At 43.2% G+C, this 64,758-nt stretch overlaps 1 protein-coding gene across 1 annotated transcript; it reads left to right on the top strand.

Moving 5' to 3' along the window:
• The first annotated feature begins 7,008 nt into the window (after window positions 1-7,008).
• On the top strand, window positions 7,009-63,356 carry LOC124255209 (vacuolar protein sorting-associated protein 13D-like). The gene is made up of 20 exons (XM_046689046.1): window positions 7,009-7,066; window positions 13,771-13,937; window positions 14,312-14,460; window positions 20,731-20,846; window positions 22,301-22,383; window positions 26,671-26,860; window positions 28,584-28,743; window positions 29,005-29,136; window positions 30,598-30,688; window positions 31,678-31,802; window positions 31,886-31,986; window positions 32,437-32,602; window positions 33,317-33,504; window positions 33,924-34,127; window positions 34,901-35,025; window positions 36,324-36,474; window positions 36,774-38,436; window positions 39,846-39,990; window positions 40,538-40,715; window positions 63,283-63,356. The coding sequence occupies exons 1-20, from the start codon at window positions 7,009-7,011 to the stop codon at window positions 63,354-63,356; spliced, it is 4,266 nt and encodes a 1,421-aa protein (XP_046545002.1).
• Window positions 63,357-64,758: the final 1,402 nt, after the last annotated feature.

The raw sequence follows: 64,758 nt of genomic DNA, 5'->3' as shown, positions 1-64,758 counted from the left end.
CTCGAGACATAGCCACTGAAGGCGTCTCAGGCATTCACCAATTTGGGCTCTCGTTGTAGCACAGCAACTAACGGTTCCTCAAAGGCTGAGTTGGAAAATCTCACCCTTTATCACATTGACTTGTTGATAACTTTTACTAAGGAAAAGTATTAGTTTGAAAGTCCATGCGCACAGTCTAGCACAGGCTAGCATGAGTGATTAAAGATCCTGTACGGGTAAAGATCTTACCTGTACGTGAAGGGGTTGCAACTCATTTATGAAAGATCTTAACATAATCTTTGGGTTCTTATAAGATATCTAGTAATAGATTCAACTTGTCTGAGACTGAAGTAGGACAAGAAAGTGGTCCCCTAAGTTATAGCGGAAGTTGGAAGAATAGGATCACAGAAATGCCGTTTCGCGGAGTTCCCATGGGGGATACAGGATGTATCTAAGGACAGCTGATGAATCCATGTGAAGTGGCTTGACCCTCCACCAATCCGTCGGATTCTATAAGCAAAAGATCATGAGTCAGGATAAGAGAAAAAATATGTAATTTTGCAAGTAAAATTGATATGTTTATACTTATCCTGACTCATGAATCAAAACCCTCCCAACCTCTCGGCGGGAAAGACTTAGGATTTCACAGCAGATCAGAGTGCATGGGCAGAAAAACAGGACAGAGTGACAAGTAAGGCTGATCACATGACTGTTTCTTGCGGGAAGGGGCAAAGGGAGGTAACTTCGTGGGTGTATGTATTTTTACATCCGCTTCGGGGAACTTCAAAGGGATTCAAGTGTTCCACTACCATTCGAAAAGAAAAGGGAGATAAGCAAATGATCATAAGTCAGGATAAGTATAAAAATATCAATTTTACTTGAAAAATTACAATATTTTTCCTTATCCTGACTAATGCTCTTTTGCTTGTCTTCTTCTTCTTGCGAACATAGTGGAACACTTGTATCTCCTTAGTTGAAGCTCCCTTCAAAATAAAATCACTAATTGGTACTCACCACGAGTTGCTCCCCTTTGTTTCCCCTGGCGGGAAAGGTGTCGCCACCCTCTGGCCATGTGCTCCACTCTCTCCTTCTTCGCCCAGTGAGCAGGATGTGAGAGAGCCTCGTGTCTCCTTACACACCATATCCTTTGATAATTTCTTAGTTTTTACCTCTCTTAGGTTACTATAGAGGTATAGCTAGTATCCTTTACTAATTTGTATTGATTATTTATCATTATTTCTACTGTTTATTCCGTGTATTAGAAGTGATTGTTCAGCTAACTTTGCGTTGATGAAAATCTGTACTATTTGTAGATTACGTTTTCCGCCTCTGATCGCATGTAATATGCCCTAGTTGTGCTTTCGCCGTGTGCGTTTGATTCGCGTTGCAGTTACTGCATTAATCTATCTCATTCTGCATTTAATAAATATCATCTTTGCATCTTAAGGCGTGCTGCAGATAGAGTCACATAAACAAGGGCAAAACATGGCAGATAGTCAGATATTCCATCCAGTCAGCTGCTAGCGATCGACCCTCTCCGTCTGGTGTGCTGCTAGAGACCCCTGCGGTAGAGGAGCGTGGGGCATGATCCGTTACCTCGAAGCGACCGGCCTCCCCAGACATCCGTCATCGCAGACCAAGTCTAAGAGGGCCTCAGCGTCTTCTCAGCGCCAGACTTAGGACCCCAGGGCAGCGCCAGACTTCCAAAGGAAATCTCACGAAGACAAAGCGAGAACTTTCTCAGCGAGATCGTTCCAGCAGCAGAATTGGTCTCGATGATCAGCCGATAATCATCCCGACTTACGGCACAAAAGCGACCCGGTGTCAGCGACTGTGACTTCTGCAGAGATCACCATGCAGCCTGATGCCTCTACACTGGCGTCGAGCGTTATTGATGTGGACCCCATCGCAGAGAAGGCGCTGCGGCGACTTCGTCTGAGATCATCCCAGAAGACATGATCGCGGCAAATTATGAACATCATGGAGGACCACTATAAACTGCAGAAGCAGGGTCGAGCCTTCAGCGAAGGCTCCAAGCGTGAACAACACCCCAGAGGCACCCCCGTCAGCGTAGCAGCCAAGGCGATGTCACCTTCGCGAAGGAAGTCCGGACCACCTTGACGAAGGACCTAGATGTACAGCCTTCGAAGGCCTTAGCGATAAGAGGCGGGACAGATCATCACCATCTTCGATTTCATCCCTAGATATGGACTCGGACCATCAGGCGTCACAGAGGCCTTCCAGCGAAGGTCATATCATCGATCCCGGACGGACGCCTTAAATGAAAGCGAAGGCATTCGGCGAAGGACATATGATTCCAGATCTTCATCATCTAGAAAGGACATCGAGGGACTATGGAAGAGCTTAAGCGAAGCTATCAGCGTTAAGCCTCACAAGTCTCGAGAAAATCATCCCATAGGCGATCTCCACGCCGTTCATCACCAGATTCGATCACCGTCAGATCTCCACATAGAAGCGGCGCACAAGTCAACTAGATTGCCACAAGCCTCATCGGACATACAGACAGCTACGCGGTCGAAGAGCATCTACAATTCGTTAATGATGATGGTATTGAGGATGATGGAGGAATCATTTTCTCCAATGCAGAGAATCACGGTATTGGATGGTCAATAACCTAGATCTCATCATCCATCTAAAAGTGGCAATACAGAGCGCAGGCGTATTTGATGAAGGGAAGGCGATCCAGATCGCGATCACTCTACCCCGATTGACCCGATCGGCGGCAGTGCCACAGAATCTAGATGCAGCTTTCCAGAAAGCTACGAAAGTTCAGACACCACATCTACCCAACTTTCATGCCAAGAAGTTCTCCGCGATAACATGGACTGTTTCTACAAAGCCCAGGACATCGATGAGAACTATAAGATCATCAGCGATGTCAAGAACAAGATTTACAAGATGGATGATCGTAAGTTGGCTCATATAGAAACCATGGCGAGGCGTATGTTCTTTGGGTTAAATAGATCTAGGACGATCAATGAGACTCTTATCACTAGATTCGGGATTCCACGGACGGAAGATGATAGAATGATTTATTCTGCCTTACTTTATGCAAAGAAAGATCAGCAGTTTTAGCGGATCATCTTACATCTGTTTCAGCAGCACTGACCTTAGCTTCGTCGTCAAGGCCTCCTGCGCTTCCTGCAATTGGGGAGAACTTTACAGCCCCACTTTATACAGCCCGTGGTCGACAACATCCATCTTTGGCGGAGAAATCGACAAAGTAAGCCAAGGAAGTCTCTAAGGATTCCAGGGAAGTCCTTATGATTAAATCGATGGACACACTAGCCAGCGTCATTCGTCAGACTTCACAAAGATACTCAGGCAGATCTAAGTTCACGGGCCTACAAAGAGCAAGAGACAGGAAGATAGCCAGCTCTAGAGGTAAAGATTCTTTTAAATTGGCCATATGGCAACTATAGAGGAGGATCAGGAAGAGGCAGGACACCCAGAGGTTCCGCAACTATAGGCAGCTGAAACACAGGTTCGAGCGACTGTAGTCTTCCACCCCAGCCGTTCCAGTACAGCCAGCACAAGTGGGTGGGCGCCTCCAACTACACTGGAAAACTTGGGAATATTGCAAGACCCTTACGTCTCCAACATTCTTCAACACGGATTTCAGTATCCACTACAGGCCAAGCCTCGCTGACAATCAAACCCCTCAAGTTCGATTTACAGAAAGCAACAACTACCAAAGATAAGAGAGGCTGTTTCATCACTCCTATCCAAACAGGCCATAGAAGTAATAGATCAAGCAAACGTCGAACCAGGTTTCTACTCCCCAGTTTTCCTAGTTCCCAAGAAAAACTCCCGGAGAAATACAGACTCATCTACAACATGAGCTTTTCAGCAAGAATTATCTACGCAAACCACCCGAAGTTTAGCATGATACATTTACCTCAGTTGCGCCAGATGATTAGGTCCTATGGACTACATGGGCAGCATAGATCTACAGGATGCCTACCTGCACATCCCCATTCATCCCGATTCAGGAAATACCCTACGGTTTACTCTAGAAGGGCTACATTACCAGTGGAAAGTACTTCCCATTGAATATCATCAGCCCCTGGCTATTCACGAGGATACGAAACCGATTATCATCTTTCTACATCGTCAAGGAGCTACGCCAGTGCGTTTTACCTCGACAACGGGATACAGGTAGATCAAGATCCACAGCATCTCAAACTACAGTTAAATTACATCATAAAGCTACTAACACAACTAGGATGGTTAGTAAACTTACGCATAAGTCGGACCTAGTACCATCGCAAGACCTGCAGTTCCTAGGTATTCGATTCATCACAAATCATAACCGTATCGTTGTACCAGAAGACCGTTGGCTCAAGATACAACAGACCATTCCACCAGCTCTACTCTCTCCGTTACCACTGGACAATGGCAGAGCCTACTAGGTCTACTCACATCAGCCCAAGACATGACTGTCACAGGCAGATTACAGTCACGACCCCTACAGGTCCTCATCAAGCGCACATCTCAACTATGTACAACCATTCAGTCTACCGAAACATCTCAGACCTCATCTACTATGGTGGACCAAAGAAATCGAATGTCTGCGAAGGGATTTGTTTAGCAGAGCAGGAATTCAAAACCCATCTATATGTAGACACGTCACTCCAAGGTTGGGGAGCTCATCTCACCAACCACACGATATCAGGATTATGGAATCAGCAAGAATGCAAACTACATATAAACAGTCTAGAAATGAAAGCTGTAATCAACGCCATTCTACATTGGAGCACATTTCTACAAAATGCGCACCTAATGATCCATACAGACAATTAGACAGTGGCGTTCTACATAAACAAGCAAGAGCTCAACGAGATCGCTGAACCTTTTTGAACCTAAGCTTTCAACTGTTACGATTTAATACAAGATCTAAATCTACATGTCAGAGCAGTTCACATTCCGGAGCCAGAAATATACTAGCAGGCGGCTCTTTCTCGGCCTCATCTACCATCACCGACAGAGTGGATGATCAACAGGGAAATATTTGCACAGATAATCAAGCAATTAGAGCTTGCTAGCTAATAGACCTTTTAAGCCACGCGATTCAACAATCAGCTACCGACATTGCGTGTCACCAGTCCCAGACCCTCAAGCTTGGGCGGGCGGACTCTAAGTCTATCATGGAAGGCCTCAATGCATACAGCGTTTCCGCCGCCAGCAATAATACCTCTAGTATTACAGAAAATCAGACAAACACAGAGCCTACAACTCACTTTGGTCGCCCTACTGGCCGGCCAGAGCGTGGTTTCCCATACTAATTCAGAAATCGGTCAACCAGCACTGGAGCTACCCAAGCGCGCCAAACCTGTTAATTCATCCTCACACCAAACAAGTGCGGAAACCCAGAAATGTTCCAACTACACGTATGGACTGTATACAAATGTGTTTAAACAAGAGAGGATATTCTGCCAGAGCGCAAAAGCAATCACGCTTTGCTTTACGTTACTCAACTCGTGGCAATGCGGCGACAAGTGGCACAGTTTGAAAATTATGCAGCAAAGAAAAGGTTTTACAGCGAGAGAGGCTTCACAGCCTCAAGTGGCAGACTATTTGTGTTACCCATGCCAAAACAAACATTTAAAAGGTTCAACGATATCAACATATCTTTGCGGCGCTTAGTTCTGTAATCACCATGAGAGCGGGTGTCAAGTTGACAAGATCTCCAGAGTTACTGGCCTTACTGAGCATTCCGATTGGAGGACCAAAAGCGGAAGTTCCACGCCCCAGCTTGGGATCTGAATATAGTGTTACAACACCTCACGAGTGAGGTTTATGAACCTTGGAATCGACAACTTTGAATTTCTCTCACAGAAAACACTTTTTCTGCTATCTCTAGCCACGGCAGCAAGAATGTCTGAAATTCGCTCTAGATTCTGAGAGGATACAGTTTGATGACAATCATAACACAGCACCTCGGACTAAGATGGGATTTCATCGCTAAAAATCAACTGCCAGGTCAACCAGACAGGTTATTCCACATCCCGGCTATCCTCTATTCTCGGATCACAAGATACACAAGACTTATCACTGTGTCCAGTAAGAGCTCAAAGTTTATTTACTGACGATCCATAACAAGGAGAAGATTTCTCAAGCGTTTATTCATCCCCTTATCGCCTACAAATCAAACAGAAGTGTCACGGACCACAATATCTATTTGGATAAGGACTGTCATCTCTCCGTGCCTACAAGGCAGCAGGCTTAGACCCACCAACAGCATCAAATCCACATGAGATCAGGGCATTGGCCTCCACCCTCGCCCTTCCACGGCAACTGTTCCTTGAACACGATTATGGAAGGATGCTATTGGAAATCTAACATGGTATTTGCTAATCACTACCTGAGAGACATCACTACAGAAGATGTCTCTGGCATTCACCATTTCGGACCACTGGTCCTCGCTCAGCAACTGACAGTTCCTCGTAGGCGTTAAATATTACCCTCACAAGATTAATATGTATTATATACATACTTATCTAGCTTATAACTCTACGGAGTTTTAGGGCTATGTATATATGTTCAGCTTAAGTTATTCAGCCTTAAGCTTATACTATGATATCTTCAGTTTCAGTGCCTCTATCAGAGTCACTTATATATATATATATATTATATGTATTGTTCAATATATTTATAATGTAATTCCCCTTTAATGGCATTATGTAACCAATGGTTTTTTAATACAACAAACATCCTAAGTCTAAGCCTTCATGAAGTTCCCGTAGGGGATATTACAGTATATCTATACAAAATCACTAATTATAAATCCAAATTATTCTGTTACTCCCACCTCCGTGTCCGTAGGATGCTACAAACAAAAGAGCATGAGTCAGGATGAGGAAAAATATGTAATTTTTTAGAGTAAAATTGATATTTTATACTTATCCTGACTCATGAGGTTGCTCCCTCCCATCCTCCCACATAACACTTTGGATTTCCCTGTAAGTTCAAGTGTTGGGCTCATAAAATCAGGAGAGAGTGGAGCACATGGCCAGAGAGGGTGGCGACACCTTCCCGCCAGGGAAACAAAGGGAGCAACTTCGTGGTGAGTACCAATTAGTGATTTTATTTTGAAGGGAGCTTCAAATAAGGAGATACAAGTGTTCCACTATGTTCGCAAGAAGAAGAAGACAAGCAAAAGAGCATGAGTCAGGATAAGTATAAAATATCAATTTTACTCTAAAAATTACATTTTCCTTATCCTGACTCATGCTAATGCTGTCTTCTTCTTCTTCTTATAACATATAGGAACACACGTATCTCTCAATTGGAAGTTCCCTTCAATAAAAAATCACTAATTAGTACTCACCACGAGTTACCTCCCTTCCACAAGCGCGGGAACGAGGGCGCCACCTCAACCCATGTGCCTCACTCTCTCCTTCTTCGCCCAGTGAGCTGGACGTGAGAGCACCTGTGTCTCCCAACACACTATATCCTTTAATTAAATTTAGTTTAGTACCTCTTATATTCATTTATAGAGGTGTAACTAGTATCCTTATTCAACTTGCATTGATTATTAGTCGTGTTTCTGCTGTTTTATTCACGGTTCGCCGTGTTTGTTCAGCAGTTTACGTTAATGAGAATCTGCACAGGTTGTAAATTACGTTATTCCGGTACCGATCCACATTTAAAATGCCCTAGTTGCATTACTCCATGTTCTATTGTTTCTCGTTGTAAATTATGTATTAATTTGCCAAATTCTGCCTTTGATAAATATTTATGTTCCGTTTTGAGACGGAAGGCAGATAAATCTCGCAAACAATCTTCAGTCATGGCTAATAGATCGGAAGCTAATATACCCTGTCAACTGTTGACGGACGACCCGCTACCGGCTGGTGGCCCGCCTGAGTTTCCCTCGGAGGATAAGCGTGGGACGCCGTCCGCTATGTCCCAGAAGCGACCTGCATCTCAAGACGTTCCTTCTTCACAGTCTAAGACTAGAAGAGCTTCCACATCATCTCAACGTGCGCTTGAACTCCCCAGGTCCACAGCTTCGTCAAAAGGGAAATCCCCGAAAGCTTCAAATAATTTTGCCTCTGATATTCTACCTGTCTCAGAATTATGTTTATATGATGATGACATTCCGATTATCATTCCAGATGTACGTCATAAGAAGCGTCCAGTATCTGCTACCGTCACTACAGCGCCAGATCAACACGCAACCAGAGATGCCTACGCGCGCCGGAGATTATGACTGAGGGTCCCGTCACTTTCACAGAGAGGACACCCTCAGCGCCAGCGCCAGAACCCGCCCCAGACGACCTGGTCAACCAAATCATGAGACTGATGGAGGACCGTTGCGGTTTACAGAGGCCCCAGAGCCCAACCCATAATAAGTCATACAGGGCCCCAGAGCCCGCCTTGGCTTCGCGTAGGGCCCCAGAGCCCACAAACGCGCCTCCGCGAAGGGCAACCCAGCCCGTAGCGATCACTTTGCAAAGGAAGTCCCAGGCCGCCTCCGCGAAGGAGCTAGAGCCTCACCAGTTGCGAGGGACATCGCGGAGAAGGAGCGCTTCGCCGAGCCCACACCCTGTAGAACACAGAGGTCATTCGCGAAGCAAGCGCTCATATGTTGATTCGGACTCTGACTCGATACATTCGCGAAGGTCGCGAAGGCTAAGTGGCTCCAAGCCTACCTCGCCCAGAAGATCTAGAAGAGCTTAGCGAAGTCCCCAGCATTCGCCGAGGAAGTCTCCAAGGTCTCCTTACACTAGCCACTCGTCAGTCCATTCACCACAGTCCTCTCATCGATCTTCCTACAGATCTAGGACTCCAACATGTGACCCTACGTCAGAAGAGGAAGAAGGTATCATTTTCTCAGATGCAGAAATTAGATACTGGATGGTGAATGAGTTACAACTTGCTTCCCCATCGAAGAACGAGAATTCAACTCAGACTTACTTGATGAAGGATGATGATGCAGACAATATCACCTTACCTCCTATTGACCCGATTGCAGCGGTACCAGCTAATCTGGATACAGCCTGTTCCAAATCTTCGAAAGTCCAATCTACACATTTCCCGGTCTTCAACGCCAAGAAATTTGCAGGACACAATATGGACCCCTTTTTCAAGGCCCAAGATATTGATGACAACTTTAAATTAATCAGTGATGCCAAGTCCAGAAGTTACAGAATAGGCGATGCATAAATTGGCCCAATTGGATACCATCTCTAGGAGAATGTTCTTTGGATTGAATAGATCTAGAACTATTAATGAAACTCTCATCACAAAGTTCAAGAATTCTACAGAGGAGGAAGATAGAATGATCTACTCGGCTCTACTCATGCAGAAAAGAGACCACCAATTTCTTACAGAGCACCTGTCAGCGCTTTCTGAAACTGCTACCATGGCTCGTCGGCAAGGCTTACTAGCCTCCTGCTCTTGGGATAAGCAATTCACAGAATCTCTCTACGCAGCTCCATGGTCATCGCCCTTACTTTTTGGTGGCAACATAGACAAGGTCTCCAAAGAAGTATCTAAGGACTCGAGAGAGGTGCTTATGATCAGATCCATGGATACCCTAGCGAACGTCATTAAACAGTCAACACAGAGATACTCTGGCAAGTCTAAGTTTTCGGGGCTACAGAAAGCACGGGACAAGAAATTAGCTGCAGCTAAAGATCCCAGGGATTCTTTTAAATTAAGCCCATACAGCAAATTCAGAGGAGGATCAGCTAGAGGCAGATCATCCCAGAGGTTCCGAGATTTAGGCGATGAAATTCAGGTTTGGGAACGACTGGAGTCTTCCACCCCAAGCCGTTCCAGTACAACCTTCCCAAGTGGGTGGGCGCCTTCAGCTGCACTGGGAAAACTGGGGGGAATACTACAAGATCCATATGTATCCAACATCCTACAGCACGGATATCTAATACAACTCAAGGCCAAGCCTCTGTTAACAGTCACCCCTCAGGGTTCAACGTTCAACCGGCACAACTACCTATGTTAAGAGAAACAGTAGCTACTCTGCTAAACAAACAGGCCTTAGAAGTTCTAGATCAACGAAACATCGTACCATGTTTCTACTCCCCAGTTTTCCTAGTGCCCAAGAAAAATTCCAAGGAGAAGTTTCGTCTCATATACAACATGAGCATCTTCAACAGAGAATATCTATGCAAACCACCAACGTTTCGCATGATACACTTACCGCAACTTCGGCACTTAATTCGTCCCAAAGATTACATGGCCAGCAGAGATTTGCAAGACGCATATCTACACATTCCGATTCATCCCAACTCAAGGAAATATCTAAGATTTATCCTAGACGGGAAACATTACCAATGGAAGGTTCTTCCCTTCGGAATCACATCAGCCCCTTGGGTATTCACAAGAGTGACCAAGCCTATTGTCTCATACCTACATCGTCAAGGTCTTCGCAGTGCATTTTACCTAGACGACGGTATACAAGAGGATCCAGATCCACAGCATCTCAGACTACAGCTGAACTTTATAATCAAGCTACTAACTCAACTAGGATGGTTAGTAAATCTACTCAAGTCGGACCTAGAACCAACACAAGATCTGCAATTTCTAGGTATACAATTTCTAACAGCTCAGAATCGTATAGTAGTCCCGGAGGACAGATGGATCAAGATCCAACAACTTATTCCTCAAGCCCTACTCTCTCCGCTACCACTACGACAGTGGCAGAGCCTATTGGGACTACTCACATCAGCTCAAGACTTGACAGTCAGAGGCAGGCTTCAATTACGTCCGTTACAAGTCCTCATCAATGCTCATCTCGGGGACCCTCTACCATTCAGTCTACCAGATTACGTCAAACCACATCTACTCTGGTGGACCAAGAGATTGAATGTTTGCGCGTTGCGTCTCCTTTAGTAGAGCGGATCGAAAACACATCTCGTAAGTGGCGTCACTACAAGGTTGGGGAGCCCACCTTGCGCGGCAAGACAGCGTCAGGCCTATGGAGCAATCAAGAGAGCAAATGTCACATAAATCTGCTAGAGATGCAAGCAGTCATAAACGCCATAGTCACTGGAGCAACCTACTACAGAACACTCAGTTGATGGTTCACACAGACAATTCAACAGTGGCGTTTTATGTAAACAAACAAGGCTCAACAAGGTCACAGAACCTACTGGCTCGATGTTTCAGATTATTCGATCTAATCGACAATCTAAACTTACCGTCAGAGCTTGCCACATTCCAGGAGCAAAGAATGTATTAGCAGGCGCTCTCTTTCGGCCACACCAACCCGTCGCCCGACAGAATGGATGCTCCACACAGAGATATTCAATCAAATAATCATGGAAATAGGATCTCCACTGATAGACCTATTAAGCCACTTTCGATTCAACAAGCAACTGACAACATTAGGTATCGCCAGTTCCAGACCCACTAGCATGGGCAGCGGGACGCACTAAGCATATCGTAGGAGGGACTCAGCAGCGTGCGGCTTTCCCGCCTCCAGCGTTAATCCCACAAGTCTTACAGAAATCAGTCAAGCGCCAGAGCCTCCATCTCATTTTAATTAAGCCCTACTGGCCAGCGAGAACCTGGTTTCAGATCTCATTCAAATCGGAAAACCAATTCTTCAGCTCCCACAGCGCGCCAATCTATTGATACATCCGCACACCAAACAAGTGCCGCGAAACACCAGAAGCATTCCAACTTCGCATTATGGATTGTATCAAGGCATGTCTGAATAAAGAGAGGTTATTCTGCCAGGCGGCTAAAGCAGTCAGCTTGCACTCGTAACTCAACTTCAACTTAACTTATACGATGACAAATGGCACAGTTTTGTCAATTACGCTGCTAAGAGAGGATTTACAGCCAGATATGCTACACATATCAAGTGGCAGATTTCTTATGTTATCTACGTCAAACTAAGAATCTAAAAGGCTCAACCTTGTCCACTTATCTTGCAGCTATAAGTTCTGTCATAACTATGAGAACGGGTGTCAAGTTAACAAAAACACCGGAGTTACTCGCTTTGTTACGAGCGTTCCGATTGGAGGATCAGAAACGGAAGTTTCACGCTCCAGCCTGGGATCTAAATATAGGCTTATGAACCATTGCAATCTACATCGTTTGAATCACTGACCCAGAAAACCTTGTTCCTGTTAGCACTAGCTACGGCTGCCAGGATGTCAGAGATTCATGCACTGGATTACGAGAGAACACGCTTTGATGATATTCATAACATCGTTCATCTGGGACTTCACTGGGATTTTATAGCTAAAAACCAACTGCCAGGTCAACCAGACAGATTATTCCACGTCCCAGCTCTCTCATCCATACTTGGACCTCATGATACGATGGATCTATCACTATGCCCAGTAAGAGCACTGAAAATATATCTCCAACGATCCAAACAGAGCAGAGGGAAATTCAAGAGATTATTTATCCCTATATCTACAGCTACGCAGACTGAAGTCTCACGTACTACTATCTCTATCTGGATCAAAACTGTCATACTACGTGCCTACAAGGCTGCAGGACTCGACCCTCCAAGAGCTTCTAATCCTCACGAAATTAGAGCGCTAACCTCAACTCTTGCTCTACATGGAAATTGCTCGTTGAATACCATAATGGAGGGATGTTTCTGGAGATCCGATATGGTGTTTGCCAACCACTATCTGAGAGATATCACCACCGAGGGCGTCTCAGGTATCCACCATTTCGGTCCCATGGTCCCACCAGCTCAACAGTTGACAGTTCCACGGAGAAGATAAGTGTATCTTACAGATTTTATACTTATCTGATAACAGTACTAATAGCTACATGCTATCTATATATTTTGCTTAAGTTTAATCTATTATCTTAAGCTCAGTACTATGGTTATTATATCATACTATATATAAGCTTACAACTCCTAGGAGTTTTGCTATTATATATATATTTAGCTTAAGTTTCATCAATTCTTAAAGCTCAGTTATATGGTCATATTCATAAATGTATTAGCTAACAAACTCTAAGGAGTTGGTTACTATTATATAGCTTAAGTTAAAATTATATCTTAAGCACAGTACTATACTCTTATAGCTTAAGTGTATGCATATCTTAAGCTTAGTACTTTGGTTAATTCATAAAAGTATTCACTATAAACTCACAGAAGTTTATACTATCACATTAATAGCTTCAGCTTACATTAATGTTGTATTTACTTTTATCATAATAATTATATTGTAATAACCTTTATATGGCAGCTGATAAGTTAGCAGCAGGAATTCATCAGTTCAGTGCCTTTATGAAGTTCCCATAGGGTTATTACAATCATCACAGTTCAAATCACTAATTATTAAAATCCAAAGTATATATATTCCCACCTCCTTTTCCGTCGGATTCTACAAGCAATAAGCATGAGTCAGGATAAGGAAAAATATGTAATTTTCTGAGTAAAATTGATATTTTATACTTATCTGACTCATGAAAGCTCCCTCCGTCCTCCCCACTTAACACTTTGGATTTCTTGGAAAAATAAAAGTGTCGGACTCGAAAACAAAGGAGAGTGAGGCACATGGGTTGAGGTGGCGCCCTCGTTCCCGCGCTTGTGGAAGGGAGGTAACTCGTGGTGAGTACTAATTAGTGATTTTTTATTGAAGGGAACTTCAATTGGGAGATACACGTGTTCCACTATGTTCGCAAAGAAGAAGAAGACAAGCAATAAGCATGAGTCAGGATAAGTATAAAATATCAATTTTACTCTAAAAATTACATTTTTTTTCTCTAATTATAAAACTTCAAGTCCTCTAATTTGTGTTCAGTGGTCTTGTGTTTCTGTTTCAGCTTCAAAGCCTCTGGCTGAACTCCAGTGTTCCACTATCAACATGGAATTTGAGTCTCGTCCTCGTACTAGAGCCATGAAGTTCAAGTTAGCTGTGGGCAGTCTACATCTTCAAGACAAGACCACTCACAACTCAGTGTTCCGTTACATCATCTCGCTGCAGTCACAGGTACTCACTGTCTTGACATCTGCCAAAGCATATGGAACAGCTGAATAGTTGCATACTGTTACAGTTTGCAACCAGACATCTTTGTCCTGTTAATCCTACTTTCTCACTGTGATAGCTTGTCTACAGCAGTGTATTTGCACTACCACCTTCCGTAGGTTAAACAAGTGAGTTTAGTTTTACGCCGCACTCAGCAATATTCCAGCTATATGGCGGCGGTAAATAATCAAGTCTGGACCAGGCAACCCAGTGATCAACAGCATGAAAGTTAAAGGAAGGCAGCCTAGTGGTGAAAAGCAAGGTCACACCAAAGACCTCTATTGATTTCTTGTTCTATTGATAACATTCAGAAGCTTGATTTGTCTGTGGTGTTTTAGGAGTCCATTGGCCACTCCCCGAGCCCCCTTCCTCGTCTGAGTACAGCTGAGAGACTCTCACCGAGGCCATTGCTGCAGGACACGCAGGAGTGGAAGTTTTTTGAGCTGTCGTACGAGAAGAACCCTTCTTCAAGCTTCTTCAGATACAAGTAAGATTATGGTCTGGTTATTCAAATACCCATGCATACATGTCTGTCCTTGTTAATACATTCAATCAGGGATTTTCTCATGAGATGCTTGAAGTATGTTTGTGGACTTGTGAAAGTGAAGTGTGTATCAAGTAGCATAGCAGTGGGAGAGTGGTCCCTGTTCTGGCCCCGATTTCTCGAAACAAACTTAAGTCTGTTTTCAGACTTAAGTCTGAGTTTTTACTCAAATTTGAGAAAACTCAGCAAAATGCATTTCTCAAACAAAACTGAGTTCGATTTTGGACTCAAACTGAGTTGACAATTTGAGTTTGGTAGGGAGGTGACTTAAGTTTTTTGGTGATCACAAAATGGCGCTGATAAATAGACGTAGACGCCGTAGAGTGAAACGTAAATCCACTTTGAGTAGATCATTAGTTGACAGACATAACCCTCTTGAGGTTATGTCACAAGAGGAGCTCTTTCTGCGGTTCCGTTTCCGTGCTGAGAGTATTTTATTTATTGTTTCACTTGTTTGCGGGAAACTTCGAGCGGTGTTCAAACCGAAGCAACCCACTACCTGTCTTAAGCGCAAGTTCTAGTCACTCTGCGTTTCTTGGCCACTGGGTCTTTTATTCATTAATCGCCCGATACGTGTCGACCATCTCCACCTCATCTGTGTTTCGGTCAGTCAGGGATGTATGCTCTTGTCTCACTGAACATCTCCGGCATTTCATACGTATGCCAAGCCGGACAAGATGCCGACATGACCAAGAAACAGTTCTTTCAAATTGCAGGTGAGTGTATTTGATTGCTCTTACCTTCCTTTCGTAGCAAAGCTCATTCTAGGTCAAATAAAGGGGGCTACTCTCAATCTTGTCATTTCTAGTTCCGATGAACCCGATATGTAATCATGCATAAATGAAGAGACTCGTATTAAAAATTCCGTAAGACCCACTGACATAACGATATTGCCAATGTCGGAAAAATTAAACTTTAGAGACATATCCCATACGATATGATAAAAATATATTTTTATAAACTTGAAAAGAACCAGAAATATTCCTTGATGTACTTTTTAAAAAACACCCAAAACTTAATGATACAATAATGTCTATATAATAATTGTGTAATATATGAATTTATCAAAAAAATGTGAATTATGGAAAATGTACTTTTCAGGATTCCCCAATGTTCTGGGATGTGTGGATGGAACATTCATCCGTTTAATGGCACCATCTGAGAATGAAGCAGACTATTTGAACAGGAAAGGCTTTCATTCACTCAATGTTCAGGTAATATGTTTATGTTTACTAATCACCACTTTTCTCATGTACAATGCATGAAATTACTTTCAGCATTAAAAAAAAACATATTTCATTACCTATGCTGTTACCACCAAAATGTAGATTATCACTATATCACCATATCAATTATTCTTAAGTCAAATTTGAATTTTGCCCTATTCCTCACCACATTGGTAGGATGTGTGAAGCTCAATTCTGTTGTCCCCTGCCATGATATTGCTCGAATATTGCTAAAAAGCGCTGGCATAAAACTAAACTCCGTCACTTTTATGCTCAATTGTAAATCCAAAACTGTCAAGACCAATGACCTACTGATTTCAAATAATAATTTGTTATATTAAGCTGACATAGTATTTCAATCACTTTTCAGATGATATGTGATGCGAGATACAAATTCATCAACTGTGTTGCAAAGTGGCCAGGGAGTGTCCATGATAGTCGCATCTTCAGAGACAGCAGAATCAGCATTGCGTTTGAAAATGGTATAACTTCATAGAGCAACTGTAATAACATAACTTCCACTGTATAAACAAACAAAATACCAAATGACACTGTTTGAAGAACACAGTTTATTTAATAATTCTTGAAGAGTTTTTTTCAAACAAAATATTAATTGTGGTTCTGTTCTTCTTAATTAATAGTAGGTACATTTTATATATGAACATAGCTTTTTACTGAAGATGAGGTACAATATTAGGTACATCATATGAAGTAGTAAGGTGTATGACTTGGGATGCCATGACACATTGATACATCAATGCATCGATACTTTTTCTAAGGCAATACAATTATCGATACATTGACAATTGTATTGATATTTATGTTTAAAAATATTGGTTTAAATATTATAAATATTTACATTTATCAATTGTATCATGTTTCTTGATGTTATGAGGGTTATAAAAGATTATATTTCATGCACATAGATGGGAAATTAGAACTTTTTGTCTCTAAGAATCAAACATGTTGATCTTTTCAAGGACAATTTTTCAACATTAATGTTCAAAATGTTACTAAATTTAAGCAATAATGCCACGAAAATGGGTATTGTATTGTGTATTGAATCATGACATGGGTATCAGGTTACATATCGATTCATGAAACTTATGTATCATGACATCCCTATGTAAGACATCGTTTCCATTTACTTACTATATTTAACAAAAAGAAGACCTGTCAGACACTTGGTATGTTTTATATGATAAAATGGTAGAAGCTTAGTTATGTTTCCTAATAGTGTTGGGCATTGGTTAGAATCTCTTAACTGATGATTGGTTCATTACAACCAATCAATCATCGAAAATATTTGGTTAGCATCATTATTCAAATTTTCCTGGATATGTTTGTTAATGCACACAAAATAGAGTAGAAAACGTGTAGTTCTTATACATTTTTTAACTAATTGCACAAAATGCATTTGCAAATGTCACATCTTGAAAGTATGACTTGTATGTTAGGAACATAATAAATTCGGTCATGACTTGAAACGAGCTGGAAGTGCTTATGAAATGTAACAGACACAACCAACCTTGTAAAAAATAATGTTAATGCAAACAAATGTTCCAAAATTGTTAATGTTTGATTATGAGAAAACATCGATTGCTTGGTCATTTAGTCATTGCGACCAATATTTGATTATTTCAATTAATCGGACCACCACTATTTTTACTTAATTTTATTCTTCCAGCTCTAAATACTAAGCTTTACTCTCAGTCTTACCTACAGTAATAATAACACTGCATGCTCACAACACTCTTTGCTCCAGCCCTCGGCCATTTCAATTTTTACACTGATAGGCTAAAGCTGGCCACAGTTTAACTACAATGTTAAAGATTGTAAACTCACTTGCTCTCTCTTACTTCAGAAGGAAATATTAATAGTGTAGGATATCTTTTTGTTTTCATATATTTCATGTTTGCAAATTTCCATAGGAATGTCAACAGAACCATCCACACAGATTGTGATTTGTTATATGTTATAGGTACCTACAAGGGATTACTGTTGGGAGACTCAGGATATCCATGCAAGTCCTACTTGATGACACCATTCCTAACCACATCATCCCATGCTGAAGAGAAATATAACAGAAGTCACAGTAGAACCAGAGTTTTGATTGAGCAGAGTTTTGGAATTTTGAAAAGGAGATTTTCTTGTTTACATAGTGGATTAAGGACAACACCTCAAAATGCCTGCAAAATAGTAACTGCTTGTGTCATTCTACACATAATATTGGCATTGACAGAAAAGATATAATAGATGTTGAACAGGTTGATATTGAGACCAATCAAAATGTCAGTGTCCATATAGCTGATGACTGGACAGGTAACAATGTTCGAAAACACTTGTGTCAGCAGTGTTTTAGTTAGATATTCCATTACAGCTTAAACAATATATCTCATGAGAACATTCTGTGTTTTTAACATATTTGGTCAAGTAATGAATAGAAATGTACATTATCAGAAAATAACTTAAGACAGATTATCTCCCTTGCTTAACAATTACGTGTCTGAATATGAGTCATTTTTTAGCAAGATAACTACATCAAAACATCATTCTATGCAGTAAAGAGAAAATTTCATCCATAAAGTTATATGTTTCATATTTGGCACCCCTAACAATTATTCTTCACTAATACGGTTCTGTTTTCTTAGTATTTCCATTTCTAATTTCAGCTTTTCCTGTTCTAATTTAATCAATGCTACCTTTGCCCTGAAAAATTCTGCTTCTTCTTTTAATTTAACAATTTCACATTTAAGTACCAGCGGTGATAGTTGGGATCTGCAGTATTCCGTCCTCCATAACAAGGAAATTTATTGCACTTTGAAGAACTGTAATATAAATAATTATCAACAGTTATTATTGTAAAGAATTGCTATAGAATAGCATATCAGTTATGCCAGATTATAATCATATAAATCACAATATAAATTTAGAAATGAGACAATAAGTCAAATATATATTTTTTTATGTAAATAGTCATCTGTTTGTCCAGATAATACAGTAGTTATTGGGAGATGAATAGTCCCATTTTATTATTATTGCAATGTCTGATTGGTCAGTATGTCATGGTTAAAGAGACAATTATCTTTTTAGTACATTAACATGTAATGATGGTGCGATAAAATGTGTCCCACATTTGACAGTTTATTTTAATGGATAAAGTATAAGAATGGTATATAAGTGTGGACAAACCATGCTCATTAGTATCAGTGAAGTCCATGGACACACTTGGTTCTTCCTCCGAAACACAAGGAATTACATCAAAATCTGAAATTACATTCATGAGGAAAGTGAAACAGTATTTTTGAATGCACTTATCTGAGGTGTGCTGTGCTATTCATTGTCAGCGTTATGGGCATACCTTATGTGGAGTTTGGAGCTACATATAAATGAACATTATTATTACTACTATTAATATTATGATGAAATGGCATTTACAGTAGGAAAATGTGATGAAGCTAAATTGCTTAATAAAGCATTGTTAATGTTTTATGTTTCCATATACAAACTGGCTTATGTTAATATACAAACTGGCTTATATTTTTACAGTTTTTTGTGCTGCTAAAGTATGAAAAAAACTTTGGTCAAGAAAGTGTTCTGTTCCAATAGTAACATTGCCTGGTCACATATAGTCATATTTGAGGGAAAATTGCAGTTTTTAACTGTTGAATAATGTGAAATTAGGAACAATGTTTCTTCATGTAATATGTAGATTTAGTGATGTTTTTGTGTTATTTTCATACACTCTTTATGGAATATTTTATGTGAATCAATGCAATTAAGAAATACAAATTATTGCTCTATTTTGAGTTTGTGTGTTTATGTGTTGTTAAAACTACACAAAATGCAGCAAATACCATTTTCATAGCCCAAAGTCAGTTGAAATAAGTTATACCTTCAGTGTCTATGCCTCCTGCTAGACCACTCAGAGTTGCCCTTCCCCCCATAGTCTCCAGGATGGCAGCTTCTGGCATTGTTGGGGAAGCTGGTTTGGGCCCTCCTCCTGTTTTGGGTCGACGGATGGCATCATTCTTTTCTTTTGCTGAAAATATTTTGCAAGGTATTGATAAAGATATTAAATTTTAATCATTTCGGTTTACATTACATATATAAAAAATATTTCTTACAGAATTAATTTGTGACATTAATGTCATTATAATCATCAAATAGTCTTGAAAATGTTTATTTAAATATCTAAGCAACTTCATAAAGAAAATGTATAATGATATACCTCTTTGCTTCAAGTTAAGCATACTGTTTCTTCCCTTCCTCTACCGTCCCGTTTAATTTGACTCGATTTCCTATTGTAAAAACAAACGTGAGACTGATTATACATGTATATACATGTTGGCACGGTACTGCATGGTCACACCCACTCGTCGATACAACAGTCTGGATTCGTAAAAAATATTTCATGCTTATGAATTTGGTACAACTACTTTTCACAGTAGATTTTTTACAAATCTATACGGGTGCATTCAACGAAAAGTAACTTACGCATTTAGCGCCGCCATTGCCTCTTCCCATGCCTCTTCCTTCATCGCCGCCCCCCTCTTCCCTCCACACCCCCTAAATTTGCCGAACAACCGTTCTTCCCTCCTCCGCACCTCATCAACTAACGTAAGCCGCTCCTCCTCGGTCCAGTTCGGCCTACGTTTCGGTTCCATCCCGCTGGTAGTCATTCTCAACATTATTTGCCGTTTTCCTATCGGTAGACAACTTTGTAGCAGACGACTTCTACCGTGTTTACATTAGAAACGGAAGTTGATTTCCGCGCCATGGCCGCTTCGACCACGTATAAAAAATCTCAGATCGATCTCAGATCGTTATCTCAAAGTTTTGACTGAGTTTGTTATAAACTCAGCTGAGTCAAAATCTCAAACTCAGTTTGTAATTTGAGTAAAAACTTAAGTTTGTTTCGAGAAATCGGGGCCAGGAGGACTATTGGTGGTATGATGTGACTGTCTGACTGTTCCTTCATTGGTAGAACCAGCATCAAGACCCGGCCTCTGGACATTGTCTACTCTCCAGCATTCATCAAACAAGTGAAGGGATTCTTCTCTTCCCCAGTCAGTCGAGCACAGAAAGCAAGGAGATCCAGAGGTCAGACTTTCGTACACCTGTTGTTTTGTCTCTGTGTAAGGTTTACAGCAGTTTTGATGTCTATGTTCTTTAACATCTTCAGCAAGAAACATTGCATGTGGTTATTGATGACCATGTGTGTCAAACAGTGCATAGTTGTTCATTTCTTGAGAATCACATGTTTTAGATTCATTAGATCGTTTTTTAATAGTCCACTTGTATGGCGCTCATATGCAGGCACATTGCCTGCTTAAGGCTCTATGTACATTACTAGCCCCGGTCATAGGACACTGTCGTATTTTCCGATACTTTTTCAACTCCTAATAACTGCCTGTTAGGCGCAATGAACTAAACACTCACATTGCCAGCACACCCTCACGGGTACCCATTTTGAAGCTGGGTGAACTGAGATAATGTAGATCTAAGTATCTTGGCCAAGGATACTACACAAATGTGCCCACCTCGGGACCCGAACCTAGGTGCCTCCAGCAGGGATCGAACCCGGGCCTTCAGCTTGATAGGCAGACGCCTTACCACTGCACTGTTGATGCTCATATCGCCTAACTGTTCCTGCAACTGAAATGACTGCTGAATCAGATGAAAACACCTGGTGTCAAATCATGTATCTGGTTTCTTTTTTGTTCAGCATGCCAGCTGTGAGTCAGTGGAGTAGTGATTATAGCTGTGATTGGAAGTAGGCCCCTGTGTAAAACTGGTCCACGCTTGTCTCAAGAGGAGACTAACAGGACTGTGTGGTCAGCCTCATTGACATAAGGGCTGGGACGGGTAGGAAAAAATGGAATCGAATACCCGCATGTACTTACCTGAATCGGAATCGAGTACCCGGAAATGTAAGGAATAAAGTGCTTCTGTCAACTTTCTGAATATTCAATCACGAGTTGACAGACATTTTTAAAGAAAACTTGAAATGATAGCAATAAGACACTGAAACCGAACTTAGGCTATATAATTTGCGTTTGTTTGAACAATATAGAGAGAGACACCATTACTTACATTCCTCCTTATAACACAGATTGAACTTTTCGCTCCTGCTGTTACTGTAACTTGACTACTCATTGCTTATGCGCAGATATATTATAGTCATTAATAATAACCTCTATTAATCGGACAATACCAATGATGTAAATGAGTGCTACGTCAATCACGAAAAAATACAAGTTATTATCTGCCCTTGCCATTACAGAATTCTCTCCTTTTCCGGGTACTCGATTCCTAGAAATAGGACTTGATTACAGCTGTACCCGACCCGGATTCGAATAGCCGAGTACCCGTCCCAGCCCTACTGTGTTGTCCGGTTCTGACTTGATTATTGAGAGATTGCCATCATACCTCTGGAATATAGCTGAATGTAGCATGAAACAGCATACAAATCAGAAGTATAAAGCTCCAATTATGGTCCTCTACTTTCACTATAGTTTCATGGTCTTGAATCACTGTTTATTGTCTGCCTCTAGCCTCAGCATGGAAGTTTGAGGCCCTGAAGAAGAAATCTCCAGAGCAGCTCATGGAAACACTGGATCAACTTCTGGAAGCAGAGGTCAGTTGCACTCCCTGTTGCTGTAACAAACGTGATGCTACTCATCTGCATCAAACAAACATCACAGCCAAATGTGTTGATTTAACTCAAATTAAAACTGACTAATCTATTTGCTACTTTGCATTATTCTTTAGAAGCGTCTTCTCTCATTATAGTTCAGGTTGTCACGATATGGCTGAGATATTGCCGATGTGACGTTAAATAGTTACTCACTCACTCATTATAGTTCAGGAATGATGCTAAGCTGTTTTCTTGTACTTGTATGGAATGATTTTAACTATTAGAAACAAGAAAACTCCACTGGTCTGAAACGTGAAACACTGAAACATGTGAAACACTAATTAACACTATTAACACTGATTGCTTGAGGAGAGAGCATAATATTTTCCTCCCGTGATGAAATAAGTGTAATAAATTTTTCCTTATCCTGACTCATGCTAAATGCTTGTCTTCTTTTTTCTTGCGAATGATAGTGGAACACTTGAAATCCCTTGAAGTTCCCTTCTAAAAAAGCGGACGTAAAATCATCACTCACCCACGAGTGGCCTCCCTTGCCCCTTTGGTGCCCTTTTCGTCACTAGACCAGCCATGTTTTGTCACTCTCTCTTTCTTCACCCATGAGGTTGGTTGTGAGCGCACCTGGGTCCCTATACGGCACATATCCTTTTCTATTTAGGACCTTTACATCAAAATTATTGCTGTATACAGCTTTTAGGAGTGTATTCTACTATATGGTTTGAAATTTGATCTAAACTATACATTGTTTGACATGTTTTTTCATCGTGTTTACATTTGATGAAAACTTGTGTTCATTGTGCTGACTGTCTGCGGCTGACCCGCATTTATTATGTCCTGATTGCACTACTTCTTGTTCTTCCAGCTCTCGCTGTAAACATTGTCTGAATTTAACCACTTTTGAATTCAATAACTACCTTTTTTTCCATTCATAGACGTGCAAAGGACTGGGTAAGAGGGTATTCACAAGTCATGTCTAAAACGAGTGATTGCGCTAAGAACTGTGTGTTAACTACTGCTGCCGATGTTCATAATTCCAGTGAATTGCCGAGCGTTTTACGGGGGCAGGTCGCTGTGCCAGTGATGAACTCTGGAGCTAATAAGAGATCATCATCAACGGAGCTGACCTCTTCGCAGACGAAGAAGACTAGATCGTCTTCAAGGCAGAAGAAGAAGGCTACCACCCCCTAAGACTTCATCGGAGTCTCTACACAGCTCTATGCAGAAGACGAGATCCTTCTCCGCCAAGATTGTTCCTCCGTAAGAAGCAGACATTGACATATATTCTGCGCTACTGACTCAGAAAAAGGACTACCAGTTTATGTTGGAGCATCTAGCATCCACATCAGCGGGCCTGACTCTCCTGAGGAGACAAGGATTCTTGTCATCGTGCACCTGGAGTGAGCAGTTCACCAAGTCCTTATAGAGAGCCCTATGGTCAGCATCATCCATCTTCGGAGGAGGAATTGAAGAAGTCGCCAAAGAGGTTACACACGAATCAAGGGAGGTCATGATGATAAAGTCCATAGATACCTTGGCAAATGTGATTCGCCAGACGTTCCAGCGCTACTCCAACAAATCCAAGTTTGCAGGAGTCCAGAGAGCCAGAGAAAAGAAGTATGCTTGGCAAAGCATGCTCGGTCTACTCACCTAAGCTCAAGACATGACTCGCAGAGGGAGATTACAACTGCGCCCACTTCAAATATTTATGAACGCCCATCTCGACAGTCTGTATCAGTTGATACTACCGGACAGCCTGAAACCATACCTCCTATGGTGGACTCGGAAGTCGAATGTTTGCGGAGGAACCTTTTTGTCAGAGCCGGTTTGCAACACTCATCTCTACGTGGATGCATCGCTACAAGGATGGGGTGCCCACCTCGACAACGAAGTGGCAGCAGGGAAGTGGTCGAGTCAGGATCAGAGTCTGCACATCAACCTATTGGAGATGAAAGCAGTGATCAACGCTTTACAACACTGGTCCAGCGTACTAAAGAAAGCAAGACTCAGGGTCCACACGGACAACTCCACAGTGGCATTCTACATCAACAAACAAGGATCAACAAGATCAACAAGTCTGCTACAACTCAGCTTTCTCCTGTTCAGCATCGTCGACGACCTGAACATCTACATGAAGGCATGTCACATTCCAGGAGCAAAGAATGTCATAGCAGATGCCCTATCTCGTGCACTACAACCATCCCCGACGGAATGGATGTTACACCCAGAAGCGTTCCGGTTCGTCATACAGAGAATAGGATCTCCACTGATAGACCTGTTTGCAACAAAGTTCAACAAGCAACTACCAACATTCGTCTCACCGATTCCAGATCCTCAGGCATGGGCAACAGACGCTTTAAGCATCTCATGGGAAGGACTAAACACTTATGCGTTTCCACCTCCAGCACTACTACCACAAATAATGCAGAAAATCAAGCAGACGACAATGCTGCAACTGATTTTGGTCACGCCCTATTGGCCAGCGAGGGTATGGTTTCCCGTCCTCATACAAGAACTTGGAAGTCCAACCCTGAAACTACCAGAGTGGTCGAACCTGCTCGTCCATCCACACACCAAGCAAGCTCACGGGAATCCGGCATTGTTCCAGCTACATGCGTGGAGCGTATCAAAGCTTGCCTGAAGACTAGAGGGTACTCTGCCAGAGCAGTGAAAGCAGTGACACTAGCTCTATGCAGATCAACTCGCAACTTGTACGATGACAAGTGGCAGAGATTTGACCACTATGCAACGAGGAAAGGTTTTACAGCGGTAAAAGCAACCCATCCTCAAGTGGCGGAATACCTGTGTCATCTGTGACAGACGAGACACTTAAAAGGTTCAACACTCTCAACGTACCTGGCTGCTCTCAGCACAGTTATCACCATGAAGACGGGTGTCAAGCTGACCAAAGTACTGGCACTACTACGCTCGTTCAAGTAGGAAGACCAACAAAAGAAATTCAAGGCTACAACATCCCACCAGTGATGCCTACGAGCCTCTAGAACGGACATCCTTTGAACTACTGACACAGAAAATGCTGTTCCTGATTGCCCTAGCAAACAGCAGCACGGATGTGAGAAATACATGCTCTGGACTTTGAACAAACACGATTTGAATCAAGACATCGTGACATCGTACATCTAGGACTGAGATGGGACTTTATTGCCAAGAACCAACTGCCCGGCCAGCATGACAGACAGTTCCACATCCCAGCACTCGCTACAGTCCTTGAGCCACAGGATACACAGGATCTATCCTTATGCCATGTCAGAGCACTAAAAGTCTACCTACAAAGGACAAAAACAAGGAGACGAAAATTCAAGCGCCTATTCATCCCCTTATCCACTGAGACGCCCACGGAAGTCTCACGGACAACGATATCGATATGGATGAGAGCCGTCATACTAAGGGCCTACAAAGCAGCAGGACTTGAGCCTCCAATCCCCACGAAGTCAGAGCCCTAGCGTCTACACTTGCTCTGCATGGAAACTGCTCAATTACGACAATAATGGAGGGCTGCTTTTGGAAATCGGACATGGTGTTTGCCAACCACTACCTCAGAGACATTGCCACTGAAGACGTATCAGGCATTCACCAGTTTGGGCCACTTGTTGTAGCACAACAACTAACGGTTCCACAAAGGCGCTGAGAAAAATCTCACCCCTTTTATCACGTGACTTGTGAAAACCAACGCTCTGGAGAGCAAATGGTTAAAGTCCATGCTCACGTCTAGGACAGGTTAGCATGAGTGATAGACCTTGTACTTGTATAAGACATACTCGTACATGAAGAAGGGTCGCATCTCCACTTGATGCGCACATCAAGAGATGGAGTTGCAATAGATAACTAATGGAACATTAGTATATCTAAAATCCACACGAAAATGTCAGGAAAAGTTTCAGAAGAAATCTGACAAGTTGTGGTTCCCCTCAGACTCATCAGAGGAATTTGAAAGAGAATCATCAGCAGTGCCGTCATAAGTTCCCATGGGAGGTAATACAGGACGTAAATCAACAGCCAGTGAATCCAGAAGTGGCTTGATCCACCACCGATTCCGACGGATTCTGCAAGCATTTAGCATGAGTCAGGATAAGGAAAAATATGTAATAGGGAGGGAACTTCAAGGGATTTTAAGTGTTCCGCTATCATTCGCAAGAAGAAGGAGACAAGCATTTAGCATGAGTCAGGATAAGTATCAAATATCAATTTTAGTCAGAAAATTACATTTTTGTGTGCATATACTTTGCGTCAACTTCAGATTTGTTTTGACAGGGTGTAAAGACACGCTGGGACATGAAGCTGGATATCTCAGCCCCAAAGTTGATCATCCCTGAACGTTGCACGGACCCCACCAGCCCTATGGTGGTCATTGACCTGGGTCGGCTGTGTCTCGAGACCTGTAGCAGCTCACGCACTGACTCCAGGACCACGCTCCATACCGATGGACATGACGATAATGAGGGTACTTGCACATACTGTTTGTGGGTCAACAGGACCAAACATTAAGGAGCCCCAGAGGCTGTCAAGACTGTTCTCGTAGTATTTGTGTCTTGGATCCTGTTAAAACTCTTTTTCTTTATGATACCCCATCATGATGTGAGTGAGTGAGTGAAGTTTTACGCCGCTTTTAGCAATATTCCAGCAATGTCACGTTGGGAGACACCAGAAATGGGCTTCACACATTATACCCACGTGGGGAATCGAACCCGGGCCTTCGGCATGACAAGCGAACACTTTAACCACTAGGCTGGGAGGGAGATACTTGTTTGAGCTCTGTCCGTCCATCCATCCAAGATTTTCTCAAAATCCATTACAGATAGGGAAACCAAACTTGGTATGTGTTTTCAGGACATAAATGCCTTTATTACCCATGTGGTCAACGTATGGGTAGTTGCATACTAATCTCGTGCGTCACACGAGTGTCGTATCGCGTTGACCTGTGTCGTAACCACTTGACCTGAGATTCTAACGATTTGATTGGATAACCGATGACCTCTCAGTTAGGTCACATTCTGACGTATCTATTTTTTCATTCATAACAAACACGTGATTTCATTCATTCTACAACTTAAATGCATTGTGGGAATGTAAACATTGCGAATGTTGCCGTGTCGCTGTTTAATTGTGAGTCGAACTGAGACATTATATCCGTCGAAAAACAAACGCAATGTTCCAACAGTGATGTTAGCCAAATGAAGCAACTGCAAACCAAGAAACGGGGTGCTACGGAGTGGTTTACTGTAGGAGGCTGTACAAGGCGATGACAACTGACATGCATCGTGACGTCGGTTACCAAGGCAGTGACGTCATTACAGTGTGACGTCATGCAAATATTGTACTACAGCACAAAACTCTTCCGCAACCTCTTTATGAAACCGGTTTCTGTTTGAAACCAAAGAAATACAAAAAATACGCTATTTTGTCAATTTAATGCATGTTAGACATGGGTAAAAAATAAAATACCACACTCCGTCTCATTACATACGAATTATACGAAACTCAGGACACTCGTTTTGTATAATTCGTATGTAATGAGACCTCGTGTAGTATTCTCTATTGATGGAGTTCGAAAATGGAAACAATGTTACAATTTTGTTCAGAGTTATGGCCCTTGTCATGCGTTTCTTGACTTAGTGCATGTTATTCGCAATGGGGACAGAATTTCTCAGCAACCGTTATAGATAGGGAAACCAAATGTGGTATGTTTGTTAAGGACATGAATGTCTTAGTGGAGTTTCAAAAACAGGGACCAAATAAGTGCAGAACACTGTGGCGGGGATATTGATGACCATAGTTCTTTAAACAGTATCAGTGTATACCAACCTCTAACAACCTGTGCAAATTACTTTCTTTGTGAAGCTAAAGTGGGAATTATGTACAAGCAACTGATTTGTTACCCTATCCAATGCTCCAATATGAAGACGCAAGTGCATTCTATAATGAAATGTCATTTCCTTGTGATGTCATGGTAACCAGTTCCATTGCAGCTATAGTGGTATCTGTTGTGGAAGCCAGTTTAGGATAATAACCTTATTATTGCTATGATTCCACAACTGGAACACACTCACCAATTAAGCACAGAGAACTGAAGGATACCTATTGTCATAGTAATTCTACTTAGAAAGTACTTAGAAATATAATGGTCTTGACACAGAAACCATGGTAACACTGGCACTGACTTTCAGATGACTTCCACACCCCACTGACCACACCGCCCAACGAGTCCGCCCTTGACAATCCCCCAGTGAAGTCAGTGTCCTCCTCTAACCTCCTGACTCAAGAGAACTCGGCAACCTCCCTCACAGGGCTGTCATCCACTGCAGTCATGGATCACTTGTATGAAAGGTCAGTAGTACCTCCAGTCTTGCCCAGTCCTTCAGGACTATCCTAGTTCTTCTATGTAACTTCACAGATATCTACACTGAGGTTTAGTGATTGATAAGCCTTAAGGTGAGTGTGTATTCATCGTAGAGATGGTCAGGGCTCTATTTCAAGATTATAACACCCGAGGTTCAGTAGTGAAAATGTTTCAAATGAAGCATTCTTCTCATCCAATGCATGGTTGTCTGAAGTAGAATCAGTTGTAGGTAGTCCTTACTTCCCCAGGTACAAGCTGGACTTGACAGACATGCAGGTGCTGCTGGGCCGACCTCAAGACAACTGGCGCCACGCCTACTCCCGGGGAAACAGTCGTATGCACATCCTGGACAAGTTCAGCATTTCCCTGCAGCTGGAGAGGTCAGCCTTCTCTGTCTCCTTCATGCAATACGACATCCCAATATGTACATGGATCTGTGTGTCCAATCTGAGGATCTTTTTATTGTTGTGATAAATGATGTTTGAAAGAAATGTCTAGGTTCCATTAATCCCATATTTATACAGTTTCACTTATCAAGGTAAACTATTACACAGTAAGGGATGATAACCCATTCACTTTTACAAAATTTGTCTGTTTTTCACTACCCACCATATATTGTTTTCTTATTCTAACTCATACTATTTGATTCTCTCTCCCTTTGCTCAAGATACAGTGAAAATATTTTGTGTAATGTTCCCCAAGAACAGTGAAAATATCACACTCGAACACACACCACCACCATGCACACACATTGGCCTCTTACATGACCAGCCACTGACTGAGATGGTTAGGGAAAGATTTCTGTTTTTCTTTGTCTAATCCAAACCATCCTATCAAAATTACAAATACAATTTAATAAAAATTTGATTGGATTTGACCATTTATGCATCGTTTGTATCAATTATATTTTAATTTGGCATTATTAATTATGTGTATTTGCATCTTAATTTCAACCTGCAGTCTCTTCATGGATATGCATTCCCTCCACCAGTTCTCATTCCAAGTGTTGTACCAAGATTGTGTTAACATGGAACCTGAAACTGACTTTGGTCTCGCCTTACTGGCCATCGAGAACATGGTTTCCATGGTTTTTAATTACAGCAGAAGGAAAACCAAGTCAAAGCTTCCAAACTGGCCGCATCCTCATTGACAAGATTGATGTACAGTATTTAGTAATGTCGTAACACTGTATATCAGTCTTGTCAGTTGTATAAATCCAAATATCCTTCATGTTAGCATCTACACCAAAACATCATTCCCACTGCAATATAGAAGTTGTCATTCCATATGACTTGTTCCTCTCCATACCAACTTCTGAAAGCCATTCCATATAACTTGTTCCTCTCCATACCAACTTCTGAAAGCCATTCCATATGACTTGTTCCTCTCCATACCAACTTCTGAAAGCCATTCCATATGACTTGTTCCTCTCCATACCAACTTCTGAAAGCCATTCCATATAACTTGTTCCTCTCCATACCAACTTCTGAAAGCCATTCCATATGACTTGTTCCTCTCCATACCAACTTCTGAAAGCCATTCCATATAACTTGTTCCTCTCCATACCAACTTCTGAAAGCCATTCCATATGACTTGTTCCTCTCCATACCAACTTCTGAAAGCCATTCCATATAACTTGTTCCTCTCCATACCAACTTCTGAAAGCCATTCCATATAACTTGTTCCTCTCCATACCAACTTCTGAAAGCCATTCCATATGACTTGTTCCTCTTCACCATACCAACTTCTGAAAGCCTCTTACAGAAGAAACTACCTGATGTTCTTTGATGTTTATCAAGTTGCTGTAGAACATTTTCTGAAATTCTGTGTGTTGGTCCCAGGCGGCTGATCGTGACGGCAGACCCGAAGTGGCCCAAGATGAAACTGTCGGGCACTCTTCCATCACTCACCTTCCATCTCAATGAAAGAAAGGTCAGTTAACTGAATCAGTCCCTTTACACTGTGTTTACACCTGTGTGAGTGTAAGTATCACAGGTGTCTCAGTATTTGTGTGTGTTGTTAAGTAATACATGTTTGACCTGCTGGCTACCGTAGGTGAGGTCCTAGTTTGTACCTTCTTCATATGAAGGACTTAGAACATTTGGTTTGTTCTTTTGTTAGTTGTTTAAAGCCATAGTGAGTGTTGGTTGTCACACCGAAGACCCGGGTTCGATTCCCCACATGGGCACGATGTGTTAAGCTCATTTCTGGTGTTCCCCGCCGTGATATTGCTGGAATATTGCTAAAAGTGGCGTAAAACTAAACTCAGTCAGTCAGTCAGTCAAACATAGTGTGATAGTGGTCTGTCTTTGACCTGAGTGAATCATTATAGCTGTGATTGGTTGGATGAACTAATTCATCATTGGTAAGAAGAAAGATTTGTTGAAGAGCGAAATTTACGGTAAATTCCTCATTCAGAGCTCATGCTTGATTATCTCCATTCTATCACCTGGTAACTGCAATAGGTACCTTCCGAGTGTGGTTTAAATAAAACTATGCTAAAAATAACCACCCAATCAAATTACACACTTCTGTTTCAAATGAAACAAATGGCGATATGTCCTGTATTTCTACTACTTTCCTTGTTGCTGCTACCGAGGGACACCTGACAGTTGGAGGGCTTCAGTGTTGATCTTACTTAACTTCCTGCTTAAAGTTCATTTATGACCGTCTCTCAGATTGATCAAATGTATCAAGTGCTGACAGTTTTATATTATTCAAAGAAAGTCCTATTGAGCTGAAGAAACTTGTTAGTGATAAGCGACAAGCGTCATGGTGATGTCACTTCCTAAGTGAAGCAGTGGTAGTAAATGGGTCCATCATAGTAAACCAGATAGAATGAGAATGTAATAGCATGGGTAATGTATACATTCCATATGATTGTGCTGTGCCTGTGATGACGTACCACCATGTATTTCCAGATCCATGCAGTCAACACCTCCGTGGACATAGTGTCCAGTGGTAGCTCCAGTTCTTCACTGCAGACAGTCATGGACAACATGTCCAGTGGTAATTCCGACCTCGGACAGCGGTCACATACATCTGTGTAAGTACATCACCTCCATGGACATAGTTTCAAACCCAAACAAAGCCATTTGATGGTTGTAACAGGAAGTCTGTATGTTTCAGCAGTGAGCCTGTGATGAAGAAAGGCAAGGAGGAGATAGACAACAAGCTGGTGGTGCTGCAGTTCCTCATCCACAGCCTGTCCGTGGAGATACAGAGTCAGGGTACATATACAAAGACTATAGCTTCAACCAGGCCCTCAGCATCATGTTAGTGGGCTGTCATCAGCTAACTAGCCCAGAAAGGGGAGGGTAACATGCAGGTTCTTTGGCTCATAGCAACAAGACCCCGGGTTTCAATTCCCCACATGGGTACAAAGTCCAGTGTCACCAGCATTGATATTGCAGGAATATGCTTCGAGTGTAACCCATCTAAAATAGCCAAAATGAAATTTGACAGGCCTCATTTGTAAACTTGTGTCATTGGCCTTGATGAATTCTAAGCTGAATAATATAAACATACTTTTTGTAAACATGCAAGCAGATTAGTTATAAGATTAAGTTGTTGAGTAGATATGTCCATCACAGGCTTCCGAAGTTTTGTCTGGGACTTGAAGCAGTGTATGAATAAAGCCTTACCCTGGACCCAGTCTAGTCTGGCATTGCCCTTTGTAGGTCAAGCTCTAGCTGAGTTCCAAGTGACCGATGTGCAGGCAGATGTGTCCAAGAAGTCCCACAACACCTCCCTCAAGCTCACAGTCCACAGCCTCCTTGTGGTGGATGCCCTGCAGAGCTACGGACCTGACTTCGAGCTTCTCATTGCTTCACACAAACATCTGGTGTAAGTAATACCGATACTTCTGTCAGGATTCCAGGGTTGAATATGTACCCAATGTTTGTTGTAAGACCGGGCAAATGAGAATGTTGCCTGGATCACAAGGATTGTTGTTATACTGCTCAAGCATGATTTAAAGTGTTTCTCTCCTGCGGTCCTTGACAATCAGTGACTGAGGTGATGAGGAGTAAACAAGACCATGTCATGCCACAGGAGCAAAGTGTTACATTCGTCACATTGTTTGTGAAATGTTACACCTTGAACTCATGTAACTCAGGACTGCCAACACCCTGGGACTTTGTGTGAGCATCAATCAACATTCAAGGACTGAGATGTCTAAGCCAGCCTCCTTGCGAACTAGGCACTCAGGGTTGCTGTTTTCCAACAGATTAGGTTAATCTGCGGCCTGCCATCCATCCGTGGGAGAATGTATAACATAAAATAGGATAAGTTTTGAAAATTTGAAAACTTTAACAATAAATTCCTGATGTTCCCACCCAACAAACCCCCCTATGCAGATTACTTGGATGGTTCCAGCTCCAGGACAGAGAATAAAGATGGCTGAAAACTTTATTAAAGGTCGTTTTTTCTCCATGGTCATAAGAACAAGAGAAAGTGCATAATGTGAGATACGGCAAGTATTTATAAATATACAAATTATAGTTAAAATTTACAATTTCTGGCCAGAAGATAAACACGACTCACGCACTCTTTCTCCAGACTGGACTCTCGGAGTGGTAGTATCCGTGGATCTGATGCTGGGTCTCCCCTCTCCCCTGCGTCCCCCATCACTCCAGGTTCACCAGGGATGGAAGATGCTAGTTCCCCCCTGTCGTCCGGGACCTTCCAGAGTGGTAGTTTCCAGGCCATACAAGACACCATATCTTCAGCATTTCAAGTGTTCACAGGTATGTAAATTCCTACAGTCTTGTGTAGGCTGAAACTATACATCTAGTTATTCCGATTGTATGCACTGTAATGTGGTGTAAAGAGTAGGTTTCTAAGGAGTAATCTGTCAAACTGTCAAGGTATCACAACATGGCAGTATGGCAATGCATGTATGTTAGGATACCAATAGGTAACATTGATGCTGAGCCTTCCATTGGATAGCATCACTTATTATAGTAATATAAACACAAACTATATTATAGAAAAATGGATCCTTCATCGGCTGTTTTTACTCTTGCTTTTGTTTTGTCAAACAAACCACAACTACTCAGGCACTGACACAACCACACACCTTCCTGCACACACCCAGACACTTGAACACCCACCCACATACAGACACACCCATACAGTTCTACACTCACTAATGGCATGGTTCAAGGACCGACCTCCCCCCAGTCACAGAAGGCCGGAGAGGATGTTAATGGCAGCCTTGGTCCCTCGTTCCCTCGTCTGGGACAGAACTCTGAGGCCCTCATCATCATGGAGTATGAGCAGATCGTGGACCCCGGACTGGAGGGGGACAAGACAGTTGATGGGGGCATGCAGATACTCAACCTGCATTTCAATAGTCTGGATTTCATAGGTTAGTCCCACCTGCTAAACCAGGATCCGCTGTGGTGTGAGTCACATTAGAACCACATATAACTCACCATCACGCCCTGCTTTTGTTTGTTTGTTTTTTAACGCCACACTCAGCAATATTCCAGCTATATGGTAGTAGTCAGTAAATAATTGAGTCTGGACCAGACAATCCAGTGATCAAGATATGACTTGTCAACCAAGTCATCGAGCCTGACCACCCGATCCCATTAGTCACCTCTTACGACAAGCATGGGTCACTGAAGACCAGTTCTAAGTTGGTTCTTGATGAGTTCACACCCTAATCCTCAGTTTGACCAATGTGATAAAGGTCTACTGTGCTGATTCAGGATGCCTCTCACCTGAAGGTTATATATACCATCTCTGGGAAGGGGATACGCTCTGAAAATGTTTATTAATACGGCTCCAGTTCTAACTTGGTTCTTGATGAGTTCACACCCTAATCCTCAGTTTGACCAATGTGATAAAGGTCTACTGTGCTGATTCAGGATGCCTCTCACCTGAAGGTTATATATACCATCTCTGGGAAGGGGATACGCTCTGAAAATGTTTTGGTTAAGGTGAGTCAAGGTCAGGGTCATCTTTGATGGTAATCATATTTGACTTTTTAATGTTGTATAAATCTTCAAAATCTTGAGGTTATGGTTTTTTTTAGGGTGGGGGAATTGCTAGCAAAACATCTAGTTTAGTCTTATACCTTTGTTACAGTATTTTGCTTTTACTGATTACACAATACACGTTTTTGATGTATTCCAGCAAACCAGGAAACCATTGTAGAGATTCTCAGTTTCTTGAAGAGAGCATTCCCATCCTCCAGCGATAAACAGTCCTCCAGACCGCCACAGGACAGACGGCAGTCGAAACGCGAAGACTCCATCAATGTACGTGTAGTCTTCATCATTGCTATGTCAAATCACTAAGTATCGTTTTGATATCCAAGCACCGAATAGCCCATGCATGTGTTCTTAATGGATTTGGAAAAGGTCCTGAATCCCTGCACAGTTACTGGGGAAGCAGAGCAAAAACATCTCTACCCCACACCGCAAACATTCTTGTATTTGTAGTCAGAGGAAACATTTTGGTGCTTGTAGTCAGGTCATGTGTTCTGCTACTTGTAGTCAGGTCATGTGTTCTGCTACTTGGAGTCAGGTCATGTGTTCTGTTACTTGTAGTCAGGTCATGTGTTGCGCTACTTGTAGTCAGGTCATGTGTTCTGTTACTTGTAGTCAGGTCATGTGTTCCGCTACTTGTAGTCAGGTCATGTGTTCTGCTACTTGTAGTCAGGTCATGTGTTCTGCTACTTGTAGTCAGGTCATGTGTTCTGTTACTTGTAGTCAGGTCATGTGTTCTGCTACTTGTAGTCAGGTCATGTGTTCTGCTACTTGTAGTCAGGTCATGTTTTCTGTTACTTGTAGTCCGGTCATGTGTTCTGCTACTTGTAGTCAGGTCATGTGTTCTGCTACTTGTAGTCAGGTCATGTGTTCAGCTACTTGTAGTCAGGTCATGTGTTCCACTACTTGTAGTCAGGTCATGTGTTCAGCTACTTGTAGTCAGGTCATGTGTTCCACTACTTGTAGTCAGGTCATGTGTTCTGTTACTTGTAGTCAGGTCATGTGTTCAGCTACTTGTAGTCAGGTCATGTGTTCTGCTACTTGTAGTCAGGTCATGTGTTCTGCTACTTGTAGTCAGGTCATGTGTTCTGCTACTTGTAGCCAGGTCATGTTTTCCGCTACTTGTAGTCAGGTCATGTGTTCCGCTACTTGTAGTCAGGTCATGTTTTCTGCTACTTGTAGTCAGGTCATGTGTTCTGCTACTTGTAGTCAGGTCATGTGTTTCGCTACTTGTAGTCAGGTCATGTGTTCCACTACTTGTAGCCAGGTCATGTGTTCCGCTACTTGTAGTCAGGTCATGTGTTCCGCTACTTGTAGTCAGGACATGTGTTCCGCTACTTGTAGCCAGATCATGCGTTCTGCTACTTGTAGCCAGGTCATGTGTTCTGCTACTTGTAGTCAGAGGAAACATTTTGGTACTTGTAGTCAGATCATACAACTGAAGTCGTAGGTGGTCTAACATTTGATGAATGCCCAATGTCTGTGGCACTATGGAATGTGTCTCTGGATGCTGAGATTAAAACAATCATTCACAATGAATCCTGATTGTAAATGGTTTTGAAACTTAGTTCCAGCCCAAGAAGGACAAGTTGATGGTGACAGCTGACTTCAAGAGGCTAAACATCCTACTGCCATGCTTCAGTGAGAAGGACGCGCGAAAGGTTTGGAAGAAGGTTGCCACAGCAACCATGTCCACGGCCAAGATAGAGGCCAGTCTAGGTAATGGCCAGTTTCGCGTCTGTAGTTCTAAGTACAGAAGTAAATTTGAATGCATTTCGAGTTTACTTCATTCAAATTCTTCATTTGCCTTTGACCAATCCACCTACAAATTAACTTTGAAAAGACCCACTGATTTAGGATGTTGTCTGTCTGACCACTTTTTCAAGTATAGCCTTTATTTAAGGTTGCCACAAGTTAGGAAAAGAAGTTTAGAGTCTGGGTATTAAGATATGGAAGGGTAACTTTAATGCACATATGTTTTGTTTGCCTTGAGTGGTTTCTCATCCGCCATGTTCCAGATGACAGTTGGCAGATAGAAGGCAGTCTGGGTGGTCTCCACTTGACCGATGTCACACCAGAAGGCAGTCTCTACCAGCAGGTATTCAGTGTTGGGGAAAGCCAGCTAGACCAATCAGAAGGACTCATTTCTCCCCGAACCATTCCGTCTGCTATGTACCAAACTGCTCGAGATGAAACTGTGTTCACTGATGCTGTTCATGCTAAGGGAAGCTCAAAGAAGGCCTTTTCTTTCAATGTGAAAAAAACATTGCTTGAAGGAGCCCGGGATGGAACATTTGGGCATTCTTTCCCAGAATCGGATGAAATTTACGCTGACTTTACCATGGCATCTGTATATTATACACATTCGCCTCAGTTCCTCAATGAGCTGATGGACTGTATGTCAAAATTCAAGGACTACATGTCTGACTTTGCCTCTTCTATAGGCAAGGCTGCAACAGAAGTAGCTATGGGTCTGGTCGGAGGTCGAGTTGACCGCGAAGGACATGACCACACGTTTGGATCTGTTACTGATCTGTCCAGTCAGAGAGATTCTTGTATGAAGTTTACAGCTCGAATGGAAACTCCAATCATAGCCCTTCCACGAACCCCTACAAGTTACCAGGTTCTTCTAGCTGACCTTGGTGAGATAACCGTGTCCAACTCTAGTCTCACCGAGTCCAGCACAGCATCAACGCTACATGACTCTATGGACCACAGTGAAGAGGTACATATATCTTTGAGGAACATGAATCTGTATTCTCTTGATCTGGAGAAGTACAATACTCAAGTAGGGCAGAGCATATCGGCAACGCTAATGGGAAAGTCCTACTACAGTCTATCGTACGAACTTGGTGTGCCCATTTTGTATGACACAGCAGTTGATTTAGTGATTGCCAAAGAAACAACTGAAGTGCCAATAATCAACCCTGAGGTTACAAACAATGACTTCCCACCTAGGACTCCTAAAAAATCTGTGCAGCCAGCTCAGATAAGCAATGTGTTAAAGGTAAGTGCCAAAATCTCTCCGGCGGTGAAGTTGGTGTTGTCAAAGGAGGTGTACGAGCATATACTGCAGACTCTGGACAACCTGACGTACAGCGAGGACGACTATGCTCCTGATGCATCTGATGATTCCACATCCTCTGGAAGACCTGCTGATGGTGCTGCTGCTTGTGAAGGACAATCTGAATCTCATGCAAACTTGGCTATGCAAGAGTCATCTTTACAGGAGGGATTTCTTGCAAAACATTTCCATTTTGAAGTTCCTCTGTTTGAAGTTGAACTTAGGGGGGATTTCGGGGAGGGGGAGCAAGGATTAGTTGATCTCAAGCTGACTGACTTTTCTATGAATTATGCCAAAGATAATAAAGTTGTGACAGAAATGCAGCTCCGACTGAGATCCCTGTCAATGGATGATTTGTTAGAATCCGAGAAATCAGCTCATAGACAAATCATGGTTTCTCGCAGCTCCCATAAAGAACCTGATGTGGAGGATGCCAAACCAAAAACATTCCCGTCGACATCTTGTCCTGATAGTACTATCATTGCCCCAGTGCACCTCATGCCAGCACCTCTGCCATCCAGTTTCCACAAGAAGATCCCAAAACCCACATCACAGAAACAAGGCACAGCATTCTATGTTGGCTTCATCCAGAAACAGAGAACGAGGGGGAAGGACAGGTCGGTTAACTGCAATTTTACCATTATTTCATTATAGGTGTGTATTCAGTCTAAGTAAACTTAGGCTCAGTATTATTCGTTACACTGCTATACTGAGTCTAACAAAACCTTGTGGAAGGTCGCGTCAGATAACCTTTTCAATTGACCAATCAGAACACAGCTTTCCAAATCGCGAAAGTTGACATTCGGACATACCTTTTGAACTTTTACCTCCAAAAAGTTTGTACCGAACAATTCCGAATGCTATTTTCCGTACGATCGGTTCCTAGTGAGGCACGCCACAACAGTGAGTAAACAGTTGCTGAAAATAGCGTTTTGTCAGTATTCAAGCATGTCAGCTTGCTGAAATATAAGCTAATGATAGCCATGTCAACAGAAACCCCAAAGCGTATATACTGCAGGGCAAATATCTGTGTTTTATGCAATTTTCATTGGTTGGGAGATCAGTGTTGGCGAACAGGGAAGAGAAAATCCATTTTGTAAGTCCCGCCAAACCCTAAATAGTAGCTGTTGTCTGATTGGTTAAATCCATTCGTCCGTCTCGCGTTTGATTGGACGGTCATAGGTTGCTCAAAGGTTACCTGACGCAACCTTCCACAAGGTTTTGATAGACTCAGTATAGCAGTGTCACGAATAATACTGAGTCTAAGTTTACTTAGACTGGGTGTGTATTTTGTTGTCACAAAACAATAGTGTCACACTGGTCAAGCAGAATTTTCAAAACTGAGAATCTGGTGAAAAAAAAAGTCCTCAACAGTTTTGTTATTTTTTCTTGTTCAAGTATATTTATAGCGGCAAATCGCTCTACTGTTTGTGTAAGTGTAGACTCTTCAAAAATGTGCATTTTCAATGCCAACTCAATTACCCTGCTATTTCACATACATGAGCAAAGTGGATGAAGCGCACATACAAGGAGTTTGAAATCTATGTATCGGGTTGACTGTAGCTAAGTGGGACTGGGTTGCCAGGCGGCCAGTGTGTTGTGTATGAGAGCCATGAGTAAGTCAAGCTTCTGTTTACCTCAATATGAGTTTGGCAGCATAACTGTCACAATGTTGTATGCCAGCATACCTTGTCACATGGGAAGCAGGTGCTTGTTGGAGGTTTTACAGCCCACTTCCTCTTCTCTGATAACTGCGGATCTTAATATCTACATACCAATATCTTCTACTATCTGATTACTTCTCATCTACAGTACTTTGTGGATTTTTGACTGAAATTGAGTTTATATGGATTCCAGTTTGAAAATCAGTATGAACAATCTTTTTAGAGCCGACACATGGTGGTAAAGACAGTTAGCAGACAAATATAAGAGTTTAAAAAGTCTTAAGAAATAAATATGATTATGAAGCGGGACACAGAGGGACTATATTTGTTGAACATACAGATATGATAACCTACTGTTTCAGGGAGATGTTCCCCCAGACCCCGCCTCCATCCCCAACCCTCAATGACATCCTCAACCCCGAGGAACTGCCAATAGAGGATCTTGTCCACATTGATGTGGTGCTTGTTGACAAGAAGTCCCCAGACTATACAACAAAATATGACAAGGTATACGTGCATGATATGCAGGATTTCAGTTCTCACATTTTCAAGTATTTTCATTCAACTGCCAAAGATGAATTCACTTTGCAGAGTTGTGTCCCTTGGGCATATCTGATAGTTATGAGTTGTAGTTTCAAATCCTGTTCCATTACCTGCATAACATTGGGCTTTTGTCCCACATCAAGCTGACTCACCGTGATATAACTGAAATAGTTACTCACATGTTCAAAATTACAGCAGTTGTTTGGCTCATTTCACAAAAAATAATTATGCAAATAATGTGGGTTCCTGTCATACCTCTTCCCCTTGGCTGATGTTTGTATATTGATGCTCTTTGCTGTTGTCTGATGCTAAATACAGGGGAAGGGGAAACCAGTTGTAGTGTTCATTTGTCAAAGACCCACGCTTGATTTCCACAGGTACAGTGTCAAGACATTTATCATGAATATAGCAGCGTAATACCCTACTCATCTGTGAAGCATGGAATATTTCAGATCAGACCTTCCCTATTTCATAACTCTTTTAATGACTTGACAATTATTTCCTGGACCAGACAAACCGCTTCATTGATGTCAACTTCAGCTGCCTGGAGATGACTTTCAACCTGCAGACATGGGTGGTCCTCCTCGGACTTCCTGGGGATGGGGCCAAGGTCCATGACACCGAGTCCGACACTTCCTTCCTTGACCCCACATCAGAAGGGGACAGCACCCTCAACACACCTGAGACAGGTAATCTCTAGCAGAATCCGAGACTCTAATGGTCTAAGAGATTTGAGACATTAAAAATGTAATAGAAAAAAATTGATGTCCTCTAAACTTGATAATTTTTCCTTATCCTGACTCATGCTTTTTTGCTTGTCTCCTTCTTCTTGCGAACACAGTGGAACACTTGTATCTCCCAATTGAAGTTCCCTTCAATGTAAAATCACTAATTAGTACTCACCATGAGTTATCTTTCCCCTCGTAAGCGCGGGAACGAGGGCGCCACCTCTCACCATGTGCCTCACTCTCTCCTTGTTCGCCCAGTGAGCAGGACGTGAGAGCGCCTGTGTCTCCCTACACACTATATCCTTTATTTATATTCATCTTCGTCTTTTAGTTGTCGAGGGATTCATTCGGACCTTAGCGAAACTACAGGTCACCCTGCACAGTTCGTCGGGTTATTCACCACGTCGATCCCCTCGCCGATTTACACACAAGTATCCAGCGAAGCAGAGACATTGCAGTACTTGTCTATCAACTGTATGCCACATGCCGTCTTCAAGCCTACACGAAGGCATTTGCACAGGCTATTTACAAAACAGAATGTTATATAGTTACGCGAAGTACTATTTACATATGAAGAGCCTAATTAAGGATCTTCAGGCCGACTACCTACATCAAGGGCATCACCGACGTTTCGCAGATCTTCACAGGAATCACCGTTTCCGTATATATTGCTAAGTATGCAATCCCGGACTACGATACGATTATCTACATGCATGACCATTACGCAGATCTGCAGACAATTCAATAATGGAATTGAGCAGCAGCATTGTTACAGCGAGTAAAACAGATGATCGTCAACGATTGCCTGAGAAGAAATATGTACAACAAGTTCAGCTTTAATTCTACAATTATGACGCTACATTGATGTATGCAGTCTACTAGCTGACAACTTGTGAGTTTTATTCAGCCTATATGTAAGGAAGTCGGCATTATCTTCAAGACTACCAGAGATGCCTACGCTGACGCCTGAGATTATAACTGAGGGTCCTGTCACTATCACAGAGAGGACACCCTCAACGCCAGTGCAGACCGTCCCAGACGACCTGGTAAACCAGGGCGAGGTAATTCGCGCCGAAAGATTCGCGCATTTACCATTAACCCTCGAAACACGTCGTCACTCGTGTAACTTCGGGAAGCTACGGACAAGACCGACGATTGATCTAATATCAACGACGGCACTAAATTATACAAGGTTCCTTTTCCGGCTACACCGGTGACATCACAGAGCGGGTACACTACAGAATCAAAATGCCTTGTTCTGATTGGACCGCGATGGACAACGCCCTATGCAGAGGTCGATCATAGTTCACAGTTCAAGACATAGGTTGCAAGTGACAACAACATATCAGTGAACGAGCAAAGCCTCCATACAGTCCAGTTAATCTGAACCTTCATGATTGGGCTGACTTCATGAGGTTAGAGACCTCCCCTGTCAAGTAAGGACGAGGGCACGGCAGTCAGGCGATTTTTACATAAAGTTCAACGATGGCAGTCACCCCTGGTTGTGCACCTACATCGTCAAGGACTTCGCAGCGAGTTTACCTCGACGACGGGATACAAGTGGATCCAAATCCACAGCGTCTCAGACTACAGTTGAATTTCATCATCTAGCTACTAACACAACTAGGATGGTTAGTAAATCTACTTAAGTTGGACCTAGAACCTACGCAAGATCTGCAATTTCTAGGTATTTGATTTGTAACGGCGCAGAATCGTATAATTGTACCGGAGGACTGATGGATCAAGATCCAACAGTCAATCCCACAGGAATTACTCACTTCAGCTCAAGACATGACAGTCAGAGGCAGACTACAATTACGTCCGTTACAAGTCATCATCAATTCGCATCTCGACGACTCTCTACCGTTCAGTTTACCGGATCACGTTAAACCTCACCTACTATGGTGGACCAAGAGATTGAATGTTTGTGTAGGCGTCTCTTTAATAGAGCCGGAAACGAAAACACATCACTACGTAGACGTGTCACTACAAGGTTGGGGAGCCCATCTCGCCAACAGGACGGCATCAGGGCTATGGAGCAATCAAGAGAGCAAATTACACATAAATCTGCTAGAGATGCAAGCAGTGATAACGCCATAATGCACTGGAGCAACTTACTACAGAATGCTCAGTTGATGATTCACACAGACAATTCGACAGTGGCGTTTTATGTGAACAAACTAAGCTCAACCAGGTCCCGAACCTATTGACTCTATGTTTTCAATTGTTCGATTTAATCGACAATCTCAACATACATGTCAGAGCATGTCACATTCTAGGAGCAAAGAATGTAATAGCAGACGCTCTCTCTGGGCCACACCTACCATCGCCGACAGAATGGATGCTCCATACAGAGATATTCACTCAAATTATCAAGGAAATAGGAACTCTACTAATAGACCTATTTACCACTCGATTCAACAAACAACATTCTGTCGCCAGTCCCAGACCCACTAGCATGGGCAACGGACGCACTAAGCATATCATGGGAAGGACTCAACGCATACGCTTTCCGCCACCAGCGTTAATCCCACAAGCCTTCTCAAAATCAGTCAAACGCAGAACCTCCATCTGAATTTGGTCGCGCTCTACTGACCAGCGAGAACGTGGTTTCCAACTCTTATTCAAGGAATCGGACAACCAATACTACATCTTCCAGAGTGCTCGAATCTGTTAATACATCCGCACACCAAACAAGCGCACGGAAAGCCAGAAATATTCCAACTTCACGTATGGATTGTATCAAGGCGTGTCTGAATAAGAGGTTATTCAGCCAGAGCGGCAAAAGCAGTCAAGCTTGCACTGCGTAACTCAACTCGCAACTTATACGATGACAAATGTCACAGTTTTGTCAATTATGCTGCAAAGAAGGATTTACAGCTAGATATGCTACTCATCGTCAAGTGGCTGACTACTTATGTTATCTACGTCAGACTAAGAATTTAAAAGGCTCAGCTTTGTCCACCTATCTTGCAGCAATAAGCTCTGTCATAACTATGAGAACGGGCGTCAAGTTAATCAAACCCCAGAGTTACTCGCCTTGCTACGAGCATTCCGATTGGAGGATTAAAAACGGAAGGTTCACGCTCCAGCTTGGGATCTGAATGTAGTGCTCCAACACCTCACAAGTGAGGCTTATGAACCGTTAGAATCTACATCGTTGAATCTCTGACTCAGATAACCTCGTTCCTGTTATCTCTAGCTACGGCTGCCAGGATGTCAGAGATTCACGCATTGGATTACGAGAGAACACGCTTTGATGATATACTTGGACCTCATGATACGATGGATCTATCACTATGGCCAGTAAGAGCACTGAAAATATATCTCCACCGATCCAAACAGAGGAGGGAAAAATTCAAGAGATTAATTTCCTCTATCAACAGCTACGCAGACTGAAGTCTCACGTACTACTATCTCCATTTGGATCAGAACTGTCATACTACGTGCCTACAAGACTGCAGGACTCGACCCTCCAAGAGCTTCTAATCCTCATGATATTAGAACGCTAACATCTACACTTGCTCTACACGGCAACTGCTCTTGGAATACCATAATGGAGGGTTGTTTCTGGAGATCCGATATGGTGTTTGCCAACCACTATCTGAGAGATATCACCACAGAGGACGTCTCAGGTATCCACCATTTTGGTCCCATGGTCCTCGCACAACAGTTGACAGTTCCTCGGAGAAGATAAGTCAATCTTACAGATTTCTACTTATCTTATAACAGTACTAAATAGCTACATGCTATATATATTTTGCTTAAGTTCTTTTATTATCTTAAGCTCAGTACTATGGTTATTATATCATACAATATATTAGCTAACAACTCTACGGAGTTTGCTATTATATATTTAGCTTAAGTTAATCATATCTTAAGCTCAGTACTATGGTTACATTATAAATGTATTAGCTAACAAACTCTACGGAGTTTCTGCTATTATATATGTAGCTTAAGTTAATTATATCTTAAAGAACCACTAAACTTTGTTTTTTATTACTCTTTTAACCATTACATATGAAAGATTTGTGGTTAGTCTTATGCGGAACACCAAATTTATTCTTTAAAAACTTGTGGTTAATTAATACCGAGCGATTAAAAGTGGCCAAAAAGTCGCCTGCCTCCCTCTCGCCCGCCAACGAAACCACAGACAGGTTACGTAACTCTGTCGCCAGAGCACTGCAGTGACGTCATATGAGGAACGATTTTCAGTTAGTTGTATAGAAAATGTGAAGCACGCTCATCATTTTGATGATTTCTCGACATCAACGACGACATGCCGAATCGTTGCTTTGTCGTCAATTGCTCCTAGGGGTCGGGCGATGGTGTCCCCATGCACAGATTTCCACAGGACCCCGCAGTTTGTGCTAAATGGGTTATGTTTGTGAGTGCGAAGCGAGCGTTGTGGAAGCCTGAAACGATATCTTACTTGTGTTCAGATCGCTTCACGGAAGTTAAAGAATCAAAACTACTTACTAATTCTAGTAAAATATGCATATGATTGATGACCATAAAAATTTTCTATGACACAACTTGTAACATAACGATTTCTTCCTCGGAAGTGAGGTTGTGGTCGAAGTAACAATAATATTGTAAGTAGTATTATATTGACACCCACCTCGCTGCCACGAGAGAAATTGTTATGATATACGCTATGTCATGCAAAATCCTATTGGCCATCAATAAAATACATATTTTACTACCAGTAGAAAGTAGTTTTGATTTTGTAACTCGGTGAAAACAAACCTAAAATACCATTTATCCTCAGACTGGCGGATGTTCCCGACAGGGCGCCGCCATTTTTAAAAATAAAAAAATCTGTTAGAATTAATGAGATTATAGTTTGTTTTCATCAAGTTAGAAAATCAAGACTACTTTCTACTCGTTGTTAAATATGTATTGGAATCATAACCAAACAGATTTTGCATGACACAACTTATAACATAACGATTTCTTCCACGGAAGCGAGGTGGGGGTCGAAGTCACAATACTGCGCGACAAATTCCTTCTACATTCCCATGGTTAATGTCCATCACCAGTATGTAGATACTAGTCAATGTGCGTCTGTATATTTGGTCTTATAATCCTAATTAGTTTATTATCATACTTGTATGCATTTTGAAACTAAATAAAAAGCAGACGATCTGCTGATACTTATAGTGATTTTATAACAGAACTGTAATATCTAGACATTTTATAGTTTGCCAATGTGAATCATAATTCGCACACACACCCTAGTGCATGTTGTCTGTCTCATTACACTTCACGGCGAAAACAATGATTCTGTTGAATGCTACGACAAATGAATACAAACAAAATGCAAATATTAAAATTAAAACAGATTAAAGTTATAGGAACAATATCAGGCCATTACCTTGTTCGAGGAATGTATCCATCAATATCCACAAAACTGTTCCAAATGATGTGTCTTTTAACAGTTTAATATACGAAAAAGTGATAAATCTTTTCAGGTATTGGTGTATAGTCTCATTGGTCACCCAAGATAGCACACCTGGCAACTAATTGCATAATGTCCGCCTTTCTTTAAAAACAGTAATTTAGTTAGCCAATAATGGGCAATCAATCAATGTATTGCCGGTTAATCCTTTGAAAGAAGGACGTTGTTTTACGCAGACACCCGACGACGACAGAGTGTATTCAGTATAGATTAGTAAATCTACATACATAAACACTACCTTTTGACAATTCCGCTGTGTAAGATAAAAGTAATTAATCAATCAGCGTGTTATCGGTTAATCCTTTGATCGATGTTTATAATGTTGAATATTTACTCCAGACACAAGAAATGCCAAATGGGAACCTTTGTCGGGTAATCTAAGTGTGTTACCACTAATTATACCTGTTATAAATTCATTAACTGACCATCAAGTGAATGATGACAAATAACGTGTAGGTTTATACCACCTAACACGGGTTACAACAAGGGAGTATTAATTGCTGTATTGCATGTGAAAACTTATGGGCCGACACTGTTTTGAGAATACAAACAGATTTTTACATGACATGATTAATTATCGAGGTAAAAAAACACAGAAATGGGATCAATTTGGATCAGTTATTATACAAATAGGGCCTAACGACACCAATCGATTTTGACAGAATCTTCTATGAAAACAAGTTGTAACTCGGAAACTAGGCAAAGCAGGAGACAAAATTAAATGACAGTAGATTGTGAGAACATACAGCTTTAATTTTCCACAACAATTGTCACGATTTCAGGTTTATACAAGCCTGTAAACAAGTTAATTTAACCCCTAAAATGTAGATGAATTCTGCATCGTCCCTCAAAGCTATTCCTCATATGACGTCACAGAGGCGCGCCGCTCTGATTGGTTGAAATTTCGTTCGCGGGTTAGAATTGTGCACTGTTGTCAAAAAGGTCGATTTAAGTCAATTAAAGGTCGAAATGAGTAGTTTTAATGACGGGGTTTCATTTATAACGATGCCAGTCAGTGATTTATGTATTTGTACCCCCTAGGGTTTATGTGACCTTTAAGCACAGTACTATACTCATATCATAAAAATATATTAGCTAACAAACTCTACGGAGTTTTTGCTATTATATATGTAGCTTAAGTTTATTCATATCTTAAGCTCAGTACTATGTTTATATCATAAAAGTATATTAGGTAACAAACTCTAAGGAGTTTTTTGCTATTATATATTTAGCTTAAGTGTCATCATATCTTAAGCTCAGTATTATGGTTACATTATAAAATGTATTAGCTAACAAACTCTACGGAGGTTTTGCTATTATTTATGTAGCTTAAGTTAAATTATATCTTAAGCACAGTACTATACTCATATCATAAAAATATACTAGCTAACAAACTCTACGGAGTTTTGCTATTATATATGTAGCTTAAGTTTTATTCATATCTTAAGCTTAGTACTATGTTTACTTCATAAAAGTATATTAGCTAATAAACTCTAAGGAGTTTTTGCTATTATATATTTAGCTTAAGTTTAATCATATCTTAAGCTCAGTAATATGGTCACAATTTATATATATATTAGCTAACAAACTCTACGGAGTTTTTGCTATTATATAGCTTAAGTTAAATTATATCTTAAGCTCAGTACTATACTCATATAGCTTAAGTTTATGCATATCTTAAGCTTAGTACTTTGGTTACTTCATAAAAGTATATTAACTATAAACTCAAGGAGTTTATGCTATCACATTAACAACTTAAGTCTACTAGTCTTAAGCTTTGTACTAATGTTGTATATACTTTATCATAATAAGTATATTGTAATAGTTATATTGTAATAACCCATATATGGCAGCTGATAAGTTAGCAGCAGGAATTCATCAGTTCAGTGCCTTTATGAAGTTCCCATGGGGTTATTACAGTCATTACAATTCAAATCACTAATTATCCAAATCTAAAGTATTATATATTCCCACCTCCATAGCCGTCGGATTCTACAAGCAAAAAAGCATGAGTCAGGATAAGGAAAAATATGTAATTTTCTGAGTAAAATTGATATTTTATACTTATCCTGACTCATGAGGTAAGCCCTCCCGTCCTCCCCACATAACACTTTGGATTTCCCTGTAAATTCAAGTGTTGGGCTCGCTATAAAAGGAGAGAGTGAGGCACATGGTGAGAGGTGGCGCCCTCGTTCCCGCGCTTACGAGGGGAAAGATAACTTATGGTGAGTACTAGTAGTATATACAATGGGGGTTCTGGACCAGTTCCAACCAAAGCCTCTGCAAAGCCTTATTTCACAAGTAAGGCTTTGGTCGGACCCTTAGCTCTTGCTACCATTACCCCTACTATGAAAAAGTTTGGGACGATAGCGGGATGCGAACGCACCTCCTAGCCGCGCCGGGGGCATGGCTGGAGTGTGTTGGTATCCTGGGGCACCGCTATGCCGTGTTGACCGGAGGTAACACTGTGCCGTACAATAATTCCGCTCTTACAAACCCTCTACCTGGCCCATCCCTCAAGTAGTACAAGTTAGGCTCGTCGGCTTTCATGTCAACTTTATTTATGTTGTAAGTTTTGACTGACCGGTGGCTCGCTTACGGCTATCACCCTCGTGTTCCCCCGGCTGGTATAGATACCTTACTAGGGCCCTATCTGGTATCTGTTTCTCTTTCCCACGCAATGGAGCAGCCGACTCTGCCACTATTGATTTTAGTTTGATAGCGTCTGCCGGTTTCTTATCAGTGAGCCGGGTGGTTTCATGGTTGATTGCCGACACCACCTTAGGGAGCCGTGATACCCATTCAGTCGATCGTTTTCCCGGGGTTGCCATCTCCCTCGCATACTGATGGCCGAATAAGCGCTCAGCCAGAGTCCTATTAAATCTCTCAACTATGGCTTGGCTGCGATGGGCTCCAGCCGTGCCACGCCTGACCTTTGTATCGTGGTTTGGCTAGCAGTTGTGACATCGCCACCCATGAACTCCCCGCCGGGGTCAACTTGCAGCTCTGTTGGCCATGTCAGCGGACTGGCGCTTGTATATGCTCAATCCTCTGGCTACCTGGGCAATAATCTTTCGCGGTCAAGGGTTCGCTTCCTTGTAGCGACTGGCTACGTCCACTACGGTTAAGGCATACTTGTACCTCTTGTCGGGTAGGAACAGTAGGTCTGCCTGGTGAACGCTATTGGGTATGTTAATTCCAAACTTCCTTCTAGGCACGTGAAGCGTGGTGCCGTAAATAGATCTGCCACAGGGCTTGTTTTTTCGCCACGCTTTGGCCTCCTCCGGGGTACTCGCTATTTTAGCCAGCTTATCTACAGCTTAGCTCCTTTCCAGTACCCACGCGGGCTATAGTAAATAGCCTCAAACTTTCTCTGGTTCCGCTCTTGGTTCAATTTTCTCATGCCCGTGACGCTGCACGTGTTGATCCCATCAATAGCTATCCAACGCTTAGTGTCCATAGGCTTACAGGGACGTCTTGTTTATTGTCAGTCCGTATATCCTATGGCCATCACTTCTAAGTGTGTTCATTTTATGCCTAAATGTACGGGTCTTGAACAGGGCTTCCTTGAATCTGGCGTGTTTGATGTGTTGTTTAACCACATACTTCTTAACACCCTTAGCCTTCCGGATCTCACCATTGTCGGCCTTCAGTATGGAATACATCTTAGGCCTCAAACCTATGTACTCGGCTATGGGCGTGCCCGGCACACTCGTCCTTCATCTTACCCAGGACCTTTTTATTTACCGTACTGTATATGGCATGGGCCTTGGGGTAGTCGCTAGTGTCATACAAATCGAGGTGTTTTTTCATGTCCTCGTACACGTCCTCGGTTCGAATCTCCATCAGCAGGGAATCCGTGTCAGTGTACAGCACTTCACACCTGTCGTTGTACTGTTTCTTAAGCTCGTTGTAGTAAAAGTCGTACATCAGGTGTTTGGATAAATCGAGGATGCTCATCCCCACGTAAACAGGCCGGTTGAATTTTATGTGGCTTTTCTTCATGTGTAGGGCAACTAGGTCATCGGTGAATATTTTGCTACGGTTGAATGCCGGACTGGCTATCAGTCTCCTGAGCTTGTCTTCCTCATTCGACCGAACCAGCTTCACGGTCATGCGTTTCCTCAGGTTCTCCATAGTCTTACCAAACACTGAGTTGTTCATGAGCTTGTAGAGGTTTTTCTCAAAGTCACTGGTTGCAAGCTTTCGGAGGTCTGTGTTCATTCTGATGTAGGGTTCCATCCATGGGCTCTGGTCGAACATGAGCACCCTGTGTATTTTGGTCAGCCTCATACCCAACGACAGGTACAGCTGTAGGTTGCGATAGTGAACGATGTACTTGGTCTTATTCATTAAGTTGGGCACGAAGTTTTCAACGCCTGCCACCCGCCCACCTAATAAGTTATGTTGGTACTCAGACATCCAGTCTGGGTTAACCCTCATACGTTCGGGGGCCAGGGGGTAGCTGTTGTGTGATGTGTGTAATGCCTTGGGGTATTCCAAGTCAACTTCGAGGATATAACCTTTATTCGAATCTGGTGCGATGCTCATAACATCGACCTCCTGTGGCACCCATTCGAATCCCCCTGTGGGTAGATACTGGCTCATGGCCCAGCCGTACAGGTTGTTGGCGCCTAGGTAGAGAATGTGATTGGTTGGCTTGCTCGGTCGTAGCCCTTCAATATTGATTATTTGCTTTCGCTGTATCGTTTGTTGCCATGGAGATCCCGCCGCAAGCCTTTCTCAATGAATAGGTGCATGTCGTAATCTGTGAGTAATTCCAACTTAACTCCGGTCTTTTAAGCAAGGCATCCCACGACAGACCTGGGCTGGTGTAATACCATGCGGGTCGAAGTTTATACTGCTTGAAACATGTCCGCCTAAACGTCTCAAACACGCCGGCTAACAGCAGTACATCTGTCCTCAAGTACAGGTCGTGATAGTCACCCAGATTCCTACAACCCAGTTTATTCCATACGTTAATCGCGGCGAGTAATCGCCTTGGGATATTGCCGAAGTCTGTCAGATTGCTGTAAAATTCTCTGATGGGGGTAGTCTGGTCTCGCGAACTTTGGCCAACTATCCATGTACTCATAGGGGTACACACCCTTCCTCATAAGCAGGGGTCTAGTCTCGGCGTCTGTGTATCGATCGGGTAATAGGGAAGGTATCATTGGTTTTGACCAGACTGTCGAAAGTGACGACAGTAGGAATTGAATCGAGTCGATGAACCTAAGGCCGTTTAAGCTGAAGGAGATGTATCTCTCCATGTTGTTGGGGATGCACGCTATATTACCATCGATTTTCGCGATGGCCTGCATGATCAAGTGTAAGTCATACCCTCTCAAGTTGTGAAAGACAACGGAATGTTTATTGTCTTAGGGTTGATTCTAAGCTTAAGGTTACACGCGCTGTGAGCGGCTCTATACTTACCGGTTACGCGGACAGTGATCTCTCACGAATCCCCATTCAGTGGTGAGTCACACACATGGCAGTTAGTGCTACAGGCGTGAGCTAGCCGGTCGGCTTTGGTCATACGCATGGGAGCCAACTCTATACAGTGCGCGTTCCTAATAATTTTTCTTCCTCCTGCAAACACTTAAGAAACCTTTCAGCCGCGTCGGGCCCCCTATACACTACCGGAGCTTTCGTTTCCCCATCACATCGGACGACCACGTATCCAAACCCACAGGCTTCATGCTCCTGTGTTTTGAGTGTGGTTGGGGTACCCCCAACAACCCCGCCTGTGGGTAGAGCATTGGGGATATCCCCAACAACCCCGCCTGTAACAGGTTTGACCAAGGCTTCAAAGTCGGCGTATATGATATAAGGCACAGACATTTGGTTCTTGTGGTTACCGAATTTTAGGATATTATCACCTTCCTTAGGCATGTCGACTCATTTAGCCGTCTGCCCCACACCTTGGCAATCCTCCCGGTGGGATTCTAATAAATCAGCTCGTGTGAAGCCATGTAGGCACCGTTCGCAGAAGTGGGTCTTTTCTCTGTGTGCCGATTGGTCATACAACAGCCTGCTAAAGTGTTTTATCCATGCTGTAGTGGTACTTGTCACCTCGCTGGATCATGAATATATTGATAACGCGGTGGGGTTTCCCCAACGGGCTGACTCTGTGTACTATTGTTGTGTTACCTTCGTGCCCAAAGACATTTATAGCTAGATTATTCTGTTTTTCTATTTTAGTTATCTGGGATATGGGGGTGGGTTCATCTATACCATCCCAGTTGAGCCCATCGTCTTGGGGATAGCTAGAAAGCCTGTCTGAATGAGTGTCAGCTGGAAACAAGGCTGACCTGATAGCTACCCTCAGGCAATCGTCTCCTCTATTCTTCTTGGCGTTGACCATGGCATGTTTTTCCTATAGTAGGGAGGCAAGTCTAGGTATGACCCGCCTCTGAATGGCATCGTGAAGTTAGCTATGTCTAGATAGACATTATCGATTTTATCTACAGTCCACCCAGACCCCAAGTGTGTGTAGCGCTCTAGGTATTCTCGTTATCTGCTGAAAACTGGTATCGATTGATGCGTCTATGGTCTCTATATGGGTCACGACCTCTTGCCTACCTCGGAGTAAGGCTGAACGTATCAGTGACCCTCCCCTGCCTGCTTATCGAAATACATTTTAACTGTGATCTGAAATTTGATACTTCCTAGACTGTTTAGTTCCTGGTTTATTTTATCAACTATCAGAGGCTTCATATCTATAATATCTATGTTCCTATCAACATGCATGCGCCAGCCTCTTAAATAATTACCTACAGCTTCTCAGTGCGCATCTGAACTGTAGGTCAATAGCTCTATTCTGACGTAATAGTTCTACAAGCTGTGGTTTCCTCATACGGGAATATCCCCTAACCCCAAATCACGTGCCCTCGGCTTTTAATTGTTTTACAGTGGGAGGTTTTGCTACGGGGCATGTGATAACAATGCGATTAACCCGCTCTCCCCAGGTTTGAATAATCCGTGGAGCCCAAGCTGTTTTGCCTGGACTTTAATTGTTTTACCGTGGGAGGGCTTCTAAACCTACTAATCTCAACAAGGCTGGCTTCCCTCATTCGAGAATACCCGACATTCTCTGCCTGGCGATTCGCTTTGAGTTCACTAACCGTAGTCATAATTGCGTACACACCTAAGAAGATCAATCTCTAATTGGACCACAGTAAAGTGAGGTAACGGATAAAAATATAGTGAGGCTCATAAAATAACTAGATGGGCCGTTTCAATCCAGTACTTACACTGTTGGATATAGTGTTCCTTGAAGTTGTACATGTATTCCTGTATACTTGTAAAACAATTTATCTGGTATTGAGTCGTGATATCCCCCACATGTGAAGGGCGCGAGTATACTTAACACCCTCCTTAATCCATGCCACTTCCAATATGACCTGAAATCTGAAGCGTCCCCAGTCATTCAGTTCATCTTTGAGTATGTTTTAACCAGAGATTCGAGGCCAATTTCCACAAACATAGCTATACCTAAGTGTGCACAGGCTCTAATTGGGGTCTATCTTGAGAAGTCGCCACGCTCTTTTATGTAGGCCTTTTTATTCTCGTAGATGAGGTGATGTCTGACTACGTTCGCCCCGTGAGCTTTACATAAGCAGTAGTGCCCTTTAACCCCTATACCACACACAGAACATGCGTAGTTAGGGCTTCCCATGTGGAACCAACAGTACCCCTAGTCCTGCATTTCCTACCACAGGCTTCTTTCTTCCCCATAAGTATGTATTCGCATCGGTATGGAGCAGGTCTCATGTTTAGCATACTTATATGAGTACTTAGTCTAATTGTTTCGCAACCAACGCAGTCGCTGCTATACCCAGCTATGAATACCAGTTCACGGTCCATTTGCCCCTTGGATGGCGTGGTAGTACTGAGCGAAGTGTGGGTTTATTGAGGGGTTGCAGCCATTTACCTGTTAATAAGAATTATTCTCTCCGCCGCGTCGACATCGTGGAATGTTTGAACGGCATGGTTTTCACGCCTGAGTTGTTCGTTAATGTAATCGATCCTCTGGAGGCGCTTTTTAGCGTGCATCAGATTGTGCGGCCTGTAATTTCTCAATAGCGAGATTATGCCGCTTTCTTTCTTCCTGTATTTCAGCCCGCGTGTGACTCTCGTAATTTCGAGAAGAGGAAATTACTCGGAAAATGCTAGGGCATTTACTAACGCCCCACCAACCATCATGGCAATCGTAGCCATCCTATATTTACTTCATAATATTTTCAGGTAGTATCCCTTGTTTTACTAGGATGTCCTTTGTGGCCATCGCCATACCAAGGTTCATTATAAGCATACCCATATCCTGCAGGTTGAAATCTAGCTTGATAGTTGGTTGTTTAAGCACCATTTTGGTCAACCGAGCGCGATCCTCACGGCTAGACTGGCGACCACTGTGGCGTGGTATGCGTCATTGACGAACGTTTTCCCCTCAGACATTATGTATATGATATAAAAATATTAAATTATAACATGATATGTGGGTTGACCTCTAATTGTGGGTGAGGGTTTCCCTCCCCGGAATCCTTGGGATTCCTGTGTGGGTTTCCCTCCCCGGAATCCTTGGGATCCCTGTGTCGTGTATATAACCACGAGATAACCACGGCAGCAGTTACGCCTACAGCCAACAAGAGTCGGGTCGGGTGAGTCACCGTGATAATTTTATGTTGGTTACACCACCGTTTTTTACCGGCAGCTACTCTCTTAGGATTCTTCTGCCTGGTTACTGTCTCCCCCAACCTTGGGTTCACCTCCTTGGGGGGTGGGATCGCCTCTGAAGGGGTCGCCTCCTTGGGGGTCTCCCCCCTGGAGGTTTCCTCCAGGTGTGGTGTCTCCTGTGCAGCATCCATCTATACTATTATTATTATTTTCCTCTCAAATTGACAATGCTTTGCCGTGATAATCGCCCGTAACCGGAGCTAACAACATACCGTATTTGTGGTACAGCTCGCAGCTAATAGAGCTCAAGGCGTGTTCGATAAATGGGTCTTTCTCAAGGTCTTCCCACAGGTAAAGTCGGCGTTCCTGGGGAATGGGAAGGAAGTATGACGCAATACCAGTGTATATCTGGGTCATAGCCGATCCTGTTGTCTTTGTCATCTCTGCTCGAGACGGGTCTCGTATCTAGCGTACAGTTTATCGATTTCTTCAGCTGACATTTTGTGAATTTTATCGGGAGTGTAGTCTCCAAAGTAATGTTTGGCTTTGCCGCCAACAGCCAACGCCACCAGTTTCTCTTGCTTATCATCGTCCACTGGCACCAACAGTTGTTCGAGCAGTTCATCACACTCTATCTTATAATGTAACAAGTAAGATTTAGTTTTAACTATATAATATACGATATAGGCGAAACACAGAGAAATGAAGGTTAAGTTGCACACGACAAACACTTCAAATACCATAGCTATAACTAAATGCTAAGTATTTATACTAAGCATTTGCTAAGCTTTGCTAAGCATTTACTAAGCTTTGCTAAGCATTGCTAAGCATTGCTAAGCTAAAACACCCTATAGGCCACGGGTTGGTCGGTCTTGAGCACGAGCTTAGCGTGTTTAGTTTCAGCGAGCTGTTTCTTCACCCGTTCCCGTTCTAATTTGCTCATCACATCGTTCTCTCTCAAACACTCTTCGAACGAATCCCTGTCCTTGCAGTGAAATAAGGCCACCCATCGCGTCTGCTCCCTGAGGTCTTTCAACACCGAGTTGAACTTCTGCGTTAGCACCCAGACGCTGTGATTTGCGTGCCGGCCAGAGAAGGCCAGGTACGATAGCATGTCTCTCTTTTTTGTTATCTCACGATTAGCGCTGCAGTCACCCAGTATGAACAGTGTCGACTCCCCTTTAAATTTCATATGGTAAGCTTTCAACCAGTCCTGCAGACGTGGTCCCGGATCGACTCTGTGTAATGCGTCCGGTCCGTCATCACCCAAGGTCTTTCCGCGTACGCGTTTATTCATGCTCAGAGTAGGGCACATGATAACGATGTTATCAAACACATCCCTGTAGTACCCCTCCAACATATCCAACACGAAAACGGTCTTCCCACAGCCAGTCTGCCCACACACTATGGCGCAGTGTGGGTCGCGGGGTAAATCAGTAGGTAATGGCTTACCGCCATCAGTAGATGGCTTGCACGAATCTCCCATTGTCTATATTAAGTTGCGCGTCCATAATCACGTACAGATATAATTTCAACTTGCCCGCGGGTTGAGCCGTCTTGGTAATCTGGATTGTTATCCCCTCGCTGCCGTTGTCTATACGGCGACCGCTACCGTGCAGTTTATCGTCATCCGTGGATCGCATGTCCAACCACAGCGCGTACTTCGTGGTCAGGTATTCACCGATCTGCACGGAGGATAGGTCCAGGTCCTTGGTTATGTATGGGTGTTGTTTGATGGCCGGTAGCTTTTTTATCTCATCCCACTGCTGGTATGCCCTCATACCATGACTGAACAGCTGGTTGGGCACGCCCTCTATGGTCACTTCCACCTTTTCAATCTCGGGGTTGAAAAACTTCTCGCTGTCCCTCCGAAACGGCTCGTAATCCTCCACTGGGACGACCAGGATACCTTTCATCGATCGCGCCCACGCGTTCAGGTTGATATTCCACACAGTGTCGCTCTTATCTCGCACGACTGATCTATGCCTCAGTATGCGATCGTATTGGTGGATGGCCATCTTCCCAGAGTACTGGCTTCGAACCTGCCTGGCCAGCTCTGGGCTAGTGACCATGTCGAACTCCAGAGAGATGTTGTCTATGGCGCAACTGGCCTCATCGCCGTTCGGCGCATTACACTACTTTGCTGTAGTCATTAAACGTTAGCTCGTATTCAAGCCTATCACCCAGCGCGGCCTGGTAAAACGGGGCGTGTCCGTGTGAGCAACTCGAAGTCGAAGCGGCACGCAGAACCGGGTTCCCGTGACGCTTGAGCGATGGCCTTTTCACCGTCCGATAGCTTGTCTAGCTGGTCTTGGCGTGAAGCCATACCCAATGCGCACCGGCCGGTCGATTTGTTGATACCCTGGTACACGCCATTGACACGTTCTCCCTCGCTTTTCCCAGAGATCCCCGTAGCAGTGAAACACGTCGCTGTTGTCGATGCTCAGCACCTCGTTACCGCTGATCTTGATGGTGGTTTTCTTGATGATGGCTCGACCTACGTTCCGCACTAGCTCATGTTTGTCGTTGGTGGAGGTCAACGTGAGGTTGAACGCCAGTCGAACCGTGCCTGGTACAATGAGGTCATTCTCGCCAAGGTTTGGAAATCTAACCAGCAGCGTTTGGTTCTGGTCTATCTTGCTGGGATTGTTGGTGATGGTCACCGACTGGCGCACAGCTCTGGCCCCTAGAGGCTCTCTTGATCTTCTGAAAGGATCTAGTTTTCTACCGTACATTGTTATATAAATGAAATATATAAGTTTTAATACTAAATAATGGCTGAGTACATACCTATGGATGATATGTGGGATGATAGTGCCCAGGCATTCGACGAGCAGGAGACCTCATTCACTACCCCCTTAAGTACTGAACTTGTACAGCCTGCTGTCGACGATTATTACAACACAGTTGAAAATAGAGACAACATCAAGCCGTTGGGAAGGGACTATGCCAAGTTTACCGTCGATAAGAAGGGCACGCTGCGATTGAAGGCTCACCCGGGGGTCGATATCATAAAAAGACGGAAGCCGATATGCTTTGTCAACACTCACCAGTCGCCTCTGGTGGGGCCAGCTGATCCGTGATGAACTAGGCTTCATACATTACAGCGGCGACGGTCAAAGCTTCCCCGAAGGTCATCCAAGATCTGCAAGCAGCCAGACCCAAAGGCGATGAAGGTGATATACCCCAACGTGCTAAAGAAACGCCGACAGTATCGAAAATATTGACCACGCACCATGACAAACTTGCTTGCCGGTCTCGAATTTCCCTGAGGGAACTGCGCGCAGCCTAGACGAAGCCTTGAAACATGTACGCTGGAGAACTCGTGAACAACATGGGGAAACTTAACGAAATCGATGAGCACATCGCCATGAGAAAATAAAACTCACCGAGAAGCGGATGGTGATATGAAACGTCAGATCGAGGAGAGAATAAAAACTTGGAAGACGAGAGACGGACTCGGTTGGAATCCGCTTCCTCTAACCGGAAGCCCGATCACAGATCAGTAGAGTACGGAAACCATCAATCGAGTCCTAAATGAAGACACCACGCTTAGCTGACAGGATTCGATCCTGTTCCGAGCAAGGCATCACCATCGCCAGCATTCTGACTGCATTGGGCTTCATCATATCAACCCTGGTGGTGTCATTGACAGGGGGTACCCCCACGCCTGCACCAACACCAACACCCACAGGTGGTGTCAAAGACTGGATAAAAAAACACCTGAAATCCCTAGGGGAAGCCCTGGCTAAACTGGCTGGTAAGGTCACGGCCCTACCCGCATCCTGGGTAGCATCGTCGTGGCTGCTGAGCTTTGGCTAAAACTGCCACGGGCTTAGTCAAAACCTGTGGGCAGCCATCACGCCGCGGGCGGGTCTGGTGTACATAGCGGCTAAGGAATTTTTAACCAAATGAGCCCCAAAGCTACCCCACCAACCACCAGGGCTGTTTTACGATCGATGTGCTGCTGATTGGGCGCTGCAGGCTGGGGCTGTGGGTGTGTTGGTTGAGCCCTAGGCTCCGGGGGTGGCGCCACTATACCCGTTTCACCGGTTGTGGGTGGTGGGACGTGGGGGACGTTGACATCAGGGTTGACGCCCAACTTTTGGCCCGCCGTGGCTACAACTATTTTGTTGTTGTAGCCCACTACTTTTTTTACTCTCAGTTGCATATCGCTCGGAGCCATGTACAGCCCCACATCGAAGACGAAGTCGACTTCGACCTGGCATATTCCAACACGCCTTGGTAGCGTTTGATGGCACTCGGAGATCAACTGGAGCATTGATAGCATCCTCAACGCTGGCAAACGAACTGTTTCTGAGCCGCCGTAAGCAGTCCCTTACCAATAATACTGGAACGTGTTTGCGCCTGCGACCCAACACCGCCGCCACACGTCATCGCTCAATCGAAGTCGCTTAAGCGTTCAGTGCCGCACGAGTAAACCCTTCCGGGCGGTCCAACATAAACTTTTTCCAGTCATCCGCTGCCCCTCCCTGATCAAACCTCCAGACTCTGTAATCCTTGTTGGTATTGAAAGCCATGTAACGGTCATCCCACTCGTTGGTTGTGAAGAGATGATAATTTAATTTGTATCCCCAATCTTTCACCAGCAGTTTGCTGGCTTCCACGAGGGCATTTGGTGAACGATGGGGATACCCAACCCGTGGTTCGCCCCGCAAACGCCAACCGGCTCTTCGGGTTTAGTTCGAATTGCTGCAAATACGTCAGAGGTCCCGCCTCTATCGTACTTGTTGTTTAATGGGTTCCATGCGTCATCCAGTGGGAGCTGGACGCTGATTTCTTTAAGGATACGCCTGACCTGGTAGTACACGTGGAACTTGAACACAGACTGACTCAGCGTCCACGCCGAGTGTCGTCGGTCAATGTCACACCACACCCCGTTGTAGCGCACCACACAGCAAAGTTGAGTTGATTCTGCCAGAACTGCATCGGGTTGTTGAACCAAGCATGAACTACCTTAGCGCTTAGTCACCAAAATTTATACAGGCTGAACACATCTAAAAGCTGGGCGCTGAAATACATCCCATCAGCGATCGCGATCTTCATGGGGTGAGAAATCTACGCCCAGTTTAGGGTAAAACACTCCAGGGGAATACATTTTAAAACTATTATATAATGAGCATATATACTCTAACATGTACATAACACTTCCAGGAATAACGAGCGGCGAGGCCGCTCAGCTAACGCACGCCGCGATCGATAATATGTCGGGTCAACTCGAAGTCGCGACTCTGCGATATCACCTACCTACCGCGAATGGACTAACATCAACGCCAGCAACAATAAGCTGTTCGTCAGTGGAACTCGCAGCCAGATAACTGACGCTACTACAGCGCAGTGCTCGCATAAGTTTAGCGGCGAGGTCTTCAAACCCCCTGGGAGCCGAACTCAAGATGAACGACTCAAACGGTACAGTGGTGTTAATCAACAACGGAAGAAACTCCTTGAGGCTCGGCCGGCCATTGGCGAGGACACTGGTATACCGCCTGACGAGATAAAACCAACAACAACCGTCCACAGGCACGGTTACCCGACCTAGTACCGTGACGAGAGCTGTACATTCATCTCGGTCAGGTGAGCACAACGCATAACATTCAAGGGTCACCCTTCCACTATACTGAGAGCCGCACCGGTGAAAACGGAGAAATACAACGACGGTAGAACCGAAGTCGCTTTCACCGCTGCAGTATAAGAGGTTGACTCAGGGCAACATACCTGAGCTGATAATATCGGTGTTAGATATAAATCATAATCCCGGCAATATAGGATATACTCAGCTTAACGCTGCACATAAAATGACCAGCTTACAAAGGGCCCGGGTGAAAAATGCGTCAATGTGGGGATCTCCCGACTCGGGACACACGCATGATTCGACGCTCCCGGAGTAGATGGTAAATTGTACGCCTTTGCAACTGAAAACAACATTTACAAACGCTTTGAAGTCCCTCTCCGTGGAGCCCTAGGTGATATAGTAGATACCACAAGAGCGACAGTCAACACTCGGTACACCCTAGTCACCACCGGGGATGATAAATGGATAATATACCCATCGCTCGGTGGCAAACTGTTCGACTTAGACGATGTTGAGAGCACTACCGTCAGCCCAAAATTAAACAAGCCATATACTGCCGTCTTCACCGAAGATGACAAGTGGGTGTTGTTACCAGATAAAGACGACTGGTTTCTCAATATTAGGCTCGGCCCCCCTACGCGTTCACGGATAACAAGGACAACCACCTAAACAAAGTCGCTAATCAACGGAACCCTGCTCGTGGCTTACGCCCCAACTCAGAGACGTAGCGTGCGAAGTCATCAGCCCAGTCGCCAGTATGGCAGCCCACATGCTATCGGGTAAACCGAATGCAAAACGTGACATTGCAGTTGGTGTCTGAATTCATGGCGTGATCACCATCCTGGAGAGTCTACCGCTTAACTCAACACTGATCATCAAAGTCTACCTAGGGGAACCATTGGGGAATGAGGTCGAGATCGTGGAAGGGGTCAAACTCGGGTGGGTGAAACGACACCAGTATCACGCTTGCACAGTTTACGCATGGATGGGTGTCGCTCCAACACCAGTCTGCAGGGTGTCACCGCGATCGTGGAAAACACGATATCACTAACCAAGATCTTCCTACCTGACAACATACACTTCATGGGGGTGAAGTTCACCCCTGAACTATTATCAGAAAACCAGTTGGAAACTATATCGTAGTAGTATTATAGCAATGACCAGTCATCGTCCCAACACTACGCTTAACGACCTAGGGGATACGGAGGGATTCAATCAGCCTGGCGAGGAAGACACCTTGTACATCCTACACTTCAAAGACAATGTGTATAGGCGGGTGTCGTTATCAGATTTTAAAGAGCCTGAATGGTTACTCAACTTAACCCTCACCGCACCTTATATCACCTTGAGACAAGATGGTACTATCTCCGAGATTAAGAACAACGCATAATTATAGGAGCCGCTTCGCCCGAACCCAACGGCATAGTTATAGTAGGAGCGTTAGTTCCGGAATCTAATGTATATATCACACCAATACCAAACCACTCGGGCAACATGTTAACTTCCAGGGAGAAGGTGAAGATAGAGATCAAATTACTTGATCACCAAGAGGTCTTTAGAAATGTCGCGGAAAACTACACATTCATCATAGACGTCTATCTCGGAGATACCCCGTTTCCTAGGCATATTTACATTATGGCCGATATGATCATAACTTGGGAAGCCAGGTGTAATGGTAAACGTTGCCGTATTACTAAGGTATCGGGAAACAGACCTGTAGCAAGCCTTGATGGGGTTCGTCTCCTTAATGGAAGTAGAGTTAAGACCCCGTTTTTTTACGTGCACGCTAATCTAAGTAATATCAGCTTTAAGTACATTAACCAAAGGTTAAATGAAACCCAATTAAAATATCTTTTGTAATATATATTATAGGATGGGCCTGTACCCAGTCGTAGAGGAAGTAGCGAAGACCCTGGAAACCGTAGATGGGTTCCGCTTGAGACAGTTATGTGATGTAAAACACCAACTAGAACAAGACCGCGACACGCGGAAAGCACTATGTAAAAAGTACCATAGAGCTTTCAATATCGTGGACGGGGCTGATACTGCCCTTATGGCAACCAGCATGGGGCTGGGAGCGGAAGGTGTTGGGTTGTTAGCTACCATCGTGGCTACCCCCGTAGTGCTAGGCATTGAAATAACAGCTGGGGTGGCAGGGGTGTTAGGGTTGGTGCTTAAGTTTGCATCCCGCAGACTTCATCGTAAGGCATTGAAACACGATGAGATCAGGGTTCTGGCCGGCAAAAGCTGAACACAGTGAGTGAGCGTGATTTCCACGGCACTCACTGACAGTAAGATCTCGGAGGAGGAATTTAGTTCAATCCTCTCTGAACTCACAAAATATAACAAAATGAAACAAGAGATTCGGTCCAAGTCTCGTAAGTCTACTATCAGCGGCAGGACGAAAAAAGTACATAGAACAAGGGGTGAAAAGCCCGACAAGCCTTTATTACAAACACCAAAGAGATCATAGGCGGTTAACATTAAACTGTTTCACGAGGTAAATATGGCATAGCGGTATAGTGTCATAGCGGCACGTTAATTTTATAAATGTGATGTTGAGGAGAGGTATTATGACATGACTGAACTAAATATCCCTTCCAAAAATGAATTTGTTGCATGCACCCACACATGCACGCATGCATGCACACACAAGCATACATATACACTCACACATGCGCACACATACACGTTTAGTTATTAGCAAGTACATTATCATCACAATTACTGTGAAAAAGTGCAAAATGGCATAAATCCTGCCTCAAATCTTTCCTCACCCTCATATCTTCCCTTTCCAGAGGAGGTGGTTAATCAGGAGATCAACTTCGCCGTGGAGAGCTTCACCCTGATCCTCAACAAGCCGGAGTACTGAGCTGGCGCAAGTGTCCATGACCAACCTCCACTCCCACATCAGCAAGCGGGACTTCAACATGTCTTGTCGGGGTCAGCTGGGTAGCCTGTCTCTCTCTGACCACTCACCCCATGGGGAGCTCTACCAGCAGAGGTTCATCACCCTGGGCAGACAGGCGCTGGAGTTTGATTTCTTCAAGTATGTAGCTTCTTTGATACCTGTCGTAGTCTTTCACATAGTTATCACTGTAGGCTGCTAGTGTTTAGATGACGCTTCCTAAATCAATGTCGCTAGTCAGCTGTTTTGTTGACAGCCAGGCCACGGAAGATTTAGATACCACCATGACCTGTGCTATTTATATTGATCTCGGGGGTCCAATCTACAACTAGCATGTGTAAAAACAGGAACAGTAGCATGATAAACTGTAGTGTAGCAATATTTGTATATCTGCTAATCCTTTGTGGGTGGGAGACCCAAGATTTACATTGACATGTGCAGATTCTTTTTCAGAAGACGTCCTCCTTGGGGTACATATAAGCATTAACATGTCCATTTTAAAAACTGATGACAGTTGTAACAATATTTTAATAATAAATATTTACAAAACAAAAAACTCGTTTTTGTCTTGTGAGACCACCCCTACAGGGCCCCCCAGAGCCCCCTACAGCCAAGAGCAGGTAACTCTCACCGTCTACCTCGTACCTCACTTTTCATGCTGTCGTTTCTCAGGAAGGACGTGTGTGTGTTCATTCTCAGGAATCTTTCCCTGTCCCTAGGAAGATGAGTGATAAGAATCAAATACTGTATGTATGGTTCCTTTATTTACGCACGGGTGTTAGATGGAATTCATATGTAGGTATTTTCATTCATGAATTGTTGTAACTTTGCTGGTGGGTCGTCTGTTTTCCTGCCATGTGACAGAAGATGGCGGACCACACACCTCTTCTCCCTTCCTTTATTATTGTTAGCTCTAGGCTTACTCTATGGTTGGGAGTTTCTATATAATGTTTTCATATTATATAGTAGGCTTGCCATAATATTCTTGTTTACAGCAAAATTACGGTAGGTCATCATTGAGTGAGATCGTAATCGTGGTCGTTTCGTATCACCTTTGTTTTGCTCATTCTCTATACAGTACGCAGGCTATATAGCGTAGCACTTATTCTGCTTTACATGTTAGCGTGTTAGTTGATTAAATTGCTTTGGCTATTAGCATTTAATATTGCCCGTGCGCTGTATTTCTTGCTGTTTGCTTGTGTATATATGCATACCCCGTCAACAGCTACCTGCTAGTAAAATGGCATGGTTCTGTTTGTTGCTGCTCCAACACTGCGTTATTGCCACCTGGTGTGTTTGAGTTGTCTTGTGAAGGAAGTGCATGACGATCAGGGGTGCGCTATCCATCTCGCTTTTACACCAATGG

Source organism: Haliotis rubra, unplaced genomic scaffold (assembly GCF_003918875.1).
Source record: "Haliotis rubra isolate DU_JTF1 unplaced genomic scaffold, ASM391887v1 Scf598, whole genome shotgun sequence".
NCBI lineage: Eukaryota > Metazoa > Mollusca > Gastropoda > Lepetellida > Haliotidae > Haliotis > Haliotis rubra.
Note: the sequence above shows the minus strand (reverse complement) of the source record. Positions and strands in the feature narration are given on the sequence as shown.

What these genes read in the sequence shown, in the direction of transcription:
- LOC124255209 (XM_046689046.1), top strand. Translation starts at nt 7,009, where the DNA reads ATGGCCAGAGAGGGTGGCGACACCTTCCCGCCAGGGAAACAAAGGGAG. An exon ending in TGGACATGACGATAATGAGG is followed by an intron (nt 26,861 to 28,583) that starts GTACTTGCACAT and finishes ACTGACTTTCAG; the next exon opens with ATGACTTCCACACCCCACTG. An exon ending in ATACAACAAAATATGACAAG is followed by an intron (nt 39,991 to 40,537) that starts GTATACGTGCAT and finishes TTCCTGGACCAG; the next exon opens with ACAAACCGCTTCATTGATGT.